Source organism: Crinia signifera, chromosome 6 (assembly GCF_055691185.1).
Source record: "Crinia signifera chromosome 6, ASM5569118v1, whole genome shotgun sequence".
In the NCBI taxonomy this organism is placed as follows: domain Eukaryota; kingdom Metazoa; phylum Chordata; class Amphibia; order Anura; family Myobatrachidae; genus Crinia; species Crinia signifera.
Window position 1 is genome coordinate 154,683,483 of NC_139222.1, and position 72,089 is coordinate 154,755,571.

Genomic DNA, 72,089 nt, shown 5'->3' on the forward strand with positions numbered 1-72,089 from the left:
ATGCCTCAATGCCCGCGATTTTTCCATAGGAAACAATGTTAAATGGGCCACAGAGCCCTAATAGTCCCCCTGAAGTCTTAAATGGCCCCCACAATTTTTAACGCCACCCCACGATTAACGTGAACCTGAAGCGTGGTGAGCGCAGCGGTACGCGTCCTCCGACCTTTTCATACCCCCACTATCCACATCGGTGTAGAGTTGAGAATAGAATAGTGTGGCGAGCGCAGCGAGCCCGAAGCGTGGCGAGCGCAGGGAGCCCCGCGAGGGGACGCGGATACCTGTGAAGCCCGCGAAGGGATGCGTTTACCTGTGAAGGTATCCGTGTCCCCTCGCGGGGCTCGGTGGCTCGCTGCGCTTGCCACACTTTCTATTCTCAACTCCACGCCGACGTGGATAGTGGGGGTATGGAAAGGTCGGAGGACGCGTACCGCCGCCCCTCGCGGGCTCGCTTCGCTCGCCACGCTTCGGGTTGACGTTGATCGTGGGGTGGCGTTAACAATTGTGGGGGCCATTTCTGACTTTAGGGTGACTATTTGGGCTCTGTGGCCCATTTAACATTGTTTCCTATGGAAAAATCGCGGCCATTGAGCCATTGAACACTAAAATCGCGTCCAATCACACTTTTAACATTGATCCCTATGGGAAATCGCGGCCATCGCAGGCATCGCATCGCACCCGTTTTTTAGTGCATGCGATGGTCGCGATGGGCGCCGTTCTAGGTAAAGAGTACCATATTATCTTCTAGAAGGTGCATAAGGTAAATAAGTAGAATCTGATCCCATCTTCAATAAAACTCCCATCTTAGTAAATGTATCCCTGAGAGAGGCATCCTTGTTGTACTTAATGCAAATGGAAGATGGTGGGAGCAGTAAACTGACGTTTTGCCTAGGGTGCCGAAAAATCTTGCACTGGCCCTTCTCATCACAGCAAAGCAGTAAAGTATGTTGTTGTTTTTTAAATCAGATATTAATGGCTCTCTTTGAAGTGAGTGATCTGGAAAGTGAAAAAAAACAATGTTACCTATGCATCTAATTAGAACATACCTAAGGGGTTAAATCGTCCGATGATCGGACTGAATAACAGAAACAAGCAGAGTAACATATTCCGGTAATGGGATCTGAATTGTTTAGCTATTGATTTGTATAGCTTAGTATGACTACACCTGGGCAGATGCCACATTCCTATATAATGAGCACCTATACCAGTGACGTGCAGCACACGCCAGTATGTAAACATATTGCAGAATGGCATGGATGGCATTTGTGTTGTTATTTTGAGATGTGGTATATGTGGTGCTGGGGAAATAGGGACATGTGGAGTGACAGGAAGAAGAAATATGTATGGGATATAGGAACAGGTGAGGACCTATCCTGCCTGCACATGGCTTAGCATATGACTTGATTTCTCTAAGAACACTGCAGTTCAGACTGTAAACGGAACAGATTTTATTATGAGTAATATAACACTAACTACCACCAATACAAACCATGGCATTTGGTCAAATTTACTGCTAGATGAATACTAATGGATCACATAAATACTGTGCCAATGTAATGTTTAGGTGCTCAGACTGGTCACATGCTACTTTAGCAATGCCAGCTTTAAACATGACTACACATGGAGTTAATAAGAATTTTCCATAAAAGGGATATTTATTACTGTTTTTAACATGCATACTCTCCTGGAATGTCTGGGAGACTTGTTAGATCTCCTGGACTCCTCAGAGAGTAGCCTCCTGGATTGGTCCACCCACTTCCCAGCTGGAGCTCTCCCCATACTTGCCTACTTTTGAAAACGGGTTTCAGGGAGATTATAGTTGGTAGTAGAATTTTTTGCAAAGCGTCCCCATTGAGGGGGCGTGTCATGCTCCACCCAAAGGGTGTGGCTAGTTCCATATATGGAGAGATTGTGAAAAGAGATTGTGAACGTGGCACCTAGAAGCGTGGGAGTGTACTGCTATATCTGAGTGGAATCTTTTAAAATGACTTATATCCAAATGTAGATGAGCCCCAAAGCAGTTAGTAAGAGCTACTATACTTGGTAAAGTGCTGAGAAATGGTGCTAATGACTCAATATAAATGTATCTCTCTCTCGTTCCTTTTTTCCCCAAAAGTGTAATGTAGGCTAGGTAAAATGAGGGAGATTGCTAGACTAATGAGGGAGAGAGGGAGATTGCTGTTATTTCAGGGAGTCTCCTGCAGAATGCAGGAGGGTAGGCAACTATGGCTCTCCCTCTGTTATGAGGGAGATCAGTAGACATGTATGTTTTTTTTATTTACTGCTACGGAAACAGTATTTACTGTATATTGTTGCTGCTATAAACCTGCCACAGCTACCAGGTGTGTGTGTGTTTTTAGGGGTGGGGGATGTCTGCACCTCAGGAGCAGTATGACATATGGGGAAGTGTAAGAGCTTGTGACTTGCAGACCTCAACAAGTTTCTACTGTTTTAAAGTGGCAATCAGTTAAAAGGCAAACCTGGTTTTGGTGAGGTAGTCATAAATGTACAGAATAGGATGGTGCTAAATATTTCTCATTTGTTGTTGGAGAGGGGAAAAAATAAAAAAATGTTGTAAGACAAATGCACTTCAGGTGTGATGTAGATGCTGGATGTCAGAAGACCGATGTCAGCATCCCAATGCCGGAGTCCCAACAGTCAGCATCCTGGAAGTAAATATGCTGGGGAGGGTAAAGGGCCCCACACACAGCACAATTTTCAGGCATTTTCTGAGCGATTTTAACAAATCACTCAGAAAATCCCTGAAAATGGTTAGGCTGAGGGAGGGAGGATTAGGGTTAGGCTGCAGGAGGGGAAGGTTAAGTTGGAGGAGGGGAGAGTTAGTGGGAGGTAAAGGAGAAGTCTTGATGACCAGCTTCTTTGCGCATGCCCATTAGAAACAAGGAAGTCCAGGCAGCCGTGAGGATCGCAAAGAGCAGCTCACTTATCGGTAGAGCTGCCCCTTGCTTTGCGTTGTTAGTACATATGCAATGAGCATCGGCGTGATGGGCGGCTTGGTACATCCCACCCCTAACCTTACAAACCGTCCACAGTATGTGAGGACCAAGGAGTGCCAGTCCGATACTATTATCTGTAGTACAGGGGCGCCGCAGGGAACAGTTTTGGCACCATTTCTCTTTACTCTCTATACTGCAGATTTCACATACAATTCATCAACCTGTCATCTACAGAAGTTCTCTGATGACTCTGCTATTGTGGGCCTTATCGTGGATGGGGACGATAGGGAGTACAGAGAACTTGTGCAGAACTTTGCTACCTGGTGTGTGGGGAACCATCTTCAACTTAATACGAGGAAAACTAGGGAGCTGGTAGTTGATTTCAGGAAACGTCAGCATACCCCCCCAACTCCTGTGAGCATTCAGGGAATGGATATTGAGATCGTAAGAACTTACAAGTATCTGGGTTTTCACCTTAACAATAAACTGGACTGGTCTGATAATTCTGCTGCTCTGTATAGGAAGGGGCAGAGTAGACTTTGGGCGGGATGTTATAACATCCGCGGCCCCCCTTCGCCGGACATCGCATTTTTAATAACGGCATATGCTGTAACATATGCCGTTATTAACGCAAGGGGCAGCTCTTGCGGTAAGAGCTGTCCCTTGCGATGCGGTGCCGGACTTCCGGGTCTGTGTCTGTGACCCGGGAGTCCATCTGCGCATGCGCAGACCCCGGCGCCGGCCGCAGGGCACGCTGGGAGGGATCCGTGACGGATCCCTCAAACAGCGCTGCGGTAAGAAGCCCATAGGCTTCTGCAGGGATTCGCCAGCTTTTGCTGGCGATTACCTCCGCAGCGCTGACACTGCGGAGGCACAATATAGCATATAGAGATGCGGTAGAAACCCCGAAAATGGGGTTTTTACCGCATCTCTGCTATATAGAATCTCGCCCTTTATCTGCTGAGGAGACTGAGATCCTTTGGAGTGCAGGGAGCGCTCCTGAAGACCTTCTTCAACTGTGTAGTGGCATCGGCCATATTCTATGGAGTGGTCTGCTGGGGCAGCAGTGTTTCAACAGCCGACAGTAAGAGACTAAACAGACTGGTAAGGAAGGCCAGTTCTGTCCTAGGAATGCCTTTGGATTCTGTAGAGGTTGTGGGTGAGAGGAGAATGATCAACAAGATGACATCATTATTGGATAATGCTTCACACCCGCTCAAAAACGTTTTGACAGATCTGTGTAGCACTTTCAGTGATAGGTTGCTTCACCCTCGATGCTCAACGGAGAGATATCGCAGATCGTTCCTTCCGGCTGCAATTAGAATGTACAACTGTCATGGTCTGAAGAAGACCTGCATGTTCCTAGATTCTTGAGTTATATTGTTTGGATCTTATCTTATTATGTGTGTTCTTATTATTATGCTACTACTCTTATCTGTACTTGAACCTTGCTGTAACACTGAAATTTCTCCATTGTGAGACGAATAAAGGGATTCTATTCTATTCTATTCTAATGTGCTCATCTCCACTGCTGCCTAGGCTGTGAGCCTGTGAAACACTGCAGTGCCCTCCTCCGATGCCCCCTCTCAAAGGGGGCAGCTAGAATGTCAGTACCTATGATCTTGTTCTCTCCACATACATTGCAGAAACTTACAGGGAGCTTCAAATGCAATCCAGGGAACTAGGGAAAATGCTAAGAACGCCAGTGGGTGCCAGAAAGGTGTTTTCAACTTGGACTTGATGATTTCATATATCAACTTGTAAATGTGTCCCAGCAGTGTTTATTATCCACATTGCTTTAACTTACTAGCTTTTCACTAGTGCAGTGGTTCCCAACCTGTGGTACGCGTACCCCTGGGGGTATGCGTCCAACTGCTTGGGGGTACGTGGCGGCCCGGCCTGTAATGGCGGCCGCGGCAGTCAGATAGGTTGCTGGAGGGGAGGAGAGTGCATTGCACATCTCTCCTACCCCTCAGTGTGCTTCACTGTGACTGGCCGCCCGTCCGCCAATCAATCAGAGCTTGCGGGCCGGCAGCCAATCAGGAGCCGGACCGCGAACTTTGATTTGCAGGCAGCCCAGTCACAGTGAAGGGAAGGAGAGATACGCAGTGTGCTGTACTCTCCTTCCCTGAGAGAAGCAGCGGCGGCAGCTACACGGCAGGGGGACACTGAACTGTCCTCTCCCCAGCAGCAGCGTCAATGGTGAGTGTGCTGCTGCGAAATACTATGGGGGAATTGCTGGCACTGTGGGGCATACTTGTTACTGGCACTGTGGGGCATTGCTGGCACTGTGGGGCATACTTGTTTCTGGCACTGTGGGGCATTGCTGGCACTGTGGGGCATACTTGTTTCTGGCACTGTGGGGCATTGCTGGCACTGTGGGGCATACTTGTTGCTGGCACTGTGGGGCATTGCTGGCACTGTGGGGCATACTTGTTTCTGGCACTGTGGGGCATTGCTGGCACTGTGGGGCATTGCTGGCACTGTGGGGAATACTTGTTACTGGCACTGTGGGGCATTGCTGGCACTGTGGGGCATACTTGTTGCTGGCACTATGGGGGCATACTTGTTGCTGACACTATGGGGGCATTGTTGGCACTGTGGGCGCATATCCAGTACCATGGGGTCATACCTGGCACCGTGGTGGCATTCCCGTTTCTGGCACTGTGGGGGCATACCTGGCACCATTGGTGCATATGTGTATCTGGCACTTTTGGGGGCATATGTGTATCTGGCACTATTGGAAGGCTAACGTGATCCGTTGGAATGTCTGTTGCTTCAGTAATAGAGATTTGGCAAGGTTCTGTTATTTTATATGCTGTGCGCAGAATGGGCTGAGCTTATATTGTGGTCAAGTGGTTGCACTTTTTTTTTTTCTCGTCATTGCCAGTATGACTTGCCCCTGTTAAGCCACACCCCTTTTTAGGCCACGCCCCCTAAATTTCACGAGGGGGTACTCATAAATGAAAAGCCTAATCAAGGGGTACGGGAGACAAAAAAGGTTGGGAACCACTACACTAGTGTATCAATAGCCTCACAACAGATTTACAAAGCAGAGAGGAAAGGACAGCACATGCAGCGTTGAGATATGTATCATTGTTCAACAATTGCATTGTGAAGTCTAACAAACTCATGACAAACTCTGTTATCACCTTTGAGTGCCAGCGTTGCTGTGACAGATGTGGAAAATATCTTCTAAAAATGCCAGCCCCGCTCACAGCGGGGGGGGGTTGAATATTAAACTAATTCAATTAATTGACTTCAGATCAGTAAAGTGATTGCTATTCCTTGACTACGGCCCTAGCATTTTTAGCAGATATTTTCCACATCTCTCGCAGCAACGTTGGCAATCAAAGGGTTAAAAACCTTTAAGAAGTTCTCCTGGTTCAAATGTAAAACATGGCACTGACCAGAAATGAGTGACAATTGCAATATTTACCAGTGCCCACTGACTTGCAACAATGAAATGGGTGGGCTATTATTACTAGTTGGATCTTTGTTGTCTGTATAGTAGCTATACTTTGGTATACATAGAGGCCGATTCAGAATCGCTCAATGGTCAGGGTTTGCGCATGCGCATTTCTGTGCATGTGCAAACCTCGGCAGTAAATGGGCCTTTCCCTGTGGGGAGGGAGGTCTGGGGGCCTACAAGGGGAGGCAGCAGGGGAACATCCAGCGTTTTATGAGCATCCCAATGTAGATGCCTGTAATACTGACGCGTTTTATGGGCAACCCCATGGCAATGCCTGCTAGACTGACTTTTATTACCGATGGTCAGCGAACATCAACTGATTTCTCTCCCCTTCAGCCGCATGTGAGGGGATGTGTTCACATACATCCCCTCACATGGTAATGAGGGGATTTGGTGTGTGTGTGTGTGTGTGTGTGGGGGGGGGGGGGGTATGGGCTCCTACTGTGCCCAAAATGCAGGTCATGGCCAACTGCCCGTGACCTCTTCAGTTCCTATAGCACAGATCACAAAATATGAAATGAAATGAACACTGGGGGCGAAATGTTATAGGGTGCAATTTTTTTAGACAGCTGGAACATTGCACCATATCACACATTACCCCCTAGGCTCAACCCTTCTCATGCTGAAGCCCTGGGCTGTCCCTGCTACCAATGGGCGGTGGGTGGCAGGCCGATGCTTTTTTATGTAAATAAAAAAAAAATTGTAAAAATTAGATTGGGTTATGTAGTGCAACTACAAATCCCAGCAAGCATCCCCTGTATGCTAAGACTTGGAGAATTACAAGTCCCAGCATTTGGGGGCATTAATAGGCCCTATGGGACTTGTAGTCCCACTGCATACCAATATACAAATAAATGCACACACCCCACCTCCCCCGAATTGTACAACTTTATTTATATACATGTACACACTCAAACACACATACTCAATCACACATACTCACCATGCTTTGTTCCCTCCTTGGATTGGTCTGCTTGTACAGTAGAGGGTCAAGGGTTAAAAAACAAAAATATGCAGGCCAATACCCCTGGACAAAGGGAGCAGCATAACCAGCTACACAGGTTTTGCTAAAACATTTGTAACCAAATATAATGGCAATGTAAAAAAAATGCTGGGCTTCCACGGTTGCCTATAATTATGGTTATTATGACTGTAATAGCAAACCTCCATAAATGCAAGAGAGATTGCTGGGGTGTGTTTGGAAGGTGCTTCCGTGACCTAGGCAGTCCAACTGGCTAATGTTTCACAAGCAGTGATGTCTAAAGTTGGTTGACACAAGAAAAAGGTTGACACAACATCAATGCATGGGCATATGGACCCCCAATTATTGTACTGTGTTAACTCACCATGCTTCTTCTGACCACTGACCACCAAAGTATGAAAATAAAAAATTTAAAATAAAAAAATATCCCCCAAATCTCATGTTGACCATTTTGTGTGTCCACCATATCCCTGTCAACCATTCACTTGTGTTGACCATAACCATATTGACCATATAGTGATGACCTATTCACTGTCGAGTCGACCTATACATGATCTATCAGAAAAGAAATCGAGACACCTGCTGACTGCACCTGGTTACTCAGTCTAAAGGTCCATACACACTGGGCGACTATGCCCAGTGTGTATGGACAGCGATGATCGCATTCATCGCTACGGGGAAAGCCACTCAGTGCACACATACTGAGCGGCTTTCCCCCTGCCCGGCACCGACAGAGGGGGGAGGACGGCGTTGCATAGTGGGGCGCTATGCAAAGCTGGCCTGAAAGCCACTCATCTGCTGGTATAACCGGCGATGTTGCGGGAGTGCGCAGCAGCGCTCATCGCCGGGGCATACACACTGGGCGGCTTTGAGCTGAAAGCCACTCAAACCTCCTGTTTTGAGCGACTTTCAGCTCAACGTCGCCCAGTGTGTATGGGCCTTAAGTCAAAATCTCCAGTGCATCTAGCCAAAATCTCTACCACAATTGCTGTTTTGAGTGACTTTAGGAAACTAACATCAGAATAATACAATCTCTTGTACAGACAAATGCATTAATTTGTGCTGGATTGAGTCTGCTAGCTAAGCACTGCCAAAATATGTCATCATGAAGAGTCTAGTGATTAACTGACTTGACCTGATAATTAACAAAACTGATTACAGCCATGGATGCCTTACACCTGCTAAATTGGTTAATTGCATTGTATCTTTTAATAAGCTGCTGAAAACATATCATGTCACATGTTGCAATGACAAACATGATGTAGCCATGTGGTAAACATTGACAGCTAGTGAGTTTATGACCACATACTGGACTGTCCGGGATTACACCGGACAGTCCAGTAATTTAGACCAGAGTCCCGAGTAGCTGTCTATTCTTGGACATTGGGCCTTATTTTGGTTCATTCTTTCTGACAAAATCCTTCTTAAATGGACAAAACCATGTGCACTGCAGGGGGGGCAGATGTAACATGTGCAGAGAGAATTAGATTTGGGTGAGTAATTTTGTTTCTGTGCAGGGAAAATACTGACTGCTTTATTTTTACAATGCAATATAGATCTCACTTTAAAGTAAAACCCCACCCAAATCTAATTCTCTCTGCACAAGTAACACCTGCCCCACCTGCAGTGCACATGGTTTTGCCCATCTAAGAAGGATTTTGTCAGAAAGAATGAACCAAAATAAGGCCCATTGTATAGTCTGGTCTTAATTACCCACATGTAATCCCGGATGGGTGGTAACCCTACCACATGTCAATATGCAAGCTATGGGGTCAATCCAATTAGCTGCAAACACACTTTACGGCTGCCAACACTAGAGTCAAGAATTTTTGCAGAGACTGGCAAACCCGGAAAATTCTTGGGAGTGCTGCTGCCTGCGCTCCCTCCTGCCGGGCAGCGCCGCCGAGCTGAGCGCTGCCCTGCTCTGCCTCTTTCCCCCGGCTGTGTGCGGCATGATCTTGCTAACGTCACGCTGCACACAGCCAGGTTGCCGGGGTCAGGGCAGCAGCTGATGGAGTGCTCAGTGGCACGGCCTGTCCCCAGGAAATGCACCCCCCCCCCCCAAAAAAAAAAAAACACTTGCCCAGTGGGGAGTGCTCCCTAACCTCCCTAAAAAAAAAAAAACACACCACTAAAAGGGTTAAAGGCACCAGCTTTTTTTTTTTTCAATGCTGAATCCTGGAAATGACCTGCAAATATACTTATAATATAATATACTTATAATATAATATAATATAATATAAGCAATCACTGTCTCTATTCAGGGCCTAGAAAATATATCAGGATAATTTAAGCAAGATCTTTGAGATTAACTCATTTTTGCCTAGAAAAACAACAAATGTTGCTCTTTAATGATGTTTGTGATCTAAGAAACAAGTAACTAAAAGTATCAGGTGCAGTAAGTACACATTGAAGATCAAACCACAACAACTAAAGGGGTGTACACACAGTATGATTTTGGCTAATGGACAATTTTGACTAAGCAATTGTGGTAGAGATTTTGGCTAGATGCACTGGAGATTTTGACTTAAGGCCCATACACACTGGGCGACGTTGAGCTGAAAGTCGCTCAAAACAGGAGGTTTGAGCGGCTTTCAGCTCAAAGCCGCCCAGTGTGTATGGCCCGGCGATGAGCGCTGAGCACTGCTACGCGCTTCCCCAACATCGCGGGGAAAGCTGTTCATCTGCTGGTTATACCAGCAGATGAGTGGCTTTCAAGACGGCTTTCCATAGCGCTCCGCTATGCAACTCCATCCTCCCCCCCTCCGTCGGCGCTGGGCAGGGGGAATGCCAGTCAGTGTGTATGCACTGAGCGGCTCCCCCCCGATGATTGTTATCATCGCTGTCCATACACGCTGGGCATAGTCGCCCAGTGTGTTTGTCTAAGCAATGATAGTCTATGATCTAGTCAAAATTGCCTTGCCTGTACAGTCAATCTATGCTAAGCAATTTCTGCTAGACAATATTGACTAAGCAGGAGAAAAATAGGGATATTTTGTGGGTAGATACGCTCCACAGCAACTTATATACATTCATACATTTATTGATAGGGGCCTCCACAAGTTTGTTGTCCAGGGCCCCCACAGACCTTAATCCGGCCCAGCACACAGTTCAGGAACAACACGTGCCCAATTTACTCTGCATCAGGATCTATAGCTTCACTTGTAATCTCTTCTTATATATATATATTTTTTTCCTTACTAGATTTAAGGCCTGATTCAGAGCAAACAAGCCTTTATTTGTTAAACTCTGCAATCCCCTGCGGCACATGTGTTCCCTGCCATGAGTGTACACAAAGACAGCTTTAGAACCTGCCAACACAAAACCATGGGCATTCCTTGTTGGTGCCCGGGAGATGGCCTAAAGTGAACGTAAAAAAAGTCAGTCTCATGGACGTGTTATGGTAGTATCGCAGGCTGCCTCAGGAACATGTTATGGGAGTGTAAGTGAACACTGCTTTTTCCAAAATGCAGATCTAAGGGGGTTATTCAGACTTGATCGCTGTTGTGGGAATTTGCAAACTGAACCATTTTTGATTGATTCTGCATGCATATGGGTCTCAGCATGAATGCACGATGCCAAACAGTGGCCTAGGCTGAGGCCTCGATCAGCCTGTATCTGTCGCAGACTTGTGGAAGGGTCAGACTAGTTACGCACAGACCAGGGAAATCATTGCTCAGGCAAGCCATTTGCAGACCTGCACGGGGCGATAGCTATCTGAATACACCAACCACAAATTCTCACAGCAGCAATCAGGTCTGAATCAGGCCCTAAATCCACAGAGACCATGTTTAGAGGGATTTTAGAGAGAGTCACCATGCCTGCCATAGCCTGGTATCAGTGTAACCATAATGGTGCACTGATGGAGTATTTAGAACCACTGGTGAATTCCACTGCATACTAGTACACAATGGGTAGGCTAAAACTTGCATTCCAATAGCATGCACCTATGAGTCAGACCGGACATAAAGTGTTATATATAAATACTATTATTTTTTCACCCATCATTTGGTGTTTTGTTAGCTAAAGTGGCTCATGGCCTCATCCCTTCCATGTCCATCCCTAAATGTTTTCTACTCTCTCAAACACTCAATGTGTCTCTCCACAGTCATCCCCCCATATGGCTCTCCAGCCACAGGACCTACCCTTGTGTGTCTCGAACCTCATCACCCTGTGTCTCATTTACCATATCCACTAAATCTATCCTACCTCATACCACCCAAATTAGTTTGCCCAGGAGCCCACAGTCACCTCCCCAACCCTCACCTCTCTGGCTCCGTGCGGCAGCCAGTCAGCTTCCGGCGGCCGGGGATCCGATCATCTTCGCTGGGGGATCCGGGCAGCGGGATCAGGGCAGCGGCGGTAGCTAGGAGCCTGCCCTGAAGTGGCAAAGCGCTATTAACTGGCGGGGCGGGAAGCGCTGTTGCATTTGAAAAGACTGGCCAGACGCTGATTGGCTGAATTCAGCCAATCAGCGTTCGGCCAGTCTTTTCAAATGCAGCAGCGCTTCCCGCCCCACCGGCAAATAGCGCTAATGGGAAAGATGGTGGCCGGGTGGCGGGGATCCGACCATCCTCGCTGGGGAAGGGGATCAGGGCGGCGGTGGCGGTAGCTAGGAGCCCGAAGCGGCGAAGCACTATTTGTCGGCGGGGGCGGGAAGCGCTGTTGAATTTGAAAAGACTGGCCGGATGCTGATTGGCTGAATTCAGCCAATCAGCATTCAGCCAGTCATTTTAAATGCAGCAGCGCTTCTCGCCCCCCCTGCCGGGAAATAGCGCTTCACCGCTTCGGGCTCCTAGCTACCGCCGCCGATGCCCTGATCCCCCTGCCGGATCACCCAGTGAGGGTGATCAGAACCCCGGCACACGGACCCCCGAAATTAAATTCACTGCTAGCTAGGAGGTGAAGCGCTATTTGCCGGCGGGGTGGGAAGCGCTGTTGCCTTTTCAAAGACTGGCTGGATGCTGATTTTCTGAATTCAGCCAATCAGCGTCCGGCCAGTCTATTCAAATGCAACAGCGCTTCCCGCCCCGCCGGCAAATAGAGCTTCGCCGTATCAGGCTTCTAGCTACCACCACCGCCCTGATCCCCCTGCCCGGATCCCCCAGCGAGGGTGAGCGGATTCCCGGACCCCGGCCACCATCTTTCCCATTGGGCTGGGCCGGGGGGCCCTAGGTCCTAGGGCCCCCGGGCAACTGCCCATCGTGCCCAATGGGAAAGACGGCACTGGTTTCTACATATCTACAGCTATTCAATCGTGAGGATTCCTCATATCTTTAGGGATTTCTTCCTATCTGCCTTCCCAATATATATGAAAGAGAACAAAAATATGACTCAATGTAAAACAAATAGCACTTACAAGGTAAATAAGATAACATTCATATGAAAAATCCAAAGAATAACACCGTTGCTGAACCTTCCTACTAGACTTGAAGAATAGAGGGGCACTGTGTAAGAACTCCCAGTATAAGAATTGTCACTATCTGAGGAAGCCGCTGAGACCCCAGGGAGGCAGAGAAACGCATCATATCATATATTTATACCTTGTTGAGCGTCCACCTTTCTGTGGAATACACGGGACCCCCCCCTGCCTACCTGAAACATCACCCCCCCAGAAACTTGTCAACCCCGGGTGCTGCCATCACAGCTCTTCACAGAAGCCCAGGCGTCTGGAGTCTGTAATACAGTATTACCACCAATAAAAGCTACAAACAAACTGAGTATGGGTGGCTTACAAATGTCAGGTATTTGGAGAATTCTCACATTTTATTTAATTTGTATATTTGTCTGGCCAGACAAGGGAATAGTGCATGCCTCTATTTCCCAATAGTGGACAAACTCTTTTGGAATTACAGTACAAATAATACCAAATCAAGGTTGAATTAACAATCTCCACACCTAAAAAGTTCAATCCTATTAATCTTATAGGACTAACCCTATTCAATATTTTATGGTTTAATATATACATTGTTTCCAGCACGTTCTATGTATTCCTTTTTCTATTTTTGACTTCTATGGGAATGGGCATTTCCCTATATAAATGCTACTAGAACCTTCTGTGCACTATTGTACTTTTCCAAGGTGATCTGTATATGTGTGTGTATACATATTTACACACATCTATTTCGTTTTTGCACACAGTTGTGTATATGGTCTATATATCAACTAATAGTGACATTTGTGTTCGGTGGTCTTATAGCGCCGATTTCCCTCTTCCAGAATAAGAAATGCATCAATTATTATTCATATTGGAAAATTCCAGAGTTAGTACAGTATCCCAATAGTACCTCTATCTGAATCCAGCACCCACTTGTATAAAAAAAGTGTCAGGTATGCAAGAGCAGGTGATAGACATTCTGTCCATGTTGGAGAGAGGGAGAAGATGGTCATGGAAGGGAAGAAGTGAATCAGGACAGTCCACTAGCTGCATACTGGGCCTGCTGCAGGTTCTATCGCAACTAGCTAGAATGTCGCAAAGTACTGATGTTGTTTATTTTGCGCTTGCAGCGGACCCGTACTGCGCAAGTGCAGTAGAGTTCATCATTGGATGCACTTCAATCGTAGATGTCAGTAGAGTGTGAAAGCAGTTGGAACTCTAAATTGCAGATTACAGGACAGTATGTATCAGGCATTGCTGGGACTGTTATCAGGGCCATCAAACACTGACATCCTTACCAAACATTGCAGCTTCCTGAGCCTGAGATGCCACCCCGCTAAATACCTGCTCCCACCACCAAATCCCCTTGGTACCATGCGAGGGGATATATACAAGAACACATCCAACAGCATGCCTCCAGGACCATCAATGATATCTCCTGTCTTCGCAAATAGAAGTCAGAGAAAACTGACTTTTATTTACGAGCGCAAGGACGAAGACGGGCCAGGCGTGTCTGCCCACCCCCAGCAGGCATTGACCTGTCCATGTACCCATGGGATGCCCATAAAACACTGGGCATTCCCATAGTCCAGGGACTTCACCACTCCTGTTTTCCCCCGGCCCTCCCCGCAACGAATGGCCTAGCAAGTGTGTAACTCGCCGAAGCAGTTCGTTGCCGGGGTATACACATGTGCTTGCGCAAATACGTGCACACGCGTGCACATGCACAGACCCCTCAAACATTGCAATTTGAGTCCTGGTTAACTAAAATAGAGACGTGACATCTTTTTGGGGAGTACCAAGACCCGAATCGATGTCGGAAAAAAGATTTCTTGGCCTGTTTGCAGGAATTGCGGGGGACAGTTTGCATGACCCCATAGTGTTAGACACCACAATCTCAGGTGACCGTGATAGTGGGGTGGAGTTGTGGGCAACTGGACACATCAGAGATGCGCATCTACAATCAGACAGTTCTTTGTTTTCAGTTACTTTCTAACAACATTCACCAATTCCGAATATCAGGAGAAGAGCACAGTGTTGTTTTTCTATGTTATGTTCAGTGATCTGACAGCATTTTATCAAGACATATTTAAACAGCGCTGAGATTTTCATTCATGTCAAATTATCAAAAGTGACAATAGAGGAGATGGCTGACAGGATCAGAACGTTCTGGGTTTGTATTTAATGGACAGTGACATTCCTGATTACAAATCTATTATTGTATTATTTATGTATTTATTAATTAACAGATTTATTATTATTTATTTATTAACAGTTTCTTATATAGCGCACACATATTCCGCAGCGCTTTTACAGAGAATATTGGAACATTCACATCAGTTCCTGCCTCAGTGAAGCTTACAATTTATGATCCCTACCACATGTACACACACACACAGATATTCTAGGGTTCATTTTTATTAGGAGCCAATAAATCTACCAGTATATTTTTGGATTGTGGGAGGAATCTGGATTACCACACAAGCATGGAGAGAATTTAAAAGCAGGTAGAATTCCAGCTGCTTGAGCCTTGTACCAGTGGACTAATATAAATTCATATAAATGACAGTACCAGAAGCAGAACTACCATTGCTGCAGCCCCTGCAGCAGGGGCGTAACTAGATATTCATAGGCAAAATTTTATTACCCATAGCAAAATTTTGTAAGGGCCCCCTATCTAGCAGCTGATAGTGATAAATGTATATTACTTAGATGGTAAAGATGGGCCCCTTTCAGCTCTGGGCCACATAGCAGCTGCACCCCTTGCCCCTATGGTAGTTACGCCCTTGCCCCTCATATTGTGAACTTTGGCTTGGGTGGAGGAGGGGGGGAGGATTATATTTTTGCACCTGGACTTACCATCCACAAGATGTAACAAGGGCCGCATAGGCCCGAGTGTAATTAAGAGCCTGTGAATTTGCAGAAATAAATAAAGTTGTAAACATTAGGACAAGGCCAGGGGCAAATAGTGAGTGGCAGTTAGATCTGCCCTATCAGGTAGCTGGGGGGCGGCAGCTTAGAGAGGGGTACTTATAGGCAAGCAGACAGGAAAGGACTTCCTCTTTGAGTCTGGATTCCCACCCTCCCTTCCCTTATACGTGCTACCTGGGCTTTCGAGCCTTCACCAAATTTGATTTTAGATTATATTACAATCGGCGGTTGAGCGCTCTCGACCAGCACTCAGGTGTGGTGTCAGGTGGCCTCCGTGGGGTATGGCCCGCCCCTCTGCCAAGAAGGTAGGCGAGTCCCGACTCAACGCGGTGGGGCGCTGGACACTTCCTGGAAGTGCCCGCGTCTGGCCCTAGGAGGGGCGTGGCATGCCGCTGCGGAGCGGGCTGTACACACAGTTGTTGAGTGATGCCAGCGAGTGGGGCGACCTGGTCGCCGCCATGAGTGGCATCCGCGTTTTTGAGGGTGCTGGTCTCAAGTGCTTCTTCTTGCCATCCCTAAACAATTAGGGTCATACCATCTTCACAATAAATATTCTAGATGACCTTTAAACTTACGCAGTTGGTGTCCGTGTCTTATTTATAGTTTTAAGGTGTCAGTGTGAGTTATTTCTAGGCTTAAGTGTTAGATAAAAGGTATAAGATAAAGCAGCATAATTCTCTAGGCGCCTTAGTTCCTCCACTGGACAGTACTGTGCATATCCACATATTTATATTAGTACTAGCATTTTGGACCTGTCATTCTCCTTCTACAGTAGGTGTAGGGTACCCGGTGTGGGGTATTCTTGCGAAGGAAGGGGATGGTGGCAGATTTGTATACTGGAAAACCTGTGTGTTCTGGCAGCCATTGTGAGGGTAGGGGCAAAGTAGGGCCTCCTTCCTGGCTCTACTGCGCATATTAGACAGACAATAGCAGCATTTTACAGCTACACCAACTGCCATTCAGTCAGTTTGGGAAGACAGTTGGTGGCAGTTGGTGTGTCTCCCCTATTGCAACTTTGGACTGTGCTTAAGCCTCACGTCAATTATTTTACAAGTTTACTTTGGAACCTATAATGAATAAAACACCCTGTACAATAAATTCACTCCATGTACATTACTGATTGTCAAATACTGGAGGAGCCTGTAGCAGCCATGTTCATGGATCAAACTTGAATAGTTGTTCCACCTTGGGCAGTATGTCTAAGATGAGAAATGGAGAGGTATAAGCTTAGTGATGGTTCTGGGTGCCCTGATGCTTACATGGTAGGAAAAACACATCCCGGACTGTGATCTGGCATCGTAGCTATGTATATTAATTGTGTAACAAAAGCTGCAACCATTGTGTTCAATACCAGGCTGCAAGTTTTTATTTGGCTAGTGTGTAGGAGCCGGGATGCCTGCTGCTCTTCCTGTTATTCCTTAGTGTCCAGAGATTTCCTGCCCGCAGATCATGATGACACGATCAGCTTGTGCTAATAATTTCCAGTGAACTCTAAAGTGCAGATTACAGGATCAGGCATTGCTGGGTCTAATATTAGGGCCATCATACACTGACATTCTCATTTCTAGATAGCTAGCCATTCTTCTAAAGAGGACGACTCTGTATTTCCAGTTTTAGTGTTTATAAATGAGTCACACAAAATATGTGAGTTGTGATGAAACAAACAACTAGCTGATTTAATTTCAAGGAAATGTTTCATCATCTTCTGTTATATAACTGGACTCTGCCTCATCATTTGTGGTAAAACAATAGATATATGTTTGCATGTGTAGGGAAGCCTGTTACGATATAATATTTAAGCTGTTATACACCTAGTTAAGGTGGCCTCTCAGGTATTCTAATCGTCTCATGTCATTCAATCGACATTCTGAAATCGTGGGGCACGTTCTCATTGTAAAAGTGAAAAGAGATAATATTATTGTGCTGATTTCTGGCAATGCATGTAAACTGCAGCAGAGGAACTTATCATCAGTTCCCTCTGACACTATCTCACTGTGGGATGTTAATGCACTGTGGACTATATTCTCCCTGCGGGTTGGAGGGGGTAGGCAACAATGGGGTCATGTGGACATTTTTGGGCTCATTTATCACGAATCTCATATTCAATGCGATCTGAGCTGATATAAGCACCCAGGATTGCATTGAAATATGTGTTTATCTCATCAGGAGGTATTAAGAAGCTCCCAAGGATGACAAACTCTGAAAGGAGCCTGTCCTTGCGATGTGCTCAGTGAGCTGCCAATAGGTGCTGCACACACACTGTGGCCATTTGCATGGAAAGTTCATGGGAAATCCTTCAGAAATACATAAGCAGTGAGAAGTTCATAGGATGCAATAGGCTACTAATGGTGGTAATGCCAGGGGTTCATCTGCTGCTGCCAGCTGGAACGGAGGGATTGAAACTGGTAGATAGAGATAGTTGCTGTGGTCCCTCCTACATCAGGGTTGCCGACTTGCATATAATCCTCTCCGGGAGAAGCCCAGAGAGGAATCTTTCATTACGAGTTCGGGGGCGGGGCTTACCGGTGACGTCATTAAGCCCCGCCCCATTACGGCAAATAGCGAAATAATTGATCTCAATGGAGGGGGCGGGGCTAAAATGACACAATTGTGCCATTTTAGCTCTGCCCCCTCCTCTGAGACCCGTGGATTGCGGCATTTAAATGCCGCGATCGGGGGGGGCTCAGTGGGGGTCCCCCTGATTCCGGGAGGGTTGCCCACCCTTCCGGGGGCCGGGAGGGGGAACCCGATTTTCGGGAGACTCCCACAAATTCCGGGAGGGTAGGCAACCCTGTCCTACATACATTCTGGGGATACTTAATATTTGCAGCTAATCCGCAAAAACGGATGTTTTTAAAGAAAACAGAGACAAATATATTTATTTTTATAAATTGACACCATGGAGTGTGAGGTAATGTTGAGACTTTTGTACAGAGGGTGGTAGGCAGTGGCATATATATAATGGGTACAGGGTGTGCCGTGAACTCAGACCTATTAGGTTGACATACATTGGATCGACCACATCAGGTTGACAGGCATTAGGTCGACACATGAAAAAGGTTGACATTGGGAAGCTCGACAGTCAAAAGGTGAAGGGAGAATAGAATTGTGTGCCGAGCATGGTGAGTGCAGCAGTACAGTTTGACGGTGTCCATGTTGGCCATGTCGACATTCAGTCCAAAGTTTTTTTAAAAACCCATGTCGACCTTTTGACTGTTTACCTAGCCATTGTTGACTTATTTTATGTGTCAATCTAAGCCACTTAATAGTGTCGACCTAACGATCATCTGCAGATCTTCAGGCTTTACAGATGATGCTGTAGAACAATGTAAAACAATATACTAGTAGTCCCGCAACAATCTTTCAATCGATATGGGATTTAATAAAGAGAGACATCAGTAAAATGATACTGATCTTCTTCAACAATGATATTATTGTTGTACATGTGCATACGGAAGGTGAGGCGCCCCTGCGTTTGTGTTTAGGAAAAAAAACAACACACAAGCAACAGGTATTAGATCATCGCCAGCATCACGATTTTAGAATCAATCCTATTGATATATTACAACTCCATGATTGTTCCAAAAATCATGGAATATCTGGAATGATGATGTGTCTGATGACAGTGTGCCCAGCACTACCCTGAAGTGCAGATTCCTCAAGAGCTGGTGCCCTCTGAGCAGTAACTCCCTGGCAATGAACACATAGGCAAAATAGGTATGGGGGGGGGGGGGGGGTACACTCTGTATTAGCCTAGAGTGGCTGGAACCTCTAATTAAATATGACATCATCAGGAACTGAAAATGTACTTTCCATAAGATAAGTTGGTACTTGTGTATTATCACGGTGCTCATCGCATTGCATCGCATACCACTAAATAGGGTATGCGATGGTATGCGATGCAATTTTCGCGTGAAAAAGGCAAAATGTAAAATTAAATATAGCATTGCATGCTAGCAAATGGCATGCGATCGCATACAATTTTTTATTCTACAAGCACCCTGATGGGTGCATACAATGTTAAATGCCCCCAGAATGTTAAAAGCTCCCCCCCATTGTCAATGCAACCCTCACTATCAACGACAACCTGAAGCGTGACGAGCGCAGCGAGCCCGCGAGGGGCGGTGGTACGCGTCCTCCAACCTTTTCCCACTATCCACGTCGGCGTGGAGTTGATTTTAGATAGTTTGGCAAGCGCTGCGCTCGCCACGCTTCGGGTTGGCGTTGATAGTGGGGATGGCGTTGACAATGGGGGTGCATTTAACATGAAAAATTAAAAATCGGAACGCATCGCATGCCACTATATCGCATGCCACTATATCGCATGCGATGTACTAAGATCAACATCGTGGGCGCCATGATAATACACAAGTACCGATAAGTTTTATTTTAAAGTCACCTGTGAGTGCCTTTGTTTCTAAATACAATATACAGTATACATCTCACTCTCCCTCCCTCTATCTATTATATATTGTGACAAGAACACTGGAATAGTGTTTGAGGGCAGGTATATTTGTCCCAGGTTCTTGTCTTAAAGTGCGTACACAGTCACACGGGGAAATATGATCGCTGGCAATATATTGCTAGCAATATATTGCTCAGCAATCATATTGCTCAGTGTCCCGTTTTAATCTGCGACCAGAGATGGTCGCAGATGAAAATGGCACACTGCCGGAAGAAGAGGCAGTGGAAGTCGCTGCGACCATTCAGGGGCTGAAAATGGTAGCACGCACCCGGCGATTTATCGCTGGTGCACACTCCAATCACTGGCAAAATGGTCACTCAGTGACCATATTTCCAGCGATATTTGCTATAATCGCCCCCGTGTGTACGCACCAATACACCTTTTAGAAACAGGAAAACTTTAATGAGAATATTTATTTTTTGATATAGCTGAGTAAAGGCCCAGCTCTGGTGTTTGGCATCACAGAGGGCTAATCTGCGCTTGCAGCTGTGCAGGGCCTATGTAGAGCTGCCGGACTGATCAGTGTGTGCAGACTGCCTGGGGAGGCTGCAGAATTTCTGTGAGAGGAACAAGCTTTCTGATGCAAGTAAGCTATCCAGTAGTGACTGGAAAACTTGCTGTTTTTGAGTTATTAGGAATATCCTGTGTTTAGTTAGTGCCGGAAAGGCAAGATATTTTTTTTTGTTGTTTATTTTTATTTTCTGCTGAATAAAACTGGTTGTGACCAGGGCCGGCGCCACCACTAGGCAGCTCTAGGCATTTGCCTAGGGCGCCGGCACCTGGAGGGCGGCAGTTCGCCCCTCACCCCCAGCACTGTGGTACCTGTGTAAAAAAAACTTCCGTCCCCGGCGTCCCTGCTGAGTGCTGGTGCGTGCAGGGGTGTCCGTGCCGCCGGGGGAGCCTGCGGCGCTGTTATTGTGTATAAGCTTGTCGCACCCGGCGGGGTCCCTACAGTGAATAGAAAATAACTAGCGCTATGCTGTTTTTTTTACACAGGTACCAACCTTCCCCCCCCCCCGGCACCGGGGCGCCCCCACCCCGACTCGCCTGGGGCGCTCCGGTGCCTTGCACCGGCCCTGGTTGTGACCAGTTGCATCCCAAAGACTGGACTTGTTTGATTTCTCAGCTGCTACTTGCTGCCTTCTACCCAAGGAAAACGCATCCAGTTCCCCTACAGTGTTACAACTTATATATATATTTTATTTGTTTTATTTAATTCATCCATCCCCAGACCTGGAGTTCCTGGACCTATTTTTCCAGAAAAATAGTACTGGGAATCAGTGGCGGCCGGTACCTTTTGTGGGGAGGGGGCTGCCTCTGACCGCGATGCAGGCCCCCTACCCCATCATCGCCCCATGCATCGGTCCCTGAGTTCATTTTCCGGCGCCTGTGCTCTGATGACAGGCACCGGGACTGGCGCATGCGCAGTACAAACCTCTGTACTGAGCATATGGCCAGCTTCTATGGGATGCTTCGGCAGCAGCCCATAGAAGTAGTCATGGTCCCGACACTTGTACTATGCAAATGACAGGCACCGGGACCAGCGCGTGCGCAGTACCGATATAGGTACTGCGCATGTGCAAACGGCAAATCCGCACGCCAGCCCGCAGAAAGGCGTCCCGGAGGGAGGGAACACCTCCCAATGGGGCTGCCTTTGTGACTGGCAGGTTGGACTTCCAATAGGAAGTCACTGCCAGTCACATTGAAGCCAGTGCAGTCTCACAGACTGCATCTGGCTTCACTACCATGGCGGATTTTAACTGGGGAGGGGGGGGGGCTGCAGCCCATAGGTAAAAACCGCCACTGCTGGAAATAGGAACTGGTTCCAGTTATGCTGGGTACACACTATACCAGGGGTGACCAACCAGTCAGAGGCAATAAGCCAAAAAATATGTTATAGTAAGACAAAGACAACAGCCACTATCAGCAGAGAGTTCAGTTCCATTTCAGCATGGTGGGGTGCAGCTGAGAGAGCTGACATCCGCTGTTAACAGAGACCACAGTGACGCTACTCCAGGGTGTACCAGCTCCCGCAGCACTGCCACTTGCCTTCTCTGTCTGTGCCACAGTCAAAGGAGACAAGTGGTAATGCCAGAAGGTGCTGGAGCCACATGGGGCTCAAGAACCACGAGTTGGCAACCACTGAACTGCATGATGTGTGCACCCAGTACCCTCGTAAGCAACGGGACCCTGCAGGATAGCTAGCATAAGCAAGTGCATACACCAGCCTTACCTTCTTTTAGAGTCTCCTGGAGAGGAGACTATTGGCAGCACTTCAGGGCAGGGCCTGATCTCGATATCAAGCCCCGCCCATACTTCAAATACCTCAATTCACATGCTCTCAGAGAAGGGAACGGGCCAAAATAACGCACTTTGCATCATTTTAGTCCTGCCCTCACTCTGTAAAACTGCAATATTTAAATACAGATGCCGTGGAGATGTGGCGGGGTCTGGCGTGGAGTCGAGAGGAATGCGGGAGGTTTGCCCACCTTTCCGGAGGGCTGGGAGGGGGACCAAGTTTTCGTGAGCCTCCCGGAAGGCAAAACATTTGCCGATGAGTGTTGTGGAGGGGTTGGGTGCCAAGCTGAATTTTAAAGTATGGCAAAACTGTGATTGCACTTACACATTACAAAGGGCAGGGCGATATCGCTAGAGATGTAGTGGGTACACACTACCATGATATTTATTATCCATTCCAGTCATGATTCAGGTAGAAGACATAGCACAGAAATAGTTCTGGTATGTGTGCTCAATGATCTTCTAAATGCAAGGGATAGAGGAGAATGTTCAATCCTAATCCTTCTGGACCTCTCTGCAGCATTTGACACCATTGACCATGGGATTCTAATTGAGTGCCTGAAGAATTTCTGTGGTCTGGGTGGCACAGTCCTAAGCTGGTTCAAATCATTTCTCTCTGGCAGGTCACAGAGCGTTTCATTGGGAGTATACTCTTCACCACCAGTGCCGTTGTCTTGTGGTGTCCCACAGGGTTCTATACTATCTCCCATGCTTTTTGCAGTATACATGCATCCACTGGGTGACATAATCAGACGTCATGGCCTGGTCTACCACTGCTATGCAGATTATACACAACTGTACATGTCCTTTGCTCCAGGCACTGATAACACAATAACAACGTTAAATAGCTGCCTAGCTGAGCTTCAGGAGTGGAGGAGTGCCAGTTGGCTGAGACTGAACCCAATTAAAACAGAAGTCCTGATGATAAATCACAGGACAAGACGGCCGCATAGCCAACTGACAGGTCTTACGCTGGGGGGCACAGCACTAAAAAACTCTGATCATGTGCGGAATCTTGGTATTGTCCTGGATAGTGGCCTGACACTTAAACATCAGGTGTCAGCCACAATCAAATCCTCATTCTATCATCTAAGGAATATAGCAAGAATCAAGCACTTAATTCCCTCAGAAGACCTGCCGAAAGTCATACATGCATTTATATCATCACGCCTGGACCAGGGCCATCTTAACAGCAGTGTGGGCCCCTGGGCAAAGCAATGCACTGGGGCCCTTACCCGTTCTCCCCTCCTAGGGGTGGGGGGTGCTATCAGCAGCAGCTTCGATGTCCCATGGGTGCTCTATCTTCCATTCAACATGTAGGACCTGAAGCAGTAACGCAGGGGAGAATTGGATAATGGAGTGGGCTTAATATTCGTCATTTTCCGGTGGATGGGCAGCTTGTTTGACTGCAGATATCGCCATTATCTGGAAATAGATTTCTTAGCCTTCAATAGTATAAAAACCTATAAGAGTCCCAACTTTCAGGAGGTGCTGGAGACTTGGGGATCAGAGATCAGGAGCCAGAGCAATCCATTGACAAAAATATAAAACTGTACACCAGAGACGTTTGGAGCTGGAGCAGGGACCGGCTTCTCTAAGGCTGATATCTCTAATTCTGGGCATGATAGAGACAAGCTACTAGTGTCAACAGAAAGGGGAGAGTCTCAGCCTTTGGAATATACTCTCAGAAAAACTCTAGAGAGAACCTGAGAAATATGACTGGGAATTGCAATTAACAGGTCGGATGTGGACTGCTGCTTTGACGTTGGATATCTCCAGTTCCCCAGTGCCGATTTTCAAAATTCTGGTATCCCTGGAAAAAGGGGATCCTCAGCTATCAGCATAGGGCCCTTATACACCTGGGGCCCCTGGGCAAGTGCCCATTAAGCCCATACGAAAAGACGGCCCTGGCCTGGACTACTGCAATGCTCTCTACCTGGGTTTACCATCAAAAGAATTGCACCGCTTGCAGCTTGTGAAAAATGCAGCCGCCAGACTATTAACTAACCAGCCCTGCGCCTGCCACATAACTCCCATTCTCCACGCCCTTCACTGGCTACCTGTAAAATGGCAAATCGTTTTCAAGATTGGCTTACTCAATTTCAAGGCCCTACATGACCAAGGCCCAAGGTATCTGCAGCAGCTTCTGATTCCTTACTGTCCTACTCGATTACTACGATCCGTTGTGGAAGGACTACTAACAGTACCCAGAATCTCCCTGAATTCATCTGGGGGTCGAGCTTTCAACTTTACTGCTCCAACTCTATGGAACTCTCTTCCTCGCACAGTGCGAGAAGCTCCCACTGTAGAATCCTTTAAAAATATACTAAAGATGTACCTATTTTACTTATATCTACTGTTAAGCTTGTTGTGTATTTTGAGCTGTAAAGACAATGGTAAAGTACATTGGGGCGGATGTATGGAGGGTCGTTATGGGGGAGAAGGGGCACGTTATGTGCACTCATACCGCTTCTCCCCCATGTATGAAGGAGCCGGGATGTGCCCCTGTCCATATCTAAATGATAGCAGGCCAACCTTTCCGCCCGTGTGCTATCTCCAGGTGGGGACATAGCCGGAGGGGGTAGTTAGCGCTCCCCCGCTTCGGCAGACAAGATGTTAATACATCTTGTTGATGTCCCTTCCTGCTTTGCCTCGCTAATCAGGCAAAGCAGGAAGTATTATTACATCTGCCCCTTTGAGTCCTATTGGGAGAAAAGTGGTATATAAATATCATATTATTATTATTATTATTAATAATAACATGCTTTAATTGACATTTTCAATTAACAGCTAACACACTTTATGACAAAACCAAGATATTCAGCAGTTCTCAAGCTAAACTATGTCTCAGACCTATAGGAACCTGTCCATTAAATGCAATCAGTGTTATTATCACTTTTTGCTCAGTTCCACTGCAGCAACAGAACACACTAACTCTGTATGACGTCACCGCGGTTGCCTCCCGCCCCTTTCTCCAGGACGACGACAACTCCTCCCCCTCCTCTGTGCTTTTAAACTGCACATTGTGACGTCCACTGTGGGGGCGGAGCGAGGGCTTGTGACGTTTTTATCAGCTGTTGGAACCGTTCTAATGATTGAGCAGTGAGATGAGCCGGCGGCAGAGCCTGTCCTGTATACAGCACTGTGCATCTACCTCAACCCGGGCTTCTGTACAGCGGCTTGGATACTGTATTTGTCTGTATACACTGACTGCTGCACGGTAAGGTAAATACACTGTCGGAGTTTTGTGTGTCGTCCAGTGAGAGAAGGCATATATCCCGGACATATTGGATACGTTTACTTGTAATGTATGTTTGTGTTGTGGTGCATTCTGTCAGTCAGGGACTGAATGACATGTGGTGGCATTGTTACTCTGATCAGCAGTGTAGAGGTTAATGTGTGGCCTAGCCAGCAATGTCACAAGTTGTGGAGGTGAAATAATGCTGCCCTAGAGGTCACTGGGTGCACCTAGCATCACACAATAGCATTAAACTGTGGTTTTATTTGAAGGACATATATCTGTTTCATGAAAGACAGCTGGTCCTGATCTCTGCTTACACACCCGTACAGTGACAGCTCTGCAAATGATGGAGTCACAGGTACCACCCCCTCCCCCAAATCTCTTCTTTATTACAATGTCAACACAACTGTGACGTCACTCAGTCGGAGCAGATGTCATAGGTGACTGCAGACAGAAAAGATATGGGAGGCTGGGGGGAAGGACATCTTTGTACAGGTACCTTAAACCGTATGTAATGTATGTCTGAGTTGCGTTTTTCTGTTGTCTCCTATTTACTATTGTGTCACCTTTCCCATAAAATGTGGCCACTTTTCCTCTTTATTGCATCTGTTTCTAGTGTACTGTTATCTGCCTGTCAGCCTGCTTGATGGGTGACCCTGTTTCTATAAGCCTTTTGCTTTTGTGTAGCTGTGTCCTGTCTTCTTTCTTTTCTCTGTAGTTCCTCCTCTTCCATCCTCCATCTGTACCTCTCCCTCCCCCCTCTCTCTCCTCCTTCCCCCTGAGTGGGCTCAACCCCAGGGCTGTGTGGTCCTACTGAGTCCCCCCTCCCGTCATAAGGAGCCCCCTGGCTGGGAAGGGGTTAGCAAGCTGTGATTTAGAGGTACTTATCAGACTAATGCCCCTGTTCTGCCACACTGCCTCCCCTCCCTTCTTCCCGAGCTTCTGCTGTCAATATGCAAATATATAATCCGGGTCTGATGAAAGCCCAGGATGCTTTATACAGGGGGAGGAGTGTCCTCTGCAAGAGAAATCTGCCTTAAATTTCAATCCTTCTATGGAAATCTGAATTATACTGTCAAGTGTCTTGTTTATGGATCACAGCCTGGGCCTAAACTCTTCACAAAATGCTGTATGTCTGCAAAGCAATGAGCCCTTGTAGCAATCTAATAGCTTTTAATAATAATAATAGCAATTGTAATACTTGGTCTTCTTATTTACATTCAGTCACTACCCTCTAGATTAGTTGGGGTGTACCGCATCACTCCCAGTCTATTTTTATTAATTACTTTTCTTATAGGTGATGAGCAATTGCAGAATGTGACATTTAAGTAATACAATACATGACTGATTTCCTCCACTTTGCTGGAGTGCATACTTCTCGTAATATTCATTAATATATGTCTTAATAGCAAGTTCTTAAATTGTAAAGAGCACTGGATAGGGATGGACTAAACAGCACTAGGTGGAGACACAGGAAGCCATACAAGAAATAAGGAAACCTTCATATTAAATACGGCTATTCTGAAGCAATAGAGAACACTTATGGTAATTTATATAAATATTATACTGTTATATACCATGTAGGTTACTGGACAAAGAGTAGTTCCATAATAGTTCATGTGGGTTTTGTTTCATATTAAACAACCTAGTGATGCCTGCCTAATATGCATCTGACACTGAATGTCACACTGTGTCCTCTGTTGAACTGCCTCTATGTGTATGCATGACCCTAATCCTCTTCATCACACGAATTGCCTTAGAAACGCCATCTTCACTTGAGCAGGCACTGACATTTGGGGCACAGGCCTTAGAATGACTTAGAATATAGCCATATGCTGTAGTTTTATGTTGAAGCGTGGCTCTTATTTTTTTTCAGCATGATCGGCATTAGGTGTTGTATAATAAGTCAACATGCTCAAGGTCGGCAGTGGCAATAAGTTGACAAATCATAAGGTCGACATGACTGTTTCACCATTTTTTGGTGTCCGTATCGACACGTGAGCACGTTGACATTGTTGACCTACCATCTGGATACCACAGGCATTATAGTTTAGCTGCGGTTTTGTGTACATGTTACTGTACATACTTGTGATTTATGTATCTTATGACTAGTGATATATTTGCGTGACACATGGTACTGTTGCCTTGATATGATGGCTTGTGTATGATTAGAGCACACAGATCATTATTTTCTAACTTTGACATTGTCTAACTTGATGGACCCACAAATAAACAAATGGTGGGATGTGGTTTGCCCGCACCCCGTTCAGTGAGTATGCAGGGCACGCTAGGGTGTGGCCGAGGATGCGGAGGTTAGGTTTAGGCACTAGTGAATGGACTGAGGGTTAGGCTGTGGGGCGGGGTTTATGCGTCAGTGTGCAGGGGATAGGCACTAGCAGGGTGGGATAGGGTCAGGAGGTTAGGGAGTATGGGGAGAGGTTTAGCTTACTATTGGGGCTACTGTCAGGATTCACTGTATCGGGATGATGGGGTCTTTTGACCCACTGCCGGGACATCATATACAGTATATCCCCAAATGGGCTGTTTCATGAGTGCAGACAGAGGCCCAGATGTACTAAACTTGAAAAGTGATAAAATGGAGAGTGATAAACAGCCAGCCAATCAGCACCTGGCTGCCATGTCACAGGCTGTGTTTGAAAAATTACAAGTGGTGGGGATTTCGACATTTCAGGATATCAGCGTCTGCATCCCGATGCAGGGAATCCTGATAGGGGTCTGGTAATTGTACTTGCCTCCTTCCTGCCCTCACCTAACCCTCCTTTTCCACAGCATAACCTTCTCCTCATTCTGTCAGCCTAAACCTAACCCTACCCTAGTCACCCCCCCCCCCCCACAGCCTTACTAGTGCCCCACTAGTGCCTTATAGGTCAGTTGCATACATACATACACCTTATAGGTCAGTTGCATACATACATACACCAATGATGATGGATTGTAGTAAACCAGGCGCATCTATTGGATGATGTGTGCAGCTCTGCATATGGGCCAAAATATCCCATTTTTATGTTGACTTTTCCATTGAGTAGCCACCGACTTTTCTTCAGCCCCAGTATAGAGATATACGTTTTAGAATGTATTGCTGTGGTTTTATGCAATAAAGTCATCATCTTTACCAGTGGTTCCCAACCCTGGTCCTCAAGTACCCCCAACAGTGCATGTTTTCCAGGTCACCCAGCAGGTGCACTCATTATTCAGGCACATTTTAAAAGAACCACAGGTGGAGCTAATTATAGCACTTGTGATTCTGTGTGGAGACCTGCAAAACATGCACTGCTGGGGGGACTTGAGGACCAGGGTTGGGAACCACTGATCTATACAATGATTGTAAAGTGACCGTATATGTGAACTGAGCTACTATGGCCTAGGGGTTCCTTGATAACCATTCTGTCATCTTAATAGTCAATCAAGGAGAAAAGTTTCTGCTGTTTTCATAGCTGTCCAAAGAAGAGAAGTAATGTACACCTCTTATTAACCAACAGCTTGTCAGTCCTATATCCTTTTATAGAGGGATTACAGTTATGCATGGATCAGATATCTATTGTTAACACTTAACATTAGAATCAAAATTGGGCTCCTGTACATGAAGTGTGTGGGTAGAATATTTCAAATGATGTGGTAGAACATTCTTATTATGGCTCTGCCATTTTCTCTGAATGAAAGTAGTCCGCCAGCTCCGGTAAGATATACATAATTACTGGGATGAGACATAGCAGTATGTTTCTTTCTGTGATCTGTGTGAAAACGTCATAGGAATGATATTGTACTTTAACCATAAGGGGCTTATTCAGTATTGCACGCAAGTTCAAGGTGATTTTAACTAACTGTGTGTGTGTCAGAGTTTAGCACACACATCTAAGTGTGACTCAGAGATTTACACATCTGTAACTTCTCATTTGTGGCAAAATGGGCATACAATTTGTATGCAACAGTGTATTGTCACATAGGCGAAGTTGAGAGAGGGCATGTGATAGGTGCATGGATGGGCATGCAGGCAATGCAGAGGTGAGTGTATGGAGAGTTCCATCTGATTCCAAGCAAATGTCTTGACCTAGGGCTGATAGCGATGACGTGCTTTCACAAAGCAGATGTGGGGGGAGTATGGCCGCATAGGTTCCACTGACAATATACAGATGTAAATCTGTATTTGTTTTCCAAGCGCATATCTGCAGCCAACCTGCATGCGACTCTGAATAAGGCCCCTAACTTTAATACCAGAAACAGAATCGGAGTTCTGTGTTGTCTACATATTGTCCAATAAATTTTGTTTTGTATCATCGTTGTATCTGGAGAAAGTTGTGGACACAATATTTGTCCATTGACTCTGTAAGCTAAGTGGTTTAAGCATAGTAATTGGACTGCACAAATAATTTCAATTTAATAGGTATATATAGGATTATGATTTCTATATATAGAACTACAGATGGGTCCACATACATCTTGGCTTTTTTTCTCAATTTGTTGCAACATGTAAAACACGGCTTAGCTGTTTTTCCAAATGTAGCAAGTGGGCAGATTCTGAAAATTGTTTGCAGCTGTAGAATTTGTATAAAGCAATAGATTAGAGGTGGAATTTTTTTGAAAAATCACAAAGCGTGACTTTTGCAGAGTCCAAGGTGTGCCATACTGTGCCATACATGAAAAACCACTTGCAAAAACCAAGATGTATGTGGACATATCTGTATATGTTAATTACAGTATGCTGGGATAAACCTAAATATGCCAATCTTAAAATTTAAGAAAAAGTTTTGGATTATAATTGGGATTAACGACCCACTTTGTTATAATTTAGAGGTGAATGATCATAAGGGTTTACACATTGGTCCCTGCTGTGGAATAATGTCTGTACTACCCAAAAGGGATTGAAGAATTGGGTATCCAGAAGGCTGACAGACAGTTGTTAAATAAGTAGATTTTGATTGGTTGCTAAAGGCAACATCTCATCTTCAATAGAACTCCCATCTTAGTCACGACATTGTTTGTGTACAGCTGTCAGCATCCACATGTTGACCCATTTGACCAGTCGTAACCTATTGGACAGCGGCATACTGGACCATGTGATCTGATCACATGGCCCACCTCGGTTGCCTGGACACCAGGTGCCAGTGGGCTGTTAATACAGCATCCATGACCACACCACCCTTCTGCCCTAGCTCACCCAACACAATGGCGCTGATCGCTGTACCAACTAGCGATCGCGGACATAGGAATATCACCACTGTACTTCCAGGTTCTGACCAGAAGTGATGCCATGCGATCCACCCGGCGGGAGTGCTTGACTCCCTAGAAAAGCAGGGGCCCCAGGCGGTTATCCTCCTCCCCCAGCTCCCCCTCCTACTTGTGGATTTCTTATATTTAGTTGCATTTTGATGACTCTGCTGCACACTGCCTTGATAAAAGTCCTTACAGGGACCGAAATGTCGGCAGGCTCTCTTCCCTCTAAAGAATAAACACCTTTGTTTGGACTCCATTTGAACTTGACTACTACCAGACTGGTGAGGGCTGTGGTTTTTCCCAAACCTGGGATCACTGCAGGCCCTCCTTGGCCAGAAGACTGAAGTTCAAATTCTGTGTCAGGTAGCCAGGCTAATACTGTACACTAGAGCCTATTTTTAGTATCCCTTAGTCCACCTTTCTGACACTGTACAGCTGGGTATGCGCTCAGTACGTTATGTACTGCACCTAATCTTATTATTCCAATGTCTGCCTCCTTTTTTTAAATGTGACCTCCCAGCAGAATGCCAAGTTAGGGAGTGCAGAGCGCCTCCCTCTTCCCATTGGTAGTGTTTCAATTCTGACACCTTTAAAATAGCGTCCTGTGAATATTCTTTTCTATTCAATTGTGAAGTGAGCAGTTAACATAATGGGTGAGATGCACCAAACTAAAAATGAAATAAAAACCCAGTTTTCAGGGTTTTTAACCGCATTTTCATATGCAGCAAAACCCCACTGCTGGGGCTTTGCTGCGGGGGGTTACGCCAGTTGCCCATGGAAGATTATGGTCTTCCCTTCGCATCCCCCGCCGATCTGCGACGCACCCCCCTCACCTGTGTCCGGGCAGCCTCCTGCTGTGCTGCCTGGACCAGTGATCTTGTCCTTCCTGCACAGCTTCTAGGTGCAGGGAGGAGGAAGCGGAGTCCTCACAGCCGGGTGAGGGTTCCCGGAGGGAGGGGGACCTGCCGGCCATCGCCTTTGCATTCATAATCGCATATGTTACTGGATATGCGATTATTAACAATGTGGATGCCGGCGATGTGCAGCCGGGGTTATTAGAGAATCCCGACCATTGTTTTAAAAATTCTCAGGAACTATTTGTAGCAGCTTGTAGCCCCTAACTGTAATTTTTCAAATGCAACATGAATTAGGATCTGATTGGTTGGTACGTTATCTCTGTCCACTTTATCTTCATATAAAGCTTAATGCATAAACCCCCTAAAGGAAGTTGCACGGAATTTGTCCCCTAGCTGTATTCTTTGACACTAATGGTATTTATCTGCTGATGCAAGGTTATCATGCTAGAGGTGCATATTTTGGTGTGTTACATAAGCTCTGTATACACTGGCTTTACATGGTAGTCTCTGGGTTAGCAGTGCCCTCGCTGTGCTGGGGACCATGTGTAAATATCTGACCATCTGTGAGGAGTTTGTATGTTCTTCCCCTGTGTTTATGTCTCGGTGCTTTCATTTCTTTCCACCTTCTGGAAACATACTCTGGAAATTGTTGCATAATATTATGTTTCCATACAAATAAATGATAACTTATGAAATACTATACTAGCCAGAAATGCATACATCTATATAGGTATTTTATTATTAGGTAGATACTGTATGTGTGCTAAAGATGGTGAGATTCATAAAGGCATATCGGATGATTCGGGCAGCAACACTTACAGGTCTGGATATTTGTGTCACTTCTGTAAGGTGAGCTCATCCTGTGAGCAGTACAAACAGTCCCAGCCTCCTGGGTCAAGTTAACACTGTACACTAAAATATTAACTCTTCGTTGTCAGATATACTTAAGGCCTATTTCCTAGCCACTTGACAGAACTGCAACCATTTTATCAGAGATTCCATTAGACCATGGGTCTTCAAACTGTGGCCCTCCAGATGTTGTGGAACTACATGTCCCAGCATGCCCTGACAATTTTAGGGAAAAAGGTGGCAATGCATGCTGGGACATGTAGTTTCACAACATCTTGAGGGCCGCAGTTTGAAGACCCATGCATTAGACCTACACAGAACAGGGACCGGCGTTTTCTCGTCTGAGCTGCTTTCAGCATGAAAACCATCCAGTCAGGGCCAGTGCCAGGCGGGTGGGAGTGCTCCGGCGCTCACCTGCTCCTCGGGGGTCCTGTTATTGCGGCAGACCAGCCGCTCCACACGGGGGGGTGCCGGCTCCCTAACCTACTCCCCCGCTCCCCTGGGGGTTGTGGTGGGGTTCCGGGCATCGCGGCGGCAGACCAGCCGCTTCACACGGGGGGGCGGGGTATTTGGTTGCTCCACACGGGGGGGGGGGGGGGGGTCAGTTCCAGGTATTGCGGCAGCAGGCCAGCCGCTCCACACGGGGGATGCCGCTGCGTCCTTCAACGGGGGGGGGGGGGTGTCAGGGGTGGGGGGTGACAGGGGAGGGGGGTGACAGGGGATGCAGAACACCAGGGGTGGGCAGGGGAATGGGTCCACATAGGGGAAGTTGCGGATGCTGCCGCCACTCACCTCCATCCAGGGGGGGGGGGGGGGGACACCTGCTTCAAATTGCGCCCTCCAGTGGCCGGCGCCCTAGGCAAATGCCTAAGGCTGCCTAGTGGTGGCGCTGGCCCTGCATCCAGTGTGTACGGGGCAGCGATGAGCGATGAGCACTCCCTCATCATCGCTGTCGGCCGCCGCTCATCTGCTGGTATTATAACATGTACAAATTTAAAACAGGCTTTTTACATCTTCCTGCCTTTTTATGAAGCAAACCTTGCAGTGTCCCGCAGTGGGGGACAGTTGGGAGTCACCCCTCCTTGTGCACAGCGTCTATTCAGAGAGGCAGCGGTGCTGGGAGCATGGCGAGCAGCTCACACAGCGCTGGCAATGGCCCCTCTGACTAAGGCCACACACGCTTTTTGGACACACATGCGGGCCAATCTCTGAAGTATCATTGTTGGGAGGTATGGTAATGGGCGTGACACAAAAAGTCCTGTTTGAGCGCTCAAACAGGTCACCTTTCACTCATTTCAGCTTGCCACCCCAAGGCGATGCAATAGCCTCAGCTGCCAAGCTAAAATGTAAAACCTTGTTAACTGACCAACCAACATTGTTAGTATTTGTATAGTACCAACATATTCTGCAGTGCTGAACAAATCAGATAATTTTATTCTGCTATCTCATCACTGTCCTACTATAGTTACAATCTAATTTCCCTACCACGGGTTAGTTTAGTCAAAATACAATTTTTCTACTTTTATATCTTTGCATTGTCATGATAAAAAAACAAAATGGCTGCTCAGCAGTAGTATTTTAATGAAGTAATTCTCAGACATGGGAGCAATGGTGAAATACTGTAAGTATTTGGGGAAAAAGAATTCATAGAGTAGTGCCACCTGGTGGTAAAATTAATAAAAATATAAAGTTAACATAATATTCTAAAAATATTGATAAGTTATATCTTAAAGTTGTGTGGATCGCTTAGCGCAGGTCTAGGGCACAGTTATATATATTTTTTCTATTAAAGTCTATTGTATCCTGTTACAGGGCTATTTTAACCAAGCAATACAGAAGCCTGATGTTTACAAATCCGTCTGCGGGATTCTGCTGACCCCACCACACCATATCACCAAGTTGTTTACACCCCCACCAACTTCCGCTCCCAGAATCTCCAGCACACCCCAGGGCTCGCTCCAGCCATGTTCCAACGTTTAACCCGACTGTTCTTCAGCGAGGGACCAGTGACTGATCCCACCGAACCCAAAGCTTTTGTATCAGAGGAAGAAGATGATGGCTGGTTGATTATTGACATCCCAGGTAAGTAATGAACCACAGAAACATTATAACTAGTGCTTGATATCTGCTGTTAACATTCCTAGAGCCATTCTCCAGAGGTCTGCCTTAAATTTAGCTCTGCACTAAGCATGTGTCTGTTCTCCGTCACATGATATCGTGTTATGGAAAAAGGTTCAGGAAAATCTATTTATCTGGTTGCAGACAGGCTGTTCGCTACAGCTGTATCTCTCTTGCCCAATGCCCTTTAGTTTCTCAGTAATGACAGAAAGCTGCAATATACTTTAGTTGCCTGTTGCAATTGAATAATCAAATTAAGATCATTTAATGAGATTGGTCATCTCTACAGTTCCTGTTTTTATTTCATACACTGTAAGATGGTAACTAACCTGTTTGTGAATCAAGTGAGACTCACCTCATTTAGGGAGATCAGCATTCAGCTTAAGGATAGTTGGAATGCACCCAGTAATTACAGTACATCTTCTTGGCAGACTATGTGTACCTAATAAAGCAAATTCCTCCACCAACAATAGTACATTAATTTATTTTGTAATCAAAGTCAATACCAACTTTGCAAAATAGCAGCGAGTTAAGCCTCATATTTTTAGAACAAGTTTTGGTGTTGCCAATGTAGGCATAGATCACATCATAATATCCATATTTATACTATTTCTCCACCTCTACACTATTCCACTATTCTCAATCCAGTGATATAGTGCTGATGTATCACTGGATTGAGGTAATGTACTAACACTTTATTAGAAGATTATGTCCATACAATGCATTTTGCGGTAAACCAGTAACCTCCCCACTACGTCTTCCCTTAAATCCGTAATAGACCACAGATACACAGGTTAATTCACTGTAATCTAGGCGTGAGCCACTTTTATATAAACTACCTCTTATTGGTTTAAGGGAGACTGAGAGAACAGCAAAGATGTTGTCTGTTAAAAAATAAATGTGACATGACTACTTTCTTGCTGTGAAAGCACTTATTATTATTATTATTATTATTATTATTATTATTATTATTATATAGATGTCATCATATTATTACACTATATAATTGGTATCAGGAACAATAATTAAAATAGTTTGCACAATTATACGTATTGCAGTACTACACATTACACAAGTTGTGTTAGGTGCACCTGCATGCATTTAATATTTATATTTTAGGGAAAACGCTGTTAACCTAAAGCTGAATAAAAATTGTAATTGAAAGGATAAACGCCTAAATGATTTCTAATACCTTCCCCATGGTTTCTCCCATCCCTCACCCTTCCTCCTTAACACGGTATGTGTGTGATCCTCCATCTTTCTTTCTCCCATGGCATGTTCCCTACCTTCCTAATTTGACCATGTCAGATAGTTACATCTTAAACTCAAGCGGGGAAGATGTGGCAAAAGGCCAAGTGGACAGCATTGCCTCCAGCCCACTGCCACACTCTCTGGGTGAGCGTATTGGTTGGTCCATTCCCCCCCACCCGCCCCACTCGATGGACGAGAGCTGGTTCGTTACCCCTCCCCCCTGTTTCACTGCAGAGGGTCCGGGCCACAATGAAGTGGGAACCAGTCCACTGGAAGACCTTCTGATCGAGCATCCCAGCATGTCGGTGTACGTCACCAGTGGCAGCATTGTTGTGGAGGAGCAAGACACTAGTGATATAACCAGAGACCGGTAAGTGAATTAGTACAAATATCTTAAAAAATGTCTGGAACAGTATAGTGTGGTGTTGTGGGAGCATTCTCTAAAACTGAAAGAAACTAGGTAAACTGTGTTTAAAAGGAGTAAAAATTACCAGCGTAGTGTTTCAAATTGCCATAACTTTTTGGTTTTGAACTAGAAGTATTATTTTTAAAGACTAAGGCCATACTCCATCCCCCACCACTGTTTCAGACTTTCTTGACAGTATTGAAGAGGCATCTCGGCAGAACAGACCCGACTTTAAAAGCAGTCAGGCCCATTTTGCTGAGAACGTATCCCTTATCCAAAATCCTCAGGACCAGAAGCATTTTAGATAACTGATTATTCTGTATTTCAGACTATATTTATATTTAGTTGAGGTATCTTGCATTTATATTGTATAAAATACACACAAATATAGTTTTTGTGCAGGAAACAAGGTTTCTAAACATGAAACATAGTTTGTGTACTATCATATGCTTTTGAATGCTAAGCAATCATTTTCGTGCACATATTTAGTGCCAGTTAAATATCATGTTAATCAAGCTCAACCATATATAATGCTGAAAGCCGAGTGCGAAAGCTGTGTGCGTTCAACCACAAAAGGCTTTACGTATTTCAAAGCATGTCCACACACCCAAGAGTGTTAAATCTGTCTGTCTTATAAATTGGTCCCAGTTGTTATTAAATAGCTATACGCTAGATCGCAGGTTCTCAAAGTCTGTCCTCAGGACCCCACAAAGTGCATGTTTTGCAGCTCTCCTCACAGAATCAAGTGAAATAATTAGCGCACCTGTGGATCTTTAAAAATGTGTCAGTCAGTAATGTGGGGTGACCTGGATAACGTAAACTGTGTGGGGTCCTGAGGACCGAGTTTGAGAACCACTGCACTAGAGGGTGAAATGGATACAGAATAGCAGGAAAAATGTCCTATTCATGTTCTTTGAACAAGTAATCATAGCACATGATGTCCATTCCTGTGGGTTATGTAGTCATTTTGACATTTAATGTAAAGTGACCGGTATAATAATTATCGCAAGATGGGTATGAAATGCTGTATTATTATTATTACATGGCAAGACGTATAATTTGGGTAATTTATTTGCAGATCGCCATCCAAAACCAGATTGGAACGTCGCACACCACATCATGCCACCTCAGTCTCTGCCAAAGCCGCTATCTTGGAAAAAGTGGGCCAGGTCTCAAGAATCCAACGCGCCAGAGCTTTGGCGGATAAGCGGAAGCTAGGACGTAAGAATCTGCAAAGGCAGAACCTGTCACGGGAGTTCCAAGGTCGCAATGCAGTGCGGAACCGCAGCTATATGTGCCAACCAAGGCAGCGCCAGTGCAACCACTGAACTCTTTAGCAGTTTACAAGAACATGGGCATTATCAACACCCAGAAATCTCCTGTCCTGCCTCATGGTTTGGCAATACTGTCTCTTGCCTCTTTTATACAACCCCTCCGGAACGTAAGACCACTATCCACCCAACTCTTTCCCCAACCTCCCCTCCCCTGTTTTTATGTAAGAAACATGTCCCGCTGCATGTTAATGCTGTAAGTATACAGATTTCATGACAATATTGGTAAGGGTGAATGAAACATAATGAAGAAGGTAATCCTACCCTCAAGATGCAACGTAATTGATCAAGTTCTCATCAATTATTTTAAAACGCAAAATAGTAATATAGCACCATCCTCATACTTTCCTGTAATGTAACCATGTAATTATTTTATTTATATAGCACTTTTCGCCAATAATAGTAGGCTTTGTTACTCCCTTTTTTCTCAGTGGAATAAAGTGGAGCTCTCCAAACTGGGGGAAAATTTACAAAATTGTAATCCTTGAAATGTAATGTCCAGAGGTTTTACATATTGCAGTAAGCAAGGGTAATTGTGAGTCTGTAAAACCATTACAATGTTTTTTTAAAAGCTACAACTTTATATCCCAGTTCCAATATAATGTTACCAGAATATCTGGTGTATTTTTTTTTTTTTTTTTTAAACCAGCTGTTTGTGTAGAGTTGCCATACCAAGAGCCAGCACACAGTTAAGTGAAGATGGTAGGAAGTAAATACTGTACACGTCGTAAATATCAATTGATTGATTATGGTCTTCCCTGCCCTTACCAGAGGGACCTGCAATGCTTCCTATTAATAGAAAGGAAATGTAGGTTGATGATCGCAAGTGGATGTAGTGAAGCAAGTGCAGGGTAAATGGAATTTTGGGACAGGAAGGTAAATGTACACGTGTCAATTATTGTATTATGGCAATGAGAGCTGGTAAATGGTTGAAAAGTAGGGTTGCTGTTGGGACAAATATGTAAATGTATACTATAAACTTGAAGAATATTGCCTGATGTATCACTCCGTTACAGAAATTGTATTATTAGTGATAATTTCAAACAGCACAGCAGTTAATGCATAATTGGATTGTTTGTGAATTTCCTGTTAAATATATATTTTTTTTAAATACTGATTACAACCTAAAACAAGTAAAAATATAATGTTTAAGTATAGTATATAATTGGCGGTACTCGGCATACAAGAACAGAAGGAGATGGTACTCGGCATACAAGAACAGAAGGAGATGGTATCTTAGGTCTTAGCTTTTCAATGCTACCATTTTCACCAATGGTAAAGCATTTAAACGCTGACCTAAGAGACCGTCTCCTTTTGTTCTTGTATGCAGAGTGCTGCCGCTTATTGCCATCGTGTTAAGGATACCGGAAGGTACACAAGGGAATCACAAGTTTTTCTCATGGAGTGCCGGTCCATAATAAATTAAGATACAAAATAAGCTGGCAATGTATCAAGCCTCCTAAATAGGACAGGTGGAGCAATTGCCCATAGCAACCAATCAGGTTTCAACTATCATTTTATCGAATATACTAGATAAATGATAGAAAATCCTCCACTTCACCTCTGATACATGTCTTCCGAAGGGGTAGATTTATAAAGTAGTTTGTCATAGCAGCTTATAAACGTTGTTTCAAAACCATCCATAAATGGACCCTATGGCTTCTATTTACGGAGCCTTGGAGAGAGTGATAGAACCAACCAGCTCTTGTCATTTTTCAAACACATCCTGAAGCATGGCAGTTAGGAGCTTAATGGCTGGTACTTTATCTTTTTCCAAGGCTTGGTAAATAGACCCCATATTTACTAAAGGGTGGTTTGTCAAAGCTAGCAATCCTCATCAGCTAGGACTAATAATGTTAAAAGGAATCTATGCTAAACAAGCCTTGATTCCTGGGGTTGGGATCATTTGGTCTACAGCATGATGGTCGACATGGCAAAAGGTTTTTTTTTTTTACATGAATGTCAACACAGTCGACATGGACACAGTTTAAAGTGCATCACTCGCTAAGCTCGGCACACTATTTTATTCTCCCACTACGCCCTAGTGCAGGCATTCCCAACCACGGTCCTCAAGGCACCTGCTTAAGCACAGGTGACTTAATTAGTATCTGAGGGATTCTGATTAAACCATCTGTGCTGAAGCCTGGATATCACTAAAACCTGCACTGTTGGTGTGTCTTGAGGACCGTGGATGGTAGGGCATGAAATACCGCCTGTCGGCTCAAAAAAACAGTGAAAAACCCCATGTTGCCCTTTTGACTGTCGACCTAGACACTGGCGAACTAATGACCTGTCGACCGGACGACCTTTTTCCATGTCGACCTAATGACCGCATCCCGATTCCTGTTGTTGCTTTAAAAATATTGCTCTAGTGGCTTTGACAACCCACCAATTAGCAGATATACCCCTAAGGACTATATTTATAAGAAAAAGTTGCTTCCTCTCTTCAGTTTGGAGCTGATCACTTAAAGCAGCAATAACATTCAGGACAAAGCATGCTAGTGTTTACATTAAATGTTCGTGCCACTTTGAGTTTTCAGCTCCAATCCACTGAGAAGGGATGGCTTACAAAAACCTCCGGCACTTTATAAATTGTGGCTGCAAGTCTTTTTACAGCAGCCTTACTTGGATAGAAAGAGCTGGAGCATTGCAAGTCCCTCATGTACTACGTATAATCAGATATCGATCACAATCCTGAATATCCTTTCATTGGCTAACTTCATATTGATCTAACTTTTTATTGGTTGAATGAGTTTGAGCTCATTTTCATTTTGGTGACGAACAGCACCTATATTTTGTTTCAGCCTCATGTCCAGTGATCTGACTACCTATAAGGACTGGGTCAGACCCTGCTGGGCCTTTCATCTAACTTGGCAACATAAGCAAACAATTGCAGACATGGGTATTCAATCCCTCCCGACAGCGTGATCCAGGCCTGTTTAAGTTCTGCCTGACAGCAAATCGGCAGGCGGGATTCAATGTCCTGCCTGCTGATCAGCAAAAAGCGGGCGTATCCGCGTAAATGGACGTGGATTGTCGATCTGCGGCCCGGATTGCGACAATCCTTCTGAAATCGGTCTCATTTTGCCGTGATCCCTCTTCAACGCTGTTGGTAAAGACCGCATTGAATAGGGACCCGCCACTATTTCCCCCGTCGGAAACAGCGGCGGAGCATTGAATATCCCCCTTAATATCTGCAACTTTCTTAGAATATTCAAATATGTACATTCAGTTAAACTATTAAACCATAATATTTTAGAGACTGGGTGAAGTTATGGAATATTTATGGCTGAACAACAATTTATCTTTGTAGTAACCAACCTCTTATTTTTAATTCAACAGTGTATATAAACATTTAAATGGTGCTTACTATAGTAACTTTCTTTAAAAGAGTGTAAATATTTTAGAACACTATTAAAAGCATGTGTGAGTATTTGGTGACAGTGTTTTCACAAATGGAACATTGCACGATTGGTGTAATCCGTTTTGTCTAGGTGCGGAGATGCCTGATACCTACCAGATACATGTCTTGCTTCAATTTTTTTAAAATTAATTTTAAAGTATGCTGTTTGAACTATTTTTTAAAAGAATTGCGTGCAAATTTGAGGAACTGTCAATTTCTGTGTGGACTCAGGGACATAACAGCTAGTGATGAAACTATTTGGATGTGTATGTCTAATGTACTTATCCACTATTTTCAGTGATGGCAGACATTTTGAACCATAGCCATCATAGAAAGTAGTCCGCTCATTGTTACATGTGTCAGGGATCACTAGGGAAAAAATTTGTATGCTGGTTCAGCACTTAAAATGGCTGTCTCTACTGTGTGCGTATATGTAGATCATAAGTCCATTTTAAAGTAATATTTAAGTTGCTGAACTTCACCAACATTTTTTTAAGTGACAGATGTACTGCAAACAACCCCTGACAATAAAAAAAGCCATTTACTCAGTCTTTTGGTTTTACTCCCTCCATTTTGTTGTATGAGCAAAACACCACCTACATTTTCTGTATGCTTTTATAAATAATATTATTTGATTGGCTAGTTAAAATAATCAAACCCAAAACAATCTAGAATGTCTGTCATGGAAAATATCTGCAGTTATTTGATTACTGTACTTCTGAGTGTAATACAAAGGGGAAAAAAAAAGCTTTTGGTTTTATGAGACTCAATAAAATCATAGGAGCTAATTTTTCCAAATATTGGGTGTGCATAAACCAGATTAGCGGTCACATGTTTATGAAGTGACCCACTACTGCTGTTACTTGTGTTTCCAGCATTCTGATTTGAGAGTGTATCTTGCTCTATCCTAGAGTTTACCACTGGCAAAACATTGTGGAAGCTAAAGATGCTACTTATGGTTAACAATAAATGTGTAAGTGAAGAAATCGCGAACATGGCGCCAGTTGAAAGCTGGCCTAAATGCTGTATTATGATCAAATTTAAATTAATATATTAAGGCCTGTTCCTTAATATTGTATTAAAAGTTTTAAAGTAAAATATTAGTCTTTAGCATTTATAATCTAAATATTTTATCATCTCTTAATATAGAAATGTGATATATAGTCAAATAGGTTGAACTCCTTTTTTTCAACCTTAATTACTATGTGATGAATATTTCCAGGCGTATTACAAAACTATTTTGTATTTCTTTTGATTTAAAAACACTATTTTTATTAGGGACATTGGTCAGGAACAACATATGGGATGCAGTTAAAATCCCGGCGGTCGGGATCCCGGCGTTCAGAATCCCAACCGCTGAAATCCCGACACTTTCTCCCTCCGTGGGTGTCCACGACACCCCTGGAGGGAGAATAAATTAGTGTGCTGAGCATAGCGAGGCACCGGGCCCACTGCGTGGCGAGCGCAGCGAGCCTGCAAGGGGGGGCCATCCACGTCCCCCCCCCTTGTCGGGATTTTGGCGGTCGGGATTCCGGCGTCAGGATTTTGAATGCCGAGATCCCGACCGCTGGGATTTCATACTAAATCCCAACATATATGCCACACACACACAAAGTCCTGGTGCCAATGTATAATCTAATACCCATCATGCAATAATATAGAAAGTAATAAGATTACAAGAGGAACATAGCTCCTGTCTGTGTCTTGCTAATACAAGCAGCTTGTCTCCAAGAGCTGCACAGGGATTGGTAGCAGCAAATTTCTGGGAGTACATACCTTCTACCAAGGGGCTTCTCGACAACATAGGCAAAAACTTCAACCTGCTGACTCTAAAGTCCCCCTCCACAACCCCACACTGTCACCAATACAGCCCAGCCCCTCGAATGAGTGTGGAGGAGGCAGCTTAGAAATTCCACAGCCACTACCAGTATTAAGTACAAAAAGGATGTTTCAACCTCATAGACTAAGATTGCGCATGCGTCTCATTGATTACCAATAGTTGACGCAGAACGAACTTGGATGCAGGGAGAGTGAATTTCAGTGGGTGTCACTAGGCGGTAAAGGGGTGGTGAAACAAATGCAGGTGTGCCAAGCATTTGCTCGGCAGGAAGTTGGTGAATAAGTTTAAAGATCATTGGCAGCAGCATAAAGTCTGAGTGACTCAAAATGACGCCCTGTTTGAGTGCTCAGAACTAAAAGGGTTATGGCTCTTTCCTAATCTGGAGCCCTAAAGGTTGAGGGGTCTTTAAGCACACATTCTTATTAGTAACTCTTCTTTTTAAAACAAATCTGTTGTATAACCTACTTTACATTGTAACTTTTTAGAAGAATATTACAAGTCACCACAAAATATTGTTATAATCTAAAAATGACACTGCATTAACATATTGTATTGACTTGTAATATCCTTGTATCACTCTAGTTTTCAAATGTTCATTTTAAATACTGGTGATTATCACAATTGTTTGGTGAGAACAAAGACACTAAACGATAACATTAAAAGTCTGATATTTTTGACAATGAAAGAATTGTAACGTTAATAGGCATTAGGTCAGTGGTTCTCAGCTGGTTTGGCAGGAGCTTACTCCAGCTTCATGTCATGTGAATGGCCTGATTTTCTACAGTAATACTGCTTTTGCTTTCTGTAGGAAATCTCACAAGGAAAATTCAAACCCAATTGCTAATTTCAATTAAGATGAACAAACTTGAAATCATACTGTATTTGGGGAAAAGATGAAACATTTTTAGAATATAAATGAAATAGGATTCTTGTTTAGCATTAGGTGAATTCAGTTCTGATAAACCATGTAATGCGGTTTTAAAAATAACTTTTAAAATTTAAATATTTTCTATGAGGTTATCCTGTTAGTGTTAAAATTAACAATAAAACGTGTTCTTAAAAATGGATGTGGGAGTATGATGGAATGGGGTGTAAATGGTTAAATAAGTTTGTATTCAGTAGGAGTACTAATCATATTGCCAACCAACCAGATGGCAGTCTAGATAGATCCTTGTTCTGTTATTCTCATTCAAATTGAGTTATACCGTACAATGCCAAGTATTTCAGCATCATTTAGAACATACTAGCAACCTAGATTACATGTGTGGAAAGTGATTTTTATTACATATAACATTCATTTTTTGAATGGACTATAGTGGACCCTTAGTCCTGTCATAGAAAACTGGATTGTGGGTTCTCATTGTAGTTAACAAAATCAGTAAATTAGTGGCAGTAGATCATTCCCATAATTCTCTAGCAACACAGATATTGCTCAATTATCTTCACATATCTGTGATGTATACACAGTGCTCTTGGCTTGTAGTAACCTCCTTCCTACCAGCACTGTGTAGATTGCTAAAAATCATTGTAAATCAGTTATCCGTCCTAAGCGTTTGCACTCCTAAAATCCTAAAGATCATAATTAACTAATTGCGAGTACAGCATTTGCGCACCTTACCATGAGATGGTATTTAAACAGTGGCACCTAGGTAAGTATATTTATCCTAACCTCCCCTTATGGTGCGTACACACGGGGGGAGATATATTGCTTGCAATATATTGCTGAGCAATATATTGCTCAGTGTCTCTTTTTCAACAAGCGACCAGAGATGGTCGCTGTTGAAAACGAACCTCTGCTGGGGGTGCCGCAGAGGTAATTAGCTGGTCGCAGGAGCAAGCTCCTGCGACCAGCGATTACAATGGGGCAGAAAACGGGAGCGCGCACCCGGCGATTTATCGCCGAGGCACACTCCCAATCACTGGCAATATGGTCGCCTGCGACCATATTCCCAGCGATTACAGCACCTATCTCCCCCGTGTGTACACAGCTTAAGTGCTTAATCCTAGTACTTTCCATCGGGATTCCACTTCTGGCACATTGTCCGCATCACCCTTACCACACATGGCATGCACCATTATTGTAAGAGGACGTTTATTTTTCTGCATTGTCTTGACCCTGTTGTATTGTAGACTATTTTACATTTTCTGAAACAACCATGCCCACAAATTATAATACAATGCTCCATACACCACAACATGGATAATAAAACCCACACATACACAGTGATATTAGATTTCTGCTAACCTATACTGAAAATACATTTGGTAAAATCTTTTTTTTTCTTTTTTTTGCTGAAAGCCATGTGCCATATTCCTCCCCCCTTGCATGTTTTTAGTGGTGTTTTTGTTATCTTCACATTAGTGAGGGTAATGGGGCCCTACACTAGTGAAGCGATTCTTGGGCATTTTCTAAGCGATCTCACTAGATCACTTAGAAAATGCCCCCACATTGCTCAGTGTGTAGGTGCATAGTGAATAGCATTGCTTGGTCCCTCGTGTTGCTATCACCCCAGCGATTAAATATTTAGCATGCTGGCTAAATCTACAATCGCCGGTATTAGGGCCTGTGTTATAATGAAGAACACTGGCCCAGACAGATCGCTCAGCAGCACATCGCTGTGTGCTGAGCGATGTAGCATTGCTCAAAACGCTAATCTTCCCATGTGTAGGCCCCTTAAGAATGGGCACATGGTTGGGTGTAGGTGCCCTGTAACTTCAGCCTATGACCTCTCCGGGCTTCATTTTAGTGTAACAGCAGCAGTAGGTTCCATTAATCAAACAGCTTGTTGCTATGAGGAAAGAGAGACAACTAACTTCATAAGTAATTTGGAAACCTGCTTACCACCATGTCAGTGGCTGGCAGGCAAGGCTTTAGCGATTGTTAGTTAATTCAGAAATGACACTGACTTCAATAATTTGTATTCTTATGAAACTTGTTCAGCCCACAAAATGGCTACTTCCAATGTGTTCAAGCAATGGATACACTAAAATCTATTAAGAAAAAAATGATCTGCTAGATACAAGATTGAAGTTTACGCTACTGTTTTCAGAATGTGTATCCCATATACTTCCTGTAGTCCTGTGAAAGTGTCACTGCACAAAATGGCTGACATCCCATTTGCAACATAAAACCATTTTACATGTCAATAAGGACAGGATTAGACTTAAATCATCTAAATGTTAGAGGTAACATGCAAGTGACTTTTTAAATATATATATATATTGTTAAAACTGTATATGTGACATTAGTGCAGACTCTACAGGCTCTCAGCTTTATGGTGCTGTTACATGTGTACATGTAAGAAATGTTATTTATCAGTTTTTAAAATGTGCACCAGATATAAAAGGAATATAATTCTTAAGCGTGAATCTGGTTTTGTATTTTGGGTGCTAGTTTTGATAACACGTATGCTACCAGTGTTTGTGTGCTAAATACTAGATACTAATTGAAAAAATAAAAAAAAACCTTTGAGTCGGAATGATAGCAGTTTTGTGTGGTGAAATGAATTGCAGCAATATAAAAAGTAATACACTGTATATAGTAGTGGAAGTAATACATATTTGCAGTATATAAGATGCATGTGCCTTTTGGTCATGTTTTTGCATGGATTTTAAGTCACAGATTCTGAAGCCATCTTTACTTAGACTGGTTGAACGTGTGGTGTTCTTTGGAGAGTGGATTGTGTGTGTCCTTTTGTAGATGTGAGCAGTTATTTACATAGATATAATACACTGTTATCCCTATGCAGGGCAAAAACCAGCAAAGGCAGAGAGAGAGAGAGGTTGGATATACAGTACAACCAAAATGAAACCAAGATAAATAGCCCGAGTCAAAAGTGTGGTGTGAAAGGGCCTTCTTAAAATACCCAGGTCCAGCAACCATGCATTCTGACCCGTGTTGCTGTGCAGTGTGAACGGGTGACCCAGATCGATCGACCTGGGTATCGTTCACACTATAAGGAGGACGCCGCATCTGCTCAAATCACTGCCTCCTCCCCAACATGCCACCGTCCCGCTCCCAGCGGGAAACCTTGCATCGCAAATTTTTGCTTTTCTACATGGTTTCTGGGGCTAGACAATGGAAATCATGTTCTAGTTACTGCTTTAAAGACAGTATCCATGTCCCAAATGTGCAGATCTTTTTAAGTATTTGGCTAAGCAAAAGTTGATTTATAGACACTGCCTTACCATAATATCCATTTAAATCGGGACACTCATGAAATACCCAGGTTCTATGGTTGATTAAAATCAAGTGACATGTAGGCTAAAAGTCAGTAAGCCACAGAATCTGTACAATTCACCTGCCTCCGTTTAATAGAACAGTATGGAAACTACTTCCACTTAAACAATTTAACTAAACTGCTTCCATCTCAACAGGGGCATGGGATCTGCATAAAATGCATAGGTTAGCCAGACTAATATCTCTGCTGTATTGGATATTAACACCCACAGACCAATAGGCAGCTGCTATGATTTCCCTTCTTGTAGCCTCCTATTGGTTGGTAGGTGCATACAATATAGATGGTCCCAGATGAGGCAACAAGATTTAACTTTTAAGGAGCATTCTGAGTTCTGAAGCAGCTTTAGTTTATAAAAAATGTTTAAAATTAATGTAACACTTTAATTTTACATGTTTTATCCCCTTACAGCCATTTATGTTCGATCATAACAGACCACACACACACACACACACAGCCATTTAGTCTGTCACTCACTTCTCTCTCTCTGCCCTAAGTGTGTGTATGTATGTATGTACTCAATGTTATGGCGATAAGAAGCATAGTGCAATTAATAGAGAAATATAAAACTCACTCCTACATGTCAGGAAGTGAAGCCTTTTAACCCATTGTATGCCTTACAACAAAACATCTTTGGAGTATGGACAAAAAAGGGGTTTTGGCAGGCCCTGTTATAATGGGAAATACATGTTTCTCACACTAGCAGGTCTGTGCAATGTGTGGCAATTGCTGTGTAGTAGTCTGTCTTCATGCCTGTGTAGTTACTACTCTATACTGGAGCGGTGCTTGTGTTAATGTTTAAGATATTATAACCCTTTCACTGCAAGCAGGTTCTCTGGCATCAAAAGGGTCTTAACTATTCTTTTGTCCCCCGTTAGAGGGTATAGAGTGAATATAATGTAAGCTATTGGGGTGTGTGTCAGAATGCGTAATCACTAGTGGATATAAGAATATAATTATGTTGTATAGATCATTAATCCTTGTATGACTGTATGCAATTTAATATTTTTTATTTGTACTTTAACTTTCATTTTGAGATGACTCTGTTAAATTGTAATGTCAATACTTTAAAAAAAAAAAAACATATAAAGTTCAAAATGCAAAGAATTAAAAACTACTTAATGCATTGTATCGTCTGTTTATTTTACCAAGTACATGGGTCACTTTAGATATCCTGTGTCCATCATATGTGATGACCCGATTGTGTATGTGTATGTATGCACTTCAATGGGACCCCACACTGTGCACGTTTTGCAGATCTCCTCACAGAATCAAGGGAGATAATTAGCTCCACCTGTCGATCTCTTAATGTGTCAATCAGTAATGAGTGCACCTGTAGGGTGACCTAGAAAATGTGAACAGAGTTTGAGAACCATTGGACCAGACTATCTATGGGGGTTGGTCAGACCTACTCGTAGTGGGCCGAATTAGGCTCCTTGGCCCGTGGTGAGGGTCTGAGCATGTGCAAACTCCATGAGTGAACGCCTTTGGTGAGTTTCATAGTTCGCTTCAGTATGGGAGGGCGGGGGGTGGTATCAGGGGAACGCACAGCACTTTGTGGCCGCACAAATAGAAATGCTGGACATTCACTTGCGAACGTAGGCAAGAAGATGCCTGCTTGGGGTGGGTGGCTGACACATGACGTCACCATGCATCCTGTATTCGGCCATCTCTGGCCAGGATAAAAGGCAATTTAGACTGTTTGTATCTGCGAAGGGTGAAGCAGCATGTGCATGGGTGTGTAAGCGCACACATCCACTCGCACGGTAGGGATCTGTGTGGCGGAGGGGCCAGACGTGCAGCCGTTTACCGGTTTGCTAGGCTGTGAACATACTCAGCCTAGCGAACAGGTCTGAATCAGGCCCCATGTCTCTGCCAGCTATCCACCATCTGGCAGAGCATGCTGGAGCTTGTAGTTCCACAACACTTCTGTTCTGGCCAGTGCCCATGTTCATACAGCTGTGAAAATGTGTATATTGCACCCCATCCATTTCATAGCTGTAGCTGTAGGCCGATCAAATAACTGTGTCACAGTGTAAGATGGCTTTAGGCAGTAATGGACGTGATACAAGATGATTATATCGGACTAAGAAAAAGTACTTGCAAATCAATCCATTTATTTTTAAATTAGTCTTAGCCATCTAAGTCACTGTAGGTTTCTCTGAGCTGCTGCTTCCTCTGTGGCCCTCTAGGAACTACTATATGTGCTGATATGATGCTTTAGTGTTGCAGTAGGACAACATACGCAATGGCTGATACAGGGTGCACAGCCTACTGAGGTATGGACCATTAGGAGCTGTAAGCACAGCGCTTATAGTTCCCTATTGTTACATTAGATCACGCACATTTTCAGCTAGGCAGTCACTATGGCACAGCTTAAGAACTGTATACTTGTGACCTATACACATCGATAGAAGCAGACTGTCTCCTTACTAAGATCTACTGGTGTTACTGGTCTACAGATGTGTCCTCATACATCTAGCCTTAATACGACACGGAGTGTTTTTTTTTTTTAACAAACGTGTCTCTGTCACAATGAGATGTGGATACACGCGGTGACTGCTGATTGTTCGATAGGACTCTTGTATATTGACAATCAGTATACAGAGCAGGAAAGGTCCTTATATAGATGCAGAGACTTAAGAAGCCTACACACGGGGAGATGCAAAAAAAAAAGAACAGAATCTAACCAATGGTTAGTATATATAGAGCGCTTACTATGTGATGTTGCCCCAAAGCAGCTGCTGTGGGAGTAGTCAGCTCCCGATATGGATAGAAAACAGAAAAATGGAAAAAAGCAGCGCTGATAAATCGATATAGGCTATGAATCAATGAAATAATTTTTAATAAAAATTCACCATTAAAAACCATACAGTACATATAAATAACACAATATGGCAAGGGACTTCCATTGAAATAAAAACAAGGATCAGACGATTGAGCAGGTGGTGATTGCTGCTATTTGGACCCAGTCTTGGAGAAAAAAATCCTTATTCCTCCACATTCGACATTGCTTCCACCACCTGCTCAATTGTCAATCGTCTGATCATTGTTTTTATTTCAATGGAAGTCCCTTGCCTGTTTCATCTATGGACACCTGATCACTTGCAGTAGTGATGACTCCCGAGCTGGCTAATTCCATCTTTTGCCTTCGGTTTGAGACCAAGTACACAACTACCAGGATACCATAAAGCGGCTAATGAGGACTCCGCCCATCATAACATCAGTGGATCAATGCAGGTTATATGATTTCTGTATGGTGATTAAGCAAACTGGGTCCAATCAGTCATATTGTGTTATTTATATGTATGGTTTTTAATGGTGAATTTTTAGTCAAAATTATTTCATTGATTCATAGCCTATATCGATTTATCAACACGGAGAGATGCAGCAGAGCGATGCAAGATCACTCAACACACAGCAATATGTCAACGCTGTGTGCTGAGCAATCTGTCAAGGCCAATGTTCTCCAGTGATTAAGAGATTAATATCCAGCATATGGACACAGTTCTTCCCACAGAATAGCCGATTATGTGGTGTACGCCCAAAGTATTACTGCAGACAGTTCTAATGTATATTTGACAATCCTTAAAGGAAACGGACTGTACAGAAATTATATATATATTGTGAAGAGGATCACATATACTGGAGTCAAATGAAGTCTTTGTTCTTTATTTTGGTTAGCAGGTCACAGCATACCAGGTCAATTATACAGGCAAGTGGAGTTACAGCATACAGGTAATCACAGCATAGTATAGACTCTTTCAAATGCTCCATTGGCCCCTACTGTGGCCTATCACTTGGGCAGCTTATCCACCATCAAGAGCATTTACCCTTTGCCCTGGAAACACTTATATAAGGAGAGCACTGGTGCTGCTGATTACACAACCCTGCGGATGCTACTGCTTCCTCCTCATTACACTCACGTGGGGAGATGCCGTCTCTGCCACACTATATAATATCACGATAAGTGCAGAGGTTAGGGTATGGGAGGAGTGCGTTGGAGCCAGGGTTAAAATACTCACTTGGAATAGTTGGGATTCTGAGCTTTGGTATCCAAACCACTGGGATTTTCTTCCCATTCCATTAACTACTTCTAAGCACGCAAGAATACTTCCCAAATGCAATATTCTGCTGAGGCACACAGGGTACAGCAACAAAATGTACTGTAGGAACAAAACATTAGTCCTTCAACACCACATTATTACCTATACTTACACCCAAGTGCAGAAATGATGAACGGTTCTTTAGGTGCATTGTGTATTTAGCACAATGTGTAAGTGATAGAGCTGATACATTATACCCTGCCTCCATGCACTGGGCTTAGCACATAACTTACCCCATTAGTAGGTGCATGCATAGCCACGTTTACTATGTTAACGCACACAATACAGAACATACATTTCTAATAAGTCTCAAAGTTGTCTGGACACTGATCAGGCTGGAATAATAGAACTGGCAGGACATCAAGCTTCAGTTTTTGGTAAGTAAAATATCTCTGGGACACAACAAGGTTTATCAGGTATGGTTTGCGGTTACGATTATAGGATATTTACACTTGATTTAGGTGTGCAAATAGAGGCAGAGGCTGTAATTCTAACTGTGCAGCTGGTGTGTCAGATATATACAATGTTTCCATTAAATATACCAGTTTATAGTCTGATTTATTCATGTTTTCAAAACCTGTCCACGCCAACATAAATATTAGCAAGTCAATGAAAGTAACTTGTGTTTTCCCATTAATTTCTTTTCCCAAAATGGCATGCATAGCAAATATCAGTCACTCGTTAACTGTTGGATAACATTCCCTTCCGTGTTGGGATAGCTATCCCAACATTCTCCCCAAATACGCAAGTAATAAACTCACACCAATATCTCCTTAGGTGTTCTGTATTATAAGGCATAGCAGTGGATCAATTCAGAGGAATGTTGAGGATCATGCATGTTTCTATCATCTTAATCGCAGTAATGTTAGCTAGTACCCATCTCCAAGGAACACAGACCCCAGAGCATATACTGCAGATAATATGAAATGCCAATGCTGCAGAAATAAGAGGTCTCCATTATGACTGTACAGGCGCATCTACAGGCATTATTCCTTTTTATCAGATGCTTTTGCACAAAGATTCCTGTATAAATGAAGCTAGGACATAATAAACACTTCTATTGTCATCAGGACGTTCAACCTAGGACAAAGGATGGCTGTGGACACCGCAGGCCATGCAGACATTCAGGGCACACCATGCAACACTCAGGAGGCATGGGAGAACAAAGGAAAAATACCTTTGCTGGGATGTAATACAATCCAATTTTTTTTTTTAAAGCAGCAACCTTTTATAAGGCAAAACCATGACTTGCTAATGATTGGCGCATTTAAAACTTCAGAGTGTTGCGGTCAACCCATAGCTGCCTACCCTCCTGCATTCTGGAGGGGACTCCATGAAATAGCAGCAATCTCCCTCATTACTCTAGCAATCTCCCTCATTTCACCCAGCCCACATAACACTATTACATTTTTGGGGGGGGGGAAAGGAATGAGAAATAGATACATTTACATCAGCACCATTTCCCAGCACTTTACCAAGTATAGTAGCTCTTACTAACTGCTTTGGGGCTCATCTACATTTGGATATAAGTCATTTTAAAAAGATTCCTCTCAGATGTAGCAGTACACACCCACGCTTCTAGGTGCCATGTTCCCAATCTCTTTTCACAATCTCTCCATATATGAAACTGGAATCTGGGTGCTGAGAATGGGGTGCTGAGAATGGAGGGTTAACTTTTTCCTGTACACCTTATGCGTGACTCAGTAGGCTCATTCGTGCTGGAGGGTACAATACTTTTCAACTGCTGATGTTTGGTGCTGAGCTCAGTGCCTACAGAGTACCTAGTAGTACGTTTATTTATAAGGCGCCGCAAAGTGTCCGCAGTGCCGTACATAGCAAACAAAAAACAAATTACAAGGTAACGTACAGGGTGTGTTGAAAAATACAGTATAAATAGGGGTATAGCTAGTAGAACTAAAATCAGCATCAGTTCTGAAGTAGGTGACAAAATTGTCGAGGAGACTGAAGATGAAGTAGAGGAAGGGAAGAACAGGACAGGAGCACAGGTGAGGTAAAGAGGTAGGGTGAGTACGTGAGGCAGGAGGACCCTACTCATAAGAGTTAACATACTAAAAATAGGTGGGTGGACGAACGAAATACAATAGGATAAGTAGGAACGGAGGCAGTATGGGGGGTGAGTGGTGCGCTATCAACAGCTGCTGGCACTGGGTTGTCAGACCCAAAAAACAACAAGGTAAAGAAGAGGAAATGTGCCAGCGCTGGCTGAATAATTATGAAGACCAGACGGTATCTCAAAATTATTACAAATTTAATTAGACATATAAAAACATGAAATAACAAAAATTATAATAAAAACAATGTATAATTATTAAAAAGAATGAGCACAAGATGCTTGACTGATATATGCGGAGCTCCACTAATGTGGAATGAGAACTGAGAGTTAATATTACCATCTGAGGTTGGCTGGTGTGGATGACAGCAGCAATATGAGTGATGTTGCAGTCCCTGTTGATGTGATTCCCTGTGAAGGGATGGGGGTATTTCTCCCTATTTGGCGTCTTCTCCTTTTATAAATGGATCTTTTAGGAACTACGCTGAAGTCCCATGCAGATTTTTGTAATCCAATAGAATGAGGTGGAGATGATGGACGTCTGTGGGAGAAAGGGCATCACTTGGGCAGATGGATTTGAAGAAATAATGCAGGAACGGAGGCAGGATAGGAGGATCAAAAGAGGTTAGGAGGAGGGATAGGCTAGTCGAAAAAAGAGGGTTTTGAGGGAGCGCTTGAAGGAGGTAAGGGAATCAGAAAGCCTGATGGGTGGCGGAAGGTTGTTCCAGTGCAGGGGGGCAGCGCGAGAGAAGTCTTGGACACGGGAGTGGGAGGAGGTGATTAGGTGAGAGGTCAGTCGGCGGTCAGCGATGGAGCGAAGAGGACGGGAGGGAGTGTGGATAGAGATCAGTGAAGAGAGGTAAGGAGCGGTGGAGGAGGAGAGAGCCTTGTAGGTGGTGGTGAGGAGTTTAAAGAGAACTCGGAAAGGAATGGGGAGCCAGTGTAGAGATAGACAGAGGGGGGAGGCAGAGGTAGAGCGGTGGGAGAGGAAGATGAGCCTAGCAGCAGCGTTAAGAATGGTTTGGAGAGGTGCGAGGCGGGTGAGAGGTAGCCCAGAGAGAAGGATGTTGCAGTAGTCAAGGCAGGAGATGACAAGAGAGTGAATGAGAATTTTGGTCGCGTCAGTGGAGAGGAATGGTCTGATGCATGAGATGTTGCGTAGGTGAAAGCGGCAAGACTGTGAGAGAGCACGAATGTGGGGGGTGAAAGAGAGGGAGGAGTCAATGATGACACCGAGACAGCGCGTTTGTGATGCTCTTCAGGTCTGGGAGCCTCCTCCAGGCTTGTACTATTCTCTGATTGACTTATCTACCGCTTTGTGTGGGGATCCATGGTGGCTGCCATTTTGGGGGTAACTTTAGTAAAGCTTCTAAAAAAAAAAAAAAAAAAAAAGAGTAATGTTGCCCATAAGAACTAATCACAGTCTGCCTATCATTTTCTAGAATGCAGTTGAGAAATGAAACAGAATCTGATTGCTATGGGCAACATCACCACTTTTCATTTTAAGTAGCTTTAGTAAATGAACCCCTTTGAATCATGGTCTCTAATGTCTTGATCTCAGTTCCTGTCCTCCAGGAGGTCCCAGACTGTGGCTTCTGGCTTTCAGGTGTGGTAGCCTACTGTTTGGTCCTCAGAACATTGGTGTAGATGCCTGGCTGGATACACTAGCATCTTCCCTACTTGCTGAAGAAGTTTGGAGCCTGAGTCTTCTCACCTAGGTCTGTCTGCTTTCTCCCTGTGGCCTGTGCTATCGCTTTTTTTTAAACTTATGGGGTAATTCAGACCGCAGGGCCAAAAATTTGGTTGAGAGACACCACCTCGCTACAGTGACATCCCACCTTGTGAATTCATGCGCTCACAGTGTGAATAGATGTGAATGGCTGCACATCTATTCACAGCTGTGCAAATATGTCAAACCATTCGGAAGTCGCTCACCATCTAATGATTTTTCCAGTCACCGCATACTCATAGTAGTGGCTGCGATGAAAACGGGCAATACACATTCCCCTAAAATGCTTGGGCATGTCTGCGATTTCCCTGTCACCCTCAGTGATTTTTTTCCAGCACACCTGCATTTTTCTGGGCACTCCCAATAAAATATCAGGTTACCACCACCAGCTGCCTATTTCCTGTCAATCACCTTTGGAAATGGGCAACAATGAAAAAAAAAAAGTAGCCATTTTTTATTGCAGGACGGCCTCGCACATGCGTACTACAAGCAATACACATGCAGTTTATCGATAACGCTGTGCGAATTTGAGGCCATGTGATCAGTTCTGAATTACCCCTTTACTTTATTAGAGTGACCTCCTTATAGTCACCTGTCTTTTAACCTACTCCAGCTTTTCCCCTTCTAGCTTTTACATTTGTATTACTTTGTTATGGGGCAGATGTATCGATCTGCCTAGAACGTTTTTTTAAATAACGAGTCCCGGCATAACGTGGAGAAGCGGGAAAACATTCTAGGCAGATGTATTACCCCCACCCCCAAGCTGATAAGGAGAACCGTTATGCCCAGCGTGAATGGCTCTCCTTGCCGGCTCCCCCGGTGCCCCGCGCACTCACCCCACCCCTGGCCTGGTTTCTGGGGATGCACGAGATCTCGCTAAAACCAAGAGATCTCCAGCGCAGCTCAAGCCAGAAGCAGGGCTAGCATTGTTCCTACAGTGGGGAATAGGACAACGCTAGCCCTGAGCTGGGGAAGTGGCCGGGATGATTTAACGCCTGGGCAGTTGTTAATACATCGCCCCGGCCACTAATCACTGGGGTGGGGGGGCGGGGGTAGGTTCTAGGTGCGCTAGTAATACATTAGGGTAAACGTAATCCCCCCCAGTTAACCAGCGTTAAGTGCAGAAATGCATTTAACGCTGGTTGGTACATCTGCTCCTATGAGCCATGCAAGTACAACAGTAACAATCTGGACCAAAGAGCAACTTTGTATAGTTGTTAACCTAATAAATCAAAATCTAAAATTCTTCTGGTGTTTTCAACCAATGGACGAACAGTGGGGTTAATTCTTATTTATTACTAAATAAATTCTTACTTAAAGCGCACATAAAAGGTATATTTCGCTTTTCTAGCACACCAGACAGATGACCCCAAAAGCAGTGACGCTCATATAATTTCTTTCACAAGTATGCATTGAGGACTTTGTTTTGTGACTGCTCCTGCTTTTTCCCATAGTATACAGGTATATGAATAATCCTCTTAGGAGTATACGGTTTATTTATTTTTAGCACTACCCAGTCATACCTATTAAGATTGTTGTTTCTAGTATTAGTAGAGTTGTCTCCTCAGTTGTTACTATCTTGAGGTGGCTTAGCCCTGACCCACATTAACTTTGCTATATGGCACCTAAGCTTGCTCATTTGTTGGGTTGGATTGTGGGCTGAGTGAATTCCACTTTGTCAGGCTTTCTTGCTTAGCACATGGGGTCCCTAATGCCGCTGCAGAATTAAAATACAAAAATAGCTCCCTCGACTTGCTCAGTTGCCAAATCATACCTATATGTTGTGGTATTTTACTCAGGACTTGAATGCTGGCTCTGACACGGAGATGGCGTGTCCGGTTCTAAAACTATGCACTCCTTCCTTAAAATGGGAAGCTGACTTGGGTATAATTATTGATGAAGAGTGTGTGCAGATATCAAGTTCTATTTGGAGCACCCTTATTGTATTAGACTCCCAACCTTGCAAAGCAGATTATTCTGCTGCTAACGGTCACAAACGTGACCTTCCAAAAGTGGGTTTTGGTACCTTTTATTGGCTTCTGCCAGTGTTCTCGATTCTCTAGAAAAAGGGGTTGGGGCAGGCATGAGGGCCACTGCTCTTATGTGTCCTCCGGAAGAGTCTAAGATATGTTTGGTCATGATCTTGGGGAACCTTATACAAATCGCTCTATAAATATGTCATTTGCCGCTTTACTCTTGCAAAAGTTATCTAGACTTTTTTTTGTAGCAGAATATCCTGACATTTTAAAAGGGAGGGTTCTGGGTAATGAATTTTCAGATGATGAGCATTCCCTCTATACCAGTAGAAATGCTCAAGTACTCAGACCTATGGCATCAGAACAGGTTTAAAAAGAAATGCAAAAAAAAAAAGGACCAATAATCACGTCAGCACATATTGATCATCATCAGAACTTACAGCATACTCCCGTTCCTTACCTGTGTAGCTTTATAGATAAAAGATATCATACCTGTTTATGAATGTAATTATTTAACCCTTTGAGTGCCAAGTGAATTTGTCAAAATAGGTGTGAAAATTGGCAAGCAAACATTAGTATTTATCATAACGACCCTTAATGTTAACCTTAAATAGGAAATATAATCTTTTTTAAACAGCAGTTTTTATTTGAATTTATATAACAAATGTGAGAGACGCTGGCATTTTTTGTGTATATTTTGCACATCGCTCACAGGGATGTTAACGCTCATTTTTTGCGCATATCTCACAGATTTTACCATTTTTAGCGGGTATTTTGCACATCTCTCACAGAGATGTCGGCACTCAAAGGGTTAAGCATGTTAGGCATTATTTCGAAGAAAAAAAAAGTCAATCTGCTTCTGTAAGAAAAAAACATTTAATTTTAAAACATCCACATATTTGTTACAAACATTGTTTCCACTGGTCCAATTCTACAACAAATTAACCATATGATTGTTAAAATTATTTACATCATTTCAGTTTCTTAGCTGACACCTTATTATATTCTGCTATATAAATACAGTACTTTTGACAACATAAAATAGGTGGTGTTTGAGTTACTCAATAAATCTGGCATAAACCCAAGAGGGGAAGGGTGATGGATCCAACCAATTCTTTTATTTTATCCTATGGTATAAATTAAGTATTTCACCGACTGTCTTCATAATGATGTGTGCATTCTCTAGTATCTAAACTATACTCTTGTAAGTATCTTGTAAAAAGTATACATATTGCCTCCATGCAGAAAATGCAGCAGACAGAACCAGTGACATCATTTGTAGTACGCCTCTATGATGTCACAAGTTCACAGGGATGTGATACACTGAATTATCACACAACTTGTTAGGGCCACAAAGGGTCTGGTTCCATTGAGTTTATGCAATGGGAGCAAGAAACACATAATGTATGTATTCAGGAATTGTGGTATTTCACATCAGCATTTACCTATCAACATACACATGATTTATTTGGTGATGGAGCTATGAAACCAGGAACTATGTTTATGACCCACTTTTAGACTGCCCCTCAATTAAGGTGCATAATGGATCCAGTTATCTAATATACAATCTATATATACACATACAAAATGGGAGATTCATACTGTGCTTCATTTATTTCTCATCAGACGTATACACCATCTGTGAGTGCATGCAAACTTGATTAATCCCTGTGAGCTTGAGGAGTCTTGTGGGGATGACTGATCTTTACTTATTTTATTTGATGGACAATGGGACTTGCTAACCCTGTGCATGTAGGACTGATGTGCTGTGACCCACAGCCACCTATCAGATTATAGCGGTCATCAGTCTACGCACACGAGGCTGCTGATGGCTTGTATCTGATAGCGTGCTATGGATTATCGCACCGTGACATAAAAATCTGCCGTTAGATAACGGATATAAAGGCCGCATTATCTCTCTCCTTTATCAGAAGAGAAACAGTACTGCTTCTGTGTGATACAAGGATACATTAATAAGCTGTGAATCTGTGCTTCTGTCCTTAGAATGACTTGTGCATGTTCATGGCTGCAAGCCTAATGTCTCGGTGTCACTGCCTATACATGAATTTTGATGTGCTACATTTCGTTACAATGAGCATATACTAATATGGAGTAGGACAAGCTGATCTGCTATTTGCAGTAATGGTTGGGTGGTTTTTCTGGTCTTTAGTATAATCACAGACCTACTCTGCGCTCCCTCAGAAGAGAAAGGCTTTACAGGCTGCAGGGAGGGAGGATAGGTAGTTCAACAACTAGATTCCTTTTATAAAAAAAAAAAAAAAAAAACAGTTTCCCCACACAGAAGCAGGAAAATAATAACAATGAGAACTGTACAAGCGCATTTTCACCTCCAGTTGATAAAAAAATAGAGATATACCACAGCTCACGAACGTATACATCTGTTAGCAGATGCGTATTTAAGAAGAAATAAAAACACAAAAAGAAAAAACAATATCTACTTGGACTTCCTTCGTTTGGGTTGAGTGGGGCTGGCTCCAGATTCTGCAAGGAAAAAAACAGTGGTCGGTCAACCTCCTCACTGCCAGCCGTGAGCGAAACAGTGCACTGATGGCCCATGTGGCAGTTATGGGGTTAATGCTGCAATCCTTACTAGAAGGCTTGGACCTCACTGTGGCAGCTGGTTTCAGACAGAGCAGAAACCATCCGAATACCTAAATGATACCTAATACCCCTCTCACACAGAAAATAACATTTCATGAAATACATTTTTCTGTGTGAAAGGGTCAATCCGGATCTTAAACTCTGGGTCTCAGACCCTTCAAATGAGCAGGGTTGGAGATCCAGAGTTTAAGATCCGGACTGACCCTTTCACACAGGCGAAAAAAACGTGTAATAGAGAAAATCTCTGGGGCTAAATTTTAGACCTGGAGATTTACGCTCCTGTCTGAACGGGGTCTGACAGCGAGAGGCCGAATAACCCGGTGCTTCGAAAGGGTTAGTAGGCCACCACTGTGTGAAAGTGGTATTAGTGTATCTTTCACAATATTCCATAGCAGTATATAATATGCAGACCCCCAAAATGCAATACAAGCTACTTGTAGGTCATTACTAGGCATTAACTTGTCTACAAAGGATTAGGTTTTATTATTATTATTATTATTATTATTATGTAAGCAAAAAAAAAATCTAATATTTAAAATACATAAAGAAGTTGGGCTATATGGTGCAAATAATGCATATGCTATAATCCATAGCAGCCAATCAGATCTGTGCTTTCATTACATAGTATTGAAACAGTGCTTGCATTATTCAAGGGGGTGATTTTTGTATCTATGACTTGGTTTGGAAGGGCCCGCTGAGTATTGGGTTGCCCACAGGATAGAGCAGTAGTTGTAAGTGATACTAAGTGCTCACCTTTCTGGTGTTGTGATGCAAAATGTACCATAATAAATGAGACTGACACTTAAATGTAAAGAAGTACACTTGCGCCATATTCCCAAAAACCCACCCTGCCCAATCAGAGACCTATGTGGTCACCTTTAGTGAACACAGGACTCCTATGTGAGGGACCTATGGTTAACAGGGGTCCCTCAAAGATACCCTTAAGCCCCCTAAGGGTCACAGAGTGACACCGCGCTGGCCTATTCTGCTGAGAATACCCAGGACTATTGATAGTACCACTTTAAGTTAAATAAAAACGACTGCTTTACATTTACCTGTCAATTTATTAAAGGTACATTTTGCATCACATAACACCAGAAGGTGAGTGTTTAGTATCACTTACAACTACTGTGCTATCTTGTGCTATCCTTAGTCCAATCCACTGACACACAACAGATACAAGGCAAATGTAGTATTTCAATCTCACACTGTACTGGACAGGAGCCTAAGTGATATCGGGCCATTTGTCAGTGAGCTCAGAATGGCAGCTATTCAGAATCAGTAAACTTCACTCTGATAGACAGCCACACTGTTCCAGTATAACGGAGGAGCTTAGTCTGACCACCTGGGAGATGTGGGGAAATGAGCTACTACATGGAAAAGATACTACAGATGTGCTGGGAGTTACTACATCCCTGCTGTGATCATTGTGTATTGAAGTTCCTCGGTTTCTATTATAAACTCTGAAGATTTTACATGTCTAGGCAGGTTAGGGTTTATTGTGGCCCTTTCAAATAAGTGCCATCTCCCAGTGAGGTTCTCAGACCAATAAAATGGTTTTGGATGCTGGTTTAATCTCTTTATGAATAGGTTACTAGTGCAGCCATGGTTTTAAAAAAAAAATATTTACAACTAAAAAATCCCTTTCACACAGTGAAGGCAGTGATTTTTGCAGGCTGAACCAATATGCTCAAGACTAAAGCATGTAAATTTACTTGCAACAAGTGGCATCACTGAGGTACAATGTCAAAGATGAGTGATAGGATGTATTCCTATTTATATTGGTTCAGGCCACAAAATGGCTGTTTCGTGTGTAGATTAGACAAGGTACTTATTACACAGCACTCCTGCAGATACCCAGAAGGTAAGAAGCTTCTTGATAAAATACAACCACAATAATATATATTGGACATGCAACACCCCACTCAAGTATATGGTATTTATCTAGACGGTTTCTTCACCTTTAATTGAACTGGATGCCGAGCTGGGACGAGAGGAACGCTTTCGTTGTCCACTCTCCAACATATCCTGAGGTATGGGAAATTCCTCCACTCTAGAATTTCTCCGGCTGGGGGGCCTTGACCTCTCTGTTGGTTCACTAGGTAAAAAAATGTTAACTATATTATTAATAGTACAAAGAACAAAAGGTGACAGACATAGCAGTCAGGAAAGTGAAAAAGTATTGGAAGGTTGGCTGTGAACACAGTAATAGTTTGGAACCAGGTATATGGGTGGTTTTAATTTGGAAAGGGGGTGGTTAGGGATCCAAGTATGCCTAGGTTGGGGTTAAGTTATACAGGATGGGGGTTTCTTTGGGTCGGTTTACTTTGGGACTTTTGTTACGTGGACAAGTAATAATCTTATCGTCTCATATTTGGGTATTATTGCCATATATAGCGGTTGTTCTATGTTCCATGTTGGTATGGTTGTGTGTGCCTAGAGCGACACATGTCTCTCTGCAAATATACGCCTTTTTATTTGTAATTCAGTTAACCCGAATGGCGCCTTTGGGTATTTGTATTATTCTACTCCTGTGCACGGGGTATTATGTTCTTCCAATGGATTTGTTGTGTATCCTTATTTTATATAAACCTCCATATATAATTGATATATTTTATTTTGCCTTTAATTATAATTTGAATATAGCTATACTCAATATGTTCTTTCACTGTGAGTTGTGTTTTTGTTAAAAAATGAAAAATAAAAAAATAAATAAAAAATGATTGAATATATATATATATATATATATATATATATTTTAGAACCAGTGCTGGTATAGTAGGCCAGTTAAGTGTCCTCTTAATGACAAAGTGGAAATGTAATTAGCCAAGACCAGTTGCTGGTACAGAGCCTTAGGGCAGTATTCAATGTGAATAATCACAATGTGCACCGAATCCTGTTGATGCGCTGCACAGTCACCATGTTCCGTAGGGCTGGAGCATTAGCTGCAAGCCCTCCCTGTCGCCGTATTTAATGCCGCAGGCCCGCTGCCCCTGATGGCAAATTTTGACCCCTGTGGCAAACGCCGCAGGGAGCTGGGGGACGGCGGTAGGCAGGGATATGGAAGCCTCCATGCCTGCGCCGGACACTGTGGGGCAGAAGCAGGGCTCCCGGGGACACAGGCAGCAGAAGCTGCCCCCCGGGAAATTATATAAAGTCTACAAAGAATATTTTATTACTGCACTATATCAATATTTTGCAATACACACCACACACGTATAATATGAGAGAAACATATACACATACCACTTTCATATAACCATTTGACAATGCATAAAAATGCAGAATTTAAATTAAATTTACTTGCAATGTCCATATCTTCATTTACATATAGAAGTAAATATCTAATTCTGCACGCTCAGTGTTCTCTCTCAGAGTACACTTATGTGGCATGATTCAGAAATGGACGGAATTGTAGAACTGAACACAAGTGGTTTTGCAATTCCACCCTTTCAATTCGCAATTTTGCAATTCCATTCCAATAGCACATGCTGCTAGAGGTGTCTTGTGATCTGAGCGCAGCGTCCGTAGATGCTCTCTCGGAACACCATCGCATGGGATTGACAAAGCGGAGTAAGCTGTGTAGTTATGCAGACACTGACCAAGGGGGAATGCTCTAACATCCGCGCCCCTTTCTGACGCACATCGCCACATAATATAATTATCGCATATGATCAAAAAAATATGTGATAATTATGGCAAAAGACAGCTCTTGAATTAAGAGCTTTCTTTTGCGGTGAGCCGACGATGCGCGGCAGGTCCCGGCGGCTCCCCCCTCCCTCCCTTCCCTGGCTAATTTTGCTGCTGCTGCTGCAGGGGGGGCGGGCTCTCCTCCTCCCTGCACCCAGAAGATGATTTTTAGTGCAGGGTGGAGGAGTTAACAGGTCCGGACAGCAGAGCGATGTGCTGCCTTGTACGCAGGTGGGGGGGGGGGGTGTGGCATGGGTCCCGTTAAGAAGCCCATAGGCTTTTATGGGGTATCGCTAGCTTTTGCTATATGGTAATGAGCCTAAACAGCCCTTCACGCCCCTCTCCACCAACCGGAACGGATGGTTCCGTATGATCATTTTCTGTACGGAACTCACGCCGTGTTTGTACATGTGAGGCGTTCGCACATGCGCAGAAACGCCTCCGTACATGCGCAAACACTAACCATCGGCCATCCATCCGCATTTGGAGCCATCCAACTCAACCAGAATAAGGCCCTTAGTGCTTTCTAAGATACACTGAGAACAAATGTTACAACATGCATACAAATAAATAGCTACAGGAATAAACACTTTCACACATGAATGTACATAAACAAATATGGTATGGCCACAGTTAAATACTTTTCGAAATTTTGTCTGTTCAATATTTGTATTAACCTGGACAATGATCCCCAGGCGAGTGCACTTATTGCCAAAACAGCAATTCAATTTATTTTGAGTTTCACGCACCTTAAATTGCATTCCAGACACATACAGCTAACAAAAACAATGACCAAAAATTATACAAACTAATAACTCTGAGATCTGCTCACCTTTCTATATTCTCTTGTAACTCTGGATCTGATAAAAAAAAAAAAAAAAGGAAGAGAACAGTTATAGGTATGATTTTACAGTAACACATGTAGTCCATTTGCTAAAAGCTGGAAGATTGGCCACTGGGAGATGTGGGAAGGCATCTGCCCTGCAAAAATCTTACCGATTTTATCTGGAGCCCCGCGTTTCTCGCCATCTGTACTTTCCTCAGGTGCTGCGTTTTGAGTAGGGACTTTTTTAATGAAAAAGTAAAACAAGAAAGGCATTGAATGTAAAGCAGTGGCAACCTAAGCCTCACAGAGCATAGCAGATCCAATAAATACATTATATTTTCTAAGACACAGTGCTTAAGAATTGAAGAATCTTAAACTTATTTATAGCAGGACAAATTTAGACTGCAGAACAATTAGTCTGTGGACTAAATACTAGTTTATTACCTTTATGATTTATGGAACATTTAAACAATACTCATCTATATAAAATAACCATCATTAGCCCAAATGACTCTTGTGTGCTGTAAGTCTGTCATGTCGATACAACGTTAACTAGTTAATTATAATTCAATACAGCAATTCTTCTTGTTGGAAGTTTTTCTTTGGCAGTATGGACATGATCTACTAAAATTATACTGCAACTAAAACGCCAAAACCGGCTTTTTGAGAGTTTTAGTCACAATTCCGATAAGTGGCACGTTCCAGAACTTTGACTCGGTAGTTAAAGTCATCTGTAGATGGTGTTGCCTATATAAGCCCAAGTGCCTTGTATCGTATTCTTCCTGAGCGTTATCCATTCAGATCCTTTCCATTGTCTTCTGTGGTGCATACACAGAAGGACTCCCTGGTCATAAAATCGGAAGACCAAAAGGACAGCTCTTATGTTGATAGCTGTGCTTTGTGACTTTAGGCCTTATTCTAGTTCACTCTGACAAAATCCTTCTTAGATGGACAAAACCATGCGCACTGCAGGGGGCAGATGTAAAATGTACAGAGAGAATTAGATTTGGGTGAGTTATTTTGTTTCTGTGCAGGGAAAATACTGACTGCTTTATTTTTACACTGCAATATAGATCTCACTTTGAAGTAAAACCCCACCCAAATCTAATTCTCTCTGCACAAATAACATCTGCCCCACCTGCAGTGCACATGGTTTTGTCCATCTAAGAAGGATTTTGTCAGAAAGAGTGAACTAGAATAAGGCCCTTTATGCCCTATTCTTGTTACATACCGATGTTATTAAAGCTGGTATGTACCAGAAAAGTGCCGGGATGCATCACATCCAAAGTGCAATGCGTGCTACATTCCACCTTGTGGGCCAGATGGATCAAGCTTCAAAAAGTGATAAAGTGGAGACTGAAAAACAACCAGCCAAACAGTTCCTACCTGTCATTTTTCGAACCCAACCAGTAACATGACAAGCACCAGCTTATTGGCAGGATGTTTCTAACTCTCCATTTTATCACTTTTTGAGGTTTGATACATCTGGTCCTGTATCTGTTAAGGTGCCCATACACAGGTCCGATTTGGTCTGATTTAAACTGATTCTGACGGATCGGGCTGATAGATCAGACAAAATCAGGCCACGGATAGGATCCTGTAGATCGTATGTGCAGCACATAAGATAAATCTGAATCGGATCATCAACGGCACATCATGGGTGCTTTTTAGTACCCGCGATGTATCGCATCTGATTTTTTTTAACTCGCCTGGCAGCTTCCTGTTATTTATTTTACATGCGATTATCGCATATAAAAAATGGCACATCGGGTGCCAAATCAGGCGGAGCCCTCCCGGGGAGCTGCCAGGGGAGTTCAAGGGAAAACTGGTCAGACCGGTGTATGGGGACATTTAGCTTTTATTCCTTTGTATGCAGAATCTATTCACAAATACAGTCTGCATTTGGTATACTGTAGATTATTAGGGATAGCATTAACTACTACACATGTAATTACTTGTTACTTTTAATAACCGTGGCAGTGAAGGTGCAAAGGGACCCATTTAGAATCAGGATTATATCCAGCTAGAAGGTACAATTTTGCACTGTGACAAATCTATGTTGCAGTGTGAAGGGGGAGTTGAAATATGTGACTTTAGAGTTTAGGTAGGAGGCGTACTCCACTCAAAATGGAGATGGATGAAAGGTTGCTCCGCTCTAAATTGCAGTGTTAGCATAAAGCTGCCAAGTATGTGTACTCTAAATATTCCAGATGTGTGTATTCAATAGAGGGGGGTCCCCAGTAGCTCCCTGATGCGTTTCGCCACTCCTGGTGGCTTTATCAAAGGTATCTGCACCGATGGCTTTGATAAAGCCACCAGGAGTGGCGAAACGCGTCAGGGAACCCCCCTATTTAATACACACATCTGGATTGCAGCCCGAACCATCCCCTGGATTTACAAAATTGTTTTTTCCACCAAAGGACAATACCTCCTTGTGCCTCCATTCCAAGGACAACATCTGGTAACATACCATCTACCACTTATCTTTTGGGGAGCACACGAGCACTTTAAAACCACTAAATTGTCGGTGATTTGAGCCAACTTTGGGCCGACCCGTGGACACTCGGAGGAGGACATCCATACCCAACCAAGGGTGGTAAATATTATATATAACCACGTTCGTCCAGGGGTAACATAGGAACGGACTCTCCAGCATCATTCTCATCTTGTAGGGGGCTCCCATATATTGTTTTTTACGCCATCAATTGTGTTCTTTCATTTTAACCCCCCCTTTTTTTAAACATCCATGCAGTTATATGGAATCCATTTTTATATTTGACTGTGTATTATGAAATAAATTGTTGATTCATCGATTCTCATCACAAGTGCGCTGTTCACATTTGTTTTTTCCTTTGTTTCTTTAAACGGGACTAACTACCCCGGCCACTGAACAGCTGCTGGTTAAGCCACTCGTGACTTAGCGCCCCCAAGTTCTGACCCCTAGAGGACAGTCCTATTTCCATTTTTTTTAGAGGGTTGTGGGAATCACAGGGGAAATAATAAGATCCACCTGTGAGCTTTTAAAATGTGTCCGTGAATAATGAGTGCACCTGCAGGGTGACCTGGAGAATGTGCACTGTTGGGGGGGTTCAGAGAACCGAGGTTGAGAACCACTGCTCTAACTGAACGCTGTGAGAGCATGCCATGTACAGATATAGAGAAATTCTAACATTGAATTAACGTAGATATCCTCTTTGTGACAGAACAAAGGCAGAGGACACCTGGTTCTTGTGAGTTACAATAAATTATTTGATCGCAATAAGGGAGACTAATAGAATATCTTCAAGGTTCTACCTTGGTAAAATAACAAACAACATAATCTTAAATATAATCATTCTATAGACATATTTGCTATATTTATTGTATTTATATATTATTTTCATAAATTAAAGAACTAAATATGGTATACCTGTATCTAAGATCTGTTCTGGAACACATTCTTCAAATGTGCCAATCTGCTCTGCCAATCTGCTCTCGCTACTTTTTTCAGTGACCATTATAGGTGGGTTGGGGGACGGAAAAGGTAGAAATTCATCAGGAGTGCTGGCTACAGTTCCCATATGATCCATGGAAATGGTGGAAGTGCTACTGTTCTCTGTAGTAACCTGACCGTGTAGTGGCGGGCTTCTGCTAGGTCCACTAACGCTGGTGCAGTTTGCATCAGAGCTTTCAACACTCTGGTCTGCATTATCAGTGCCATTCTTGCATGCCTTTGTTAGTAAAAGTTGCCCAATCTTGTCCACTTTGGTATGCCCTATGGAGGGTGCCGCTAAGAACTTGCTGGTAGAAGGTACAAGATTATGGTCAAGTGTTGGCGACACTGAGGGCTGTAAAGGTAGAGGAGAACACAGTTCAGAAGATGCATCTAGCTTTGAGTTGGTGTCTTCTGAGCTGCACTGTAATTGGTTAGGTGGTGGAGGAAGAGGCGAAGGAGGCTGGGATGGTGGAAATTGGGCACTTGTCTGAACCGGGCTAAGGAGAGTAGGTCTGGCTGTAGGCAGACTGGAGCTATTAGTGGAAGCAGCAGTAGTTGATGATGGTCCAGGAAATTTAATATTTTGGGAAATATGCAATGGTCCCACAACTGCAACAGACTGAGGCATCAAATTAGTGTTGGAAGAAGGCATATTACTTTGTTGAGATCCTTTCATGACTTGGATAATGGATGAAGAATTAATAAACACTGGAGTGATAAACTGTTGGCGTGTATTGGGCGGAACAGGAGGCTGCCCCTCAGACACAATTACTTTATTCCCCACATTTGGCATGGTAACCACAGTGGGTACTAATGTGGACTGTAGGTGAGAAGCCATCGGTGCAGATACACTGGCAGAGGTGGTGATAGGGTTTGAAGTTACAAAAACTGTAATCTGATTTGGAGGCAAAGGACTAGAAACCATTGTGGGGCCAGCAGGTCTTTTCAATGTGGTCCCAGCAAGGTTTAAAGGTACATTATGGTTAGCCTCTCCTGCATCTGACCTTGAATGAAATGTGCTTGGCTCTGAACATTGGGATGTGCTGGTTATACAAGGGGCCTCTTTATTAAGAGAATCTACTTGCAAAGCAGCAATTTCTGATGATTTTGTGTCTTCTGTGGGTGTCAGGGTAAGTGATGGTTCAGGAAGTGGACCAGAAGGCTTTGAGTTATCATTTGGGACATTAGAATGGTCCAATAACTGACTCAGGGATGTTGGAGCATCTCGCATCGCTGGAGAAATTGCAGTCAGGTCCTCACCACTTGAAAATTTGGGGACATCTATGAACAGTGAATCTTTTTTGGCTATTTCTTCAGAAGACACCATTTTTATCTCTTGGTTAACACTTGTTTTAGGTTCTGATGCAGATAGTTCCTTGGGCACCAACTGAATTGTCTGAGACTCATTCTCTACAATCAAGTTTGGACTTTGTTTGATCTCATCAGTGGTGATGGCTGCACTTCCTACAGAAATAGTAGGGTATTGGCCACTTGTATGTGCTGTTACAGTAGTTTGCATCGCAGCTTGAGTATTCACTATGTTCCTCTGCATCTCAAGACTGTGCAAAACAGCAGAGGTTTGCGGTCCTCCCAGTCCCATTTTAGCAGCCTTGGAATTTTGCCTGCCAGGGCTGGGTGCGGTTTTGCGACTTGAAGCAGGGCTTGAACGTCTACTGTTGCTTGGGCTTGCTCGCTTGTTACCACTAGAAGTTGGTGGTTTTCCTGTCCCATTATCCATCTTATTCATATGTTGGACAAATGAAGATTGATTGTTCACAGTCAACCCGGGTGGAGCTTGTCCTATGGCTTTTAGGGTTGTTGGATTTAATCCTTGCTGATCAAAACCTCGATTTAACGTAGGTCTAGGTGGCAATGGAATATTGATCTGAGGAGGAAAGAGACCAGCAATTGAGGCATTAAGCCTTTCAGGAGAAAGGCTAATCTCTGAAGGCTCTGTGCTAGGAGGGCGGTTATTGGGAGTCTGAGGGTAATAAGGTCTGGGGCTTGCTCTATTGGGAGTCTTCGGCCTTGAAGACTGTGACTGAGTTTGCACACTTTGGTAATGCAGTCCATGAGATCCAGCCATGTTGTTGGAGTGCTGCTGTTGAGGACTTGCGCCTTGTGACAGAGAAATAGAGGAGGCAGCTCCTGCTTTAGATCCAGCCATCATCATTGGATTCTGAGATATTAGCAAATGTGCCATATTGCTTTGAGGTCCATGTGCTGTGGTAAGCTCAGGGATGTCAGGAAGAGGTCCTGCTGAAGATCCCTCACCCAAAGGTGACCCAGATGTATTTTGTCCACTTTCTGGAAATCCCATCTTCCTACCATTGTTTCCTAATGAAGTGTTGGACACCATAGACATCCTCTGCTTGTCAGGTGATGGTGGTATGGAACCAGATCCCTGTAAGTTTACCATGACAGGCATATTACCACCTTGCTGCATGGGCATTCTCTGTGTGTCAGGATTCATAGCTGCCCTAGGGTTGAAGACATTCTGCTGTAGTGGAAGCCTCACTGGCTTCTGGTCCTGTTGCTGATGCTGCTGTTGCTGCTGCTGCATCATCAACATCATCATCATTTGCTGAGGAGGCGTTGCTTGTCGAGCCTGCCCACTTTGACCTTGTTGCTGTCCCAGCTGCATTAACTGAGGTGGTATCTGTTGAAGCTGTCTTTGCTCAAGTCCTTGTACAGGATAACCTGAAATAATATTTGTAAAAAATAAAGTTATAAAAAATGTAAAAAGCTAAGGACTTCATGTAGTGCTAAAACTTCTGCAGACCCAATGCAGATAGGCAAATTTTATTTTGCCAGAATAGCTTGCATGATCAGGATGTATTATTAAACGAAGTTTGTTATATTAAATGCAGATTAAATTTAATACATGTTAAATAATTTTCATTGTAAGTTTCTCACTGTTTTCATAGGCTTCAATGAGACACATACCATGTGGCATGGCCTCCATCCTAATGAGTTCCTGAAACCTTCATAATTTTACAGGTTGAGCGTTTTTTTTGCTAAAAGCATTTCTGGGGACATCTGTAACAGCACTACTGAGGACATGATCTGTAACTGGCACTACTGGGAACATCTGTAACAGCACTACTGAGGACATGATATATAACTGGCACTACTGAGGACATGATCTGTAACTGGCACTACTGGGGACATGATCTGTAACTGGCACTACTGGGGACATCTGTAACAGCACTACTGAGGACATGATCTGTAACTGGCACTACTGGGAACATCTGTAACAGCACTACTGAGGACATGATCTGTAACTGGCACTAAATTTGTGCAAGAACATGATTGCTTGGCATTCAAATTCAGTATCTTAGATTGTTTACAAACGGTTTCATGTTTTGAAACCTTGTTTAATGCACAAATAAAATATATTTGTGAGTACTTGTGTTTGTACAACATAAATGCAAGATACCTCAAGATACGTCATTGAAATCTAAAAATATTCTGAAATACGGAATAATCCATTATCCAAAATTCTTTTGGTCTCGAGACTTTTGGATAAGGGATACTCAACTTGTACTTACACTTAAATTAAGCTATTATATTAATACCCAGTATCAGAATAATTTAATAAAATTAAAAAGCACAAGAAGTTGGACTTGGTCCATTATAATCATAGAGCTTAGGCACCCATCCTTTACCCAATTATCCTTTACCCATTTACTCAGGAAAGAAATAAATATTGCAAAGAATGATGAGCATTGCTAAGAAAAATGGCTTCATTATATATAGTAATGAATTGTTCTGCTCCCATAATAATCAGAACTGATTATGCAAGTAGATTTCCAGTTGCATGCAGTCATGTTTCACGTGGCAGTGCAGAAGCATACCTAGTTGGCCAACTGAACTTTAATATATTAAATTATACTTTATGAAGCTGAACATGCAGCTGTCCTCATGAGTGCCGCACATGTTGCAATATCACAACTGAACACTAGAGACCTTTCATTGCTATATTCTGCATTGCTTGTACGAGCTCACCTGGTGGTCTGTTTGTGTATTCAGAAAGCTTCTGTCCAGCCTCTAGAGCACCCAACTGTTCTCCTACTATCCCAGTCTGATCAGAGTCCTCCATTCGTGGCTCAGAGGTGCTGAAATAAAAAAAGAGGTAATTGGAGTTTGTGATTTAGTTGTGCACAACAAGCTGAACTGATATAATCTAATCTATTTTTTTGCGGAAATCTCTAACCATTTACTATCCAAACTTTCTGATGTCAGCATGCATGATTTTTCAGACCACTGCAGCAAACTACATTAAATGGACTTCAGATGAAGAACCAATGAATCTACTTATATAAAAGCCAAATGCAACTAACTCACTG

The 72,089-nt window shown here is 43.6% G+C and overlaps 2 protein-coding genes across 5 annotated transcripts in view; one reads left to right on the forward strand and one right to left on the reverse strand.

Moving 5' to 3' along the window:
* The first annotated feature begins 25,510 nt into the window (after positions 1-25,510).
* TP53INP2 (tumor protein p53 inducible nuclear protein 2) lies at positions 25,511-38,870 on the forward strand. Of its 3 annotated transcripts, XM_083147701.1 has the most exons (5): positions 25,511-25,704; positions 34,471-34,740; positions 36,085-36,171; positions 36,262-36,397; positions 37,512-38,870. In XM_083147701.1, the coding sequence occupies exons 2-5, from the start codon at positions 34,623-34,625 to the stop codon at positions 37,759-37,761; spliced, it is 591 nt and encodes a 196-aa protein (XP_083003827.1). In that variant the 5' UTR covers positions 25,511-25,704; positions 34,471-34,622; the 3' UTR covers positions 37,762-38,870. The 3 variants fall into 3 exon arrangements, with proteins under 3 accessions (XP_083003827.1, XP_083003825.1, XP_083003826.1); XM_083147699.1 differs by having other exon boundaries at positions 25,512-25,704; positions 36,085-36,397; XM_083147700.1 differs by having other exon boundaries at positions 25,512-25,699; positions 36,085-36,397.
* Positions 38,871-57,981: 19,111 nt separating this feature from the next.
* The window catches only part of NCOA6 (nuclear receptor coactivator 6), a 36,515-nt gene continuing 22,407 nt past the window's right edge, over positions 57,982-72,089 (reverse strand). For both annotated transcript variants that reach the window (XM_083147704.1, XM_083147703.1), the window contains exons 10-15: positions 71,749-71,858; positions 67,675-70,440; positions 64,436-64,504; positions 64,272-64,299; positions 61,711-61,847; positions 57,982-59,629 (exon numbers count right to left, since the gene is read on the reverse strand). In XM_083147704.1, the coding sequence (XP_083003830.1) occupies positions 59,583-59,629; positions 61,711-61,847; positions 64,272-64,299; positions 64,436-64,504; positions 67,675-70,440; positions 71,749-71,858 (3,157 nt within the window). In that variant the 3' untranslated portion in view covers positions 57,982-59,582. The remainder of the gene's footprint in view (positions 59,630-61,710; positions 61,848-64,271; positions 64,300-64,435; positions 64,505-67,674; positions 70,441-71,748; positions 71,859-72,089) is intronic.

Bases quoted from the DNA above. Each gene is read 5' to 3' on its own strand.
- TP53INP2 (XM_083147699.1), top strand. From the start codon at position 34,623: ATGTTCCAACGTTTAACCCGACTGTTCTTCAGCGAGGGACCAGTGACT. The intron at 34,741-36,084 runs GTAAGTAATGAA...TGACCATGTCAG, and splicing joins GTTGATTATTGACATCCCAG to ATAGTTACATCTTAAACTCA. The intron at 36,398-37,511 runs GTAAGTGAATTA...ATTTATTTGCAG, and splicing joins AGTGATATAACCAGAGACCG to ATCGCCATCCAAAACCAGAT.